The sequence below is a fragment of the Anomaloglossus baeobatrachus genome, chromosome 3, assembly GCF_048569485.1.
Source record: "Anomaloglossus baeobatrachus isolate aAnoBae1 chromosome 3, aAnoBae1.hap1, whole genome shotgun sequence".
Lineage (NCBI taxonomy): Eukaryota > Metazoa > Chordata > Amphibia > Anura > Aromobatidae > Anomaloglossus > Anomaloglossus baeobatrachus.
This window is the reverse complement of record NC_134355.1, coordinates 626,548,185-626,620,273: the sequence shown is the minus strand read 5'-3', so window position 1 is coordinate 626,620,273 and position 72,089 is coordinate 626,548,185. Positions and strand designations below refer to the sequence as shown.

Below are 72,089 nucleotides of genomic sequence, written 5' to 3'. Positions count from 1 at the left end.
TGGGGAGCAGGGTGTGTGACATATGGGGGTGTAGTGTGTGTGATCTGGGGGGTGCAGGCTGTATGGGGAGCAGGGTGTGTGAGATATGGGGGTGTAGTGTGTATGATATGGGGGTGCAGGCTGTATGGGGAGCAGGGAGTGTGACATATGGGGGTGTAGTGTGTGTGATATGGGGGTGCAGGCTGTATGGGGAGCAGGGTGTGTGACATATGGGGGTGTAGTGTGTGTGATCTGGGGGGTGCAGGCTGTATGGGGAGCAGGGTGTGTGAGATATGGGGGTATAGTGTGTGTGATATAGGGGTGCAGGCTGTATGGGGAGCAGGGTGTGTGAGATATGGGGGCAGGGGAGTAACTACCGCGATCGCAGGGGTCGGAAGGAGAAGAGAGGTACTTGTTTTTTTTATTTTGCTGGCTGCATGACACATGGAGGCCTGGGGGTGCTGGCTGCATGATACATGGAGGTCTATGGGACTACATAATAAACATGAAGGACACGTTATACATGGAATATAGGGGTGCATTATACATGGAGGAGTATGGGGCTGCATAATACAAAATGAAGGACACCTTATACATGGAATATAGTGGTGCATTATACATGGAGGAGTATGGGGCTGCATAATACAATATGATGATTTATGGTGCTACATTATTATTATTATTATTTATTTATAGAGCACCATTAATTCCATGGTGCTGTACATGAGAAGGGGGTTACATACAAAATACGTATACAAGTTACAGTAGACAGACTAGTACAGAGGGAAGAGGGCCCTACCCTTGCGGGCTTACATTCTATAGGATTATGGGGAGGAGACAATAGGTGGGGTGTATAATACATATAGGACTATGGGGGCTACATTATAATATATGGAGGAATATGGAGGCTACCTTATACATGGACTATGGGTGTGCGTTATAAAACTGGAGGCCTGTGTGGTGCAGTATAATATATGGAGAACTATGGGGTGAATTATAATACATGGAGAACTTTGGGGAAATGCATTGTAATACATGGAGAACTATGGGGGTGCATTCTAATATATCAAGGGTTATGTGGGACCCTTTATATTATACGGAAGGCTATGTGGGGGCCATTATAGTATTTGGAGATCTATATACAAGGGGGGACAAAGATACAAGTATGGGATGGAAATGTTTTGTCCTGAGGGAAAAAGGCTCTTTCCCCCAGCACCCAGCTTTCCCATGCTCTGCTGTACATCTCTCAGCACCCAGCTTTCCCATGCTCTGCTGTACATCTCTCAGCACCCAGCTTTCCCATGCTCTGCTGTACATCTTCTTTCAGCACCCAGCTTTCCCATGCTCTGCTATACATCTTCTCTCAGCACCCAGCTTTCCCATGCTCTGATATGGGAAAGCTGGGTGCTGAGGGAAAGATGTATAGCAGAGCATGGGGAAGCTGGGTGCTGAGGACAAGATGGATATCAGAACATGGGAAAGCAGGGTACTGATAGAGGGATTTCAGATCATGGGAAACCTGGGTGCTGAGGGTAAGAGCCAAGTGTCAGCGTCATTATCCTGTACCCCAAGTGTCAGTGTCATTATTCCGTACCCTAAGTGTCGGTGTACGTGGAGGGGGGCCCCGGTCCAAATTTTGCACCAGGGCCTATCAAACTCTAGTTACGCCACTGAGTATTAATCACTGTATTCTACATGAGGGTGCCTACTGCTATCTGGCTCTGCACTGTGCTGTATACAGGCTGTGCTATGTTATATAGCACAGCCTGTATATAGCACAGTGCAGAGCCAGATAGCAATAGGCACCCTCATGTAGCATACAGCTTGTATATAGCCTATATACAAGCTGTATGCTACATGAGGGTGCCTAATGCTATCTGGCTCTGCACTGTGCTATATACAGGCTGTGCTATATACAAGCTGTATGCTACATGAGGGTGCCTAATGCTATCTGGCTCTGCACTGTGCTGTCTGGGTCTGCACTGTACTATATAGGTCTGTGTACTACATGAGGATACCTAATGCTATATGGCTCTGCACTGTGCTATATAGGTGCTGTGTACTATATGAGGGTGCCTAATGCTATCTGGCTCTGCACTGTGGTATATAGGGGCTGTATACTACATGAGGGTGCCTAATGCTATCTGACTCTGCAATGTACTATATAGGGGCTCTGCACTACATGACGGTGCTTAATGCTATCTGGCTCTGCACTGTGGTATATAGGGGCTATATACTACATGAGGGTGCCTAATGCTATCTGGCTCTGCACTGTGGTATTTAGGGGCTGTATACTACATGAGGGTGCCTAATGCTATATGTGTCTGCATTGTGCTATATGTGGGCTGTATACTACATGAGGGTGCCTATTGCTATCTGGGTCTGCATTGTGCTATAAGTGGGCTATATACTACATGCTATCTAGGTCTGCATTGTCCTATATGGGGGCTGCTTAATGTTATATGGGGCCTGCATAGTGCATATGGGGGCTACATAATACTATATGGAGGACAATGGGGGCTTCATAACACAATATGGGGGCTGCAAACTACTATACCCCCAGAGTTGTATGTCCCCTCCACCCAGGTGCTGTATGCCCCCCAGAGTTGTATGTCCCCTCCACCCAGGTGCTGTATACCCCCCAGAGCTGTATGTTCCCTCCACCCAGGTGCTGTATACCCCCTCAGAGCTGTATACCCCCAGAGATGCATGTCACCCCCCACCTCACAGCTGTTTGTCCCCCCACCTCAGTCACTGCCCTCCTCTAGAGCTGTATGCCCCCCATTGCTGTATACCCCTTTCCTCAGTAATATATATTCCCCCAGTAATGTGTTTGTCCCCAGCCTCTCTTGTGATGTATATACAGCAGTGTTAGTGTGCTCTATGTGCGGCCATGTCTGTTAGACAAGCCGGGAGGTGAGTGAGGCTGTTGCCGGCTTCCCAATATTGGAAATATATATACAGGATAAATATATAAAAATAATGTGTGTGTGTGTGTGTGTGTGTGTGTGTGTGTGTGTGCGCGCATGTATGATGTGTATCTATGTATGTCAGTGTATATGACTGTATAGATTTATGTCTATTTATGTGTTTTTGTGAACTTCTCTTTAAATAAGTATGCGTACGTATGCCTGTGTGTGTATGTATCTGTGCATGTCTATGTGTGGATGGGGCCCACTGAGACTCTTTCGCCCAGGGCCCACAAAATCCTGGAGCTGGCCCTGACTGGGGGCCTACGGTCAGTAACCATTAGATTTTAGGCTACATGCAAACTGTAGAAAATAAGTCCCTTCCTATGGAATTAAGGAGGTATTAACATCTTAGTGTTATTAACATCTCACAGCCGAGACAGGATTATGGAAACGGCTGTGTCTGTAACGTCCATTCATTCCTATACAATATAGCAGTGCGCCTAACCACGGCCTTCTCGGCTGCTTTTCTAAACTCATTAACCTCTTGTTGCACTATTTAGTAGGGTATTGCCATTTCAGCCACGGATTGATAAGATGACCCCTTATATATACAGCATGAACATACAGTATACAGTTTTGTTTTACAGCTGGATAAGAGAGTGGGATATGCACATGGACTGGTTGATTGCGTCCATGTTGCACTTCTTCTAGATCTCATTTATAGGGTCAAAAAAAGGGAAGTAATAAAAATCTTGAAGTTTTCTATTCCTTCTCTGTTGTTTTGTTTCAGCTTCTAATAAAAATAAATTAGAAAATGAAGAACTATCAGGCTATAAAATATTACTCATTCAGTGTTTGGTAATTAGAGGATATATGAGTGCTACTCCTTATGGTGGTGCTTTGAGGGAGTCAGTATGGCTGGTCTTTTGATACTGGGATTTTTACAACTGAGTAGAGCCCTACCTTCTACAAATAAAGCAATACCAGGCTGTGTTCACACTGGCATTTGGGTCAAAGCTATTTTTGTTGGGAAAAGGGCCCAAACCCCGATTAATCCTTTAAGAACCTGGACTTTTTTTTATTCTTGTGCTTTTGATTTTTCCTCCACTTCTTTTAAGAGCCATAACATTATTTCATTCTTTTTGTAAAGGGAACCTGTCACCAAGTTTTTCCCTTATGAGCTGCGTCCACCACCAGTGAGCCCTTATATACAGCAATCTAGAATACTGTATATAAGAGCCCAGGCCGCACTGTATAACGTAAAAATACCATCTTTATTATACTCACATAGGGGGCGGTCCAGCCCTATAGGTGTTGCTGCTCTCTAGCCCGGTTCCTCCATTTTGTGTGATCGCCATCTTCCTGCCCACCCCATGTGCATGATACAGCCTACGTCATTCACACAGTGTTGTGATCTGATGCATGTGGGTGTGAGATCTGATGTGTGTTGGTGTGAGATCTGATGTGTGTGGGTATGTGATCTGATGTGTGAATGTGTGTGTGATCTTATGTGTGTGGGTGTTCGTATCTGATGTAAGTGTGCGATTTGATGTGTGTGGGTGTGCGATCTGATGTGTGTGGGTGTACGATCTGATGTGTATGGGTGTGCGATCTGATGTGTATGGGTGTGCGATCTGATGTGTGTGGGTGTGCGATCTGATGTGTATGGGTGTGCGATCTGATGTGTATGGGTGTGCGATCTGATGTGTGTGGGTGTGCGATCTGATGTGTGTGTGTGTGCGATCTGATGTGTGTAAATGTGCGATCTGATGTATGTTGGTGTGAGATCTGATGTGTACGGGTGTGCGATCTGATTGTGTGTGCGATCTGATGTATGTGTGTAGTCTGATTGTGTGTGCGATCTGATGTGTGTCGGTGTACGATCTGGTGTGTGGGTATGTGATCTGATGTAAGTGTGCGATCTGATGTGTGTGGGTGTGCGAGCTGAAGTGTGAGTTTTTGTTCCACTGTAGGACCTCCCGTTTGGCGTCCGGTGAGTATGATTGCGGGGTCTTCTCTCTTCTCTCTTTTGAGGGTGTCTGCTTTTTGTCATGAAGTGTCCTGCAGTTTCTTTAACTTTTTTAGCTGCATGTGTATCACCCACGGGGCAAGGGGTTAAATACTCATCGCTGGGCTCGATGATGTCGGGTCTGTGGATGTCACAGGTGGCCCTTTTGCCCGGTTTCGTGGCCCGAGGTGTACAATAAAGGAGGGGGGAAGGGTGATGATGGTGGAGGATTTGTCTCGTGACATCACCTACGGTACGCGTGTAGCCACCGCTGCTGTCGCTGTCCTCCAGGGCGAATGGTTATAGCAGCTAAGATATTTCTGTTCCCCACAGGTGGATCGGGCCCCGGGGAGCATGGTGAGGGTTGTGGTAATGGCGGCCGCTGAAGCACAAGGCGACGTCGCCGGCAAGGACAAGTGGACACAGTCTCTGCGGGTTCAAGGTTTTCTTTACTCACAGTCCTTGTTTACCAGGGAGATGCCGGTCACCGCCGTGATGGGCCCCCTGAGCAATTCGAGGTCACCGCCGGTTGTTCCCACTGTGAGTACTTTCTGGTTAAGGTCTCTCCAATCCCAGTGGAATATGGAACGGGCTGTGGGTGTTTCCTGCACTCTCTGCAGGCCCTAGAATCCTGTGTAGCTCTGGAGAACCTGGGCTGATTTAACTGCTCCAAGCCACGGGTCCTATGGCGCTCCCAGAAGTGTGAGGTGAAAGAAGATTGGACCGAGGTCCTAGTGTGTGCCTCACCCCAATCTGTGCCCGGGGCTCACTGACTATGTGTCGAGATGCTCCTTCCTTTTTCCCCAAGTGGTGCCTGCTCCCCAGGAGGTTGTCCTGGTGAGCGGGAAAGTTCCATGCTTAGTGATGGCTACCCCGCTATATACCCCAGGTCGGTGGGAAACCACCTAACTGTTTGTGGTTTGTGAATGTGAGAATCACCAGTGATAAACCTCTCCTTACCCGAGATGAGTACTACATCTTAAGGGAGATGCAATACCCTGTGGCGACTGAAGCCTCAGGGGCACCACACATGGACTCTTCATTATTGAACCGTGACTAGAGCTTATTTTTGGGGTAGGGCTTACCGTATTTTTCGGACCATAAGACGCACTTTTTTCCCCCAAATGTTGGGGGAAAGTGGGGAGTGCGTCTTATGGTCTGAATGTAGGGCTGCGTGGAATGAGGGTGCTGCGGTGGAGCAGGTCATCGGGGGCATGAGCAGGCTGCAGTAGCGCCTGCCGTGACCACGTGGACCTGCTCATTTAATATGCACGCCCATCCTCCCGCCCATCATCTCTCAGGGCTGACAGGTGGGCGGGATGATGAGCAAGGGATAAACAGCCGGCCCACATGATCACCCCTGGCAACTACAGCCTGGAGTGATCATGTGCGGCTGTATTCACTGCCCCCCGTGCATCATCATCAGCGGGGGGTGCAGTGAATCAGTACACTCACCTGTCACCGTTCCCCTGCAGTACCGCGATCTCCTCCTGGCTGCCAGCGGCCGCTGAGTGAAGCCGTCCCCGTTCCCCTGCATCACCGCGATGTCCTCCGGTCTGTGCGGCGGCCGCTGAGTGGAGACGTCATCGTTGTGCGCACGTGTCCACATGCATCCGCTGGTAGCCAGGAGGACATCGCGGTGCTGCAGGGGAACGGGGATGGCTCCACTCAGCGGCACTGCTGCTGACACAGACGGGAGGAGGAGCGATGCTGCAGGGAGTGAGGTGAGGTAAGGTGAGTATGAACGTTTATTTTTTTTATGTGCCACAGGATGCAGGCCGTATACCAGCATGGGGGTGTATAGCAGGATGTGGGTATATGAGCAGGATGTGGGTATATTATGAGCAGGATGGGGGTATATTATGAGCATGATGGGGGTATATTATGAGCATGATGGGGGTATATTATGAGCAGAATGGGGGTATATTATGAGCAGAATGAGGGTATATTATGAGCAGGATGGGGGTATATTATGAGCAGAATGGGGGTATATTATGAGCAGGATGGGGGTATATTATGAGCAAGGATGGGGGTATATGAGCAGGATGAGGGTATATGAGCAGGATGGATGGGGGTATATGAGCAGGATGGATGGGGGTATATGAGCAGGATGGGGATATATGAGCAGGATGGATGGGGGTATATGAGCAGGTTGGGGGTATATACTGTATATACAAGGCAGGAGGATCATTCCCAGGATGGGGTATCTTAGTAGAGAATTTGGGGACATTACCCCCATAACAGTGTCAGCAGCAGATCCTCGCCCCATAACAGTGTGTCATGACTGCATTTTTTGCTTAAAATTTTATTTTTTTATTTTCCTGCTCTAAAACCAGGGTGCATCTTATGGTCAGGTGCGTCTTATAGTCCGAAAAATACGGTATATTTAAGCCTTATGCCAAAAAAGCTGAAAATTCCTGCTAGGGCTTATTTTTAGGGAAGCAAGCTAGTGTGGCGCCCCTTAGGCTTCAGTCGCCACAGAGGTACTGCACCTCAGCCAGAGGTGTGGTATTCCATCCTAGATACAGCATCCACCAGTATGCACACAAAACACGCACAACACCTCAGTTAGCAGTCAGGGTTAGGGCTTGGTTCCATTAATGCTATGTATAGCCAACACTGGTGATGGTTCCTCCCTTCCCCTGATCCGACAGGGCCTGTGAGTGAAGTCTAGTTAGTTGGGGACACTAAAGTGTGAGGCAGTTAGAAGGAGGAGTAAAGACCTATGGCCTGGAGCTGGAGCAGCTCGGCCCAGGCACAAGACAGAAGGGGTCCTAGAGACCACGAGAAATGTGCTATACTCCCGTAGCCTCATTCCACATACAGCAATGGAGTGGAAGGACTTAGCCACAGATCGGAGACTGGTCCCTAGATTAGGGGAGAAGAACCATCGTGCTCCGCTGGTAAAACCAGAGGCTAAGGATCATTTAGTACCAAAGCCAACTCCGCACACGAATCCGCTGGAAGGTGACCACATAGGTCCAAGGGATAGAGCTTTAAGTCCCCCAGACAGGGACCACGGACACCAGCTCAGAGCACTGTGTGCGTAGGCTCAGGACAGGCAGGAGAGAAGTTAGCCCAGGAAGACGACCAGGGAAGGAACACTAGAGGAGTGCACCAGTCTTGACCTCCGAACTATCCGGGATCGGCTGGAGGCCATCACAGTGAAGCCTCAGCACTCCAAAGGTGGTCACTGACAGACTCATGTTACTTTGGAACCTGCTGTAGTGAGTAAAAACCTTGAGACTGCATCCCTGTGTCGCTCTGTTATTTGCCTGGGGCCCTGAACCCCAGCTATCGCCTACTACTACCCCCATCAATCAGCCCTAGTACCCAGCTCTGCCTGTGGAGAGCTGCATCATCTAAGCTGCGTCACCATCTACCCCAGAGGTCCCCATCCCGCAGCGGTGGCACCCAACTTGCTGCATACCACAGGTGGCGTCACAAATAACTGTCATCATTCCCATCATATTGAAACGACACCACCGGGGTCACGGAACCGGGCCTCGACACCGTGGCGTCCCAGAAACAGAACCGCAGCCCGGTAACGAGTCACCCCACGGCCCCGGTGCGAGCGTGTCACTAGTGCTAGGGCTTATTTGTAAGTCTTATTTTCAGGGAAACTTGGTATGTACAGACCTATCTCTATGTACCCATATAATCTTGCTTCTTCTGGGTTCACTTCCTGCAATACAGCTCAATATTAACAAATTCTCAATCTAAATCTGTGTGGACTGTAGGTCATTGGTAGAGCTATTGCCTGTGAACATGGAGTCATGAATTTAAAACCTAGGGGGATGAGGAGATTTGCTTTTGATTATGCTCATTCAGTGAGATGCTGGCCCGACCCCTCAAGGAGGAGTTACGGTGAGGCGAGGTGAGAGTCAAGGGTGCTTTACATACTGCAACATTGCTAGCGATAGCACCCGCCCCCGTCGTTCGTGCGATATTTGGTGATCGCTGCTGTAGCGAACACTATCGCTATGGCAGCGTCACACGCACATACCTTATCAGCGACGTCGCTGTGATCGCCGAGCAATGCCTCCTTCAAGGGGGAGGTGCGTTCGGCGTCATAGCAACGTCACTGCGGCGTCACTAAGCGGCCGCCCAATAGCAGAGGAGGGGCGGAGATAAGCGGCTGGAACATGCCGCCCACCTCCTTCCTCATTGCCGGTGGACGCAGGTAAGGAGATGTTCGTCATTCCTGCGGTGTCACACATACCGATGTGTGACGCCGCAGGAACGACGAACAACCAGCGGCATGCACCACGAAGGATATTATGAAAAGGAGCAACGTGTCAACGATCAACGATTTTTGCCATTTTTGCGATTCGTCGCTCCTTGGTGTCACACGCTGCGATATCGCTAATGGCGCCGGATGTGCGTCACTAACGACGTGACCCTGACAATATATCATTAGCGATGTCGCAGCGTGTAAAGCACCCTTAAGTCATGATAGAAGCCCTGATTGACGGGATGGTCCTGCTGCATGCGGGACGGTTGGGATTTATGCTTTAAGGATCTACCTTACCCATGCAAATTTATTTCCCATTTATTTCTCTACCTACAACGCAACATTTTTCCATCACAATTAGCATTATTTCTTGTAAGGATATCTAATCTTCTGGAAGAAAAATATTCGAAGTTAGAACAGCAAAGGACCATGTCAAAAAGCCTTCTACAAGCTCCCCGAGTGTTAAACTTAAAGCATGTTGAAGCCATTAATCACTAGTCTAGACAAAGGTCACCAGGTTCCAAGTGTTATTGCTATTAACAATGAGGACTCATTCTGTGCCAAGTTCACAACACATGCCCTGTGGGATCCCTACTCTACCCCAAGCATTGCCAGCTTGGATGACATTGACAGATAATAGAACAAAGTGTCACAGCATGAAAAGAATTGCTAACATTGTTATCCAACACATTGCCAACATGCGAAGGCAACGCTGATGCTTCCTCATAGGAATGCTGATGTGAAAAGAGTTTTACATAAAGCGCCCCTCTAATCATCAGCGCAGAATTCAGTGCAGGCAGAACACGCAGAGTCGGAGCCAAAGGACGCCATGAGGAATAAGTCAGGGGAGCTGGAGTGGAAAATGTGAGAATTTCACTTTTCTAGTTTTTCTGTGGGGGACAATGCTGGCATTCTGTCGGAATCATTTAACGGATGACAAAATATCTTCTTGACTTAATAAGGTTCAGAGTGTATTACATACAGTGAGAGATTTATCCAATGACAACCTAAAGAAGGGGAAACGCTCCTAATCTGTACCCAGCAGCTACAATCCACATCTCCATATTAATCCACAATTCTCCGACCTTGTGAAGCTTAGTGGGTCAGTAACGACAGAGGACATAAATCATATGGGCCGTGTCTGTGTCTTGTGTTCTTCAGTTTTCATCGTTAGTAAGTTTACAAATAATAAGCCATTTTTACAAGCAATTTTAAAAAGTCTGACAGCAGAAAATGACTGTTCAAACCAAGCACAGTACCTTTTAAAAGGATATAACCATGATAAAAAATGTAACTTTAGGCCCTGCTGCCACTTGCATTTAAAGAGGTGGTCCAGGAGGACCATGGTTGAAAGCTCAAAGCTCAGTCGTGTACAGGTTACCTAGTCTGAAAGGCAAATCCCTGCCGCCTTTGAATCAACTACTCAACCAGACTAACAGGTCTCAAACAATGGAAGGAAGCAGGGCATACATGAGCAGCAAAATTAAAGAGATGGTCCACTACAAAGCATGGTGGCCATATCAATGTAAAAGTGAGACAGAAGGCTTTTTCTAAATACCTTCTGTTGTCCATTCTGCCTGTGAGTGGCGTGATCGCTTTACTCCTATCACATAAACCCAGGCTGCAGTGACCTCTGATGTCTGGTGATGTCACGTCACCTTCCAGAATTGGAAGTTGACCTGGAATCACCAAGGCGGGACCCAGTCTCCCTAAGTGACTGGACTGTGGGTAGACTTTCATTGCACGTCAAAGCTTAGCATCACTCATGCTGGCGGTGCTCTACGGTGAAGGAGAGAGTGCATGAGATGATGGGCTGTGATGTGAGATGACGCTCAGCCCACAGCCCAGTCCCTCACAGAGACTGGGTCCCACCTCGGTGATACCGGGTCAACTTCCAATTCTAAAAGTTGATGTGACATCACCGGACATCAGAGGTCACTGCAGCCTGGGTCACATGATGGGGGATGAGCGGACAGCGATAGCGCCGCTCACAGGCAGAATGGACAACAGAAGGTATTTCGAAAAAGCCTTCTATTTCAGCTTTACATTGATCTGGCCACTATGTTTTGTAGTGGACCACCCCTTTAATTTTTCTGCTCATCTATGTCCTGCTTCCTTCCATTGTTTGAGACCTGTTAGTCTGGCTGAGATGATGGTTAAAAGTCGGCAGGGACTTGCCTTTCAGACTAGGCAAACTGTACACGACTGAGCTTTCAACCATAGTCCTCCTGATTCATTATTGCATTTACACCTATTATTTTGTCCATTTTATGGCCTATTTAAAATTTGCACTTAATTCTTCTTTTAATTTGTGAACTTTTTTAATGTCTATTTTATGTTTGCCCACAATGGTCACCATAAGAAAAAAACAAAAAAAGAAGGCAAAGTTTGGAGTTTCCTGATGAAGCTGCACAATTTGTTGCAAATGTACTCATGGAGTGACTTTGTGCAAATTGTGATGCAATTTTGCATAATGATTTTTGCTCTGAAAAATTGCAAAACAAGTCAAAGACAAAAAAAAAACTTTTTTTTTTTTTACTTTGCACAAAATTACTGAAATGCTGCATAACTTCAGAGTAAAATATTGATTTTTTACAATGCAGGAGTCGGTCTCTGATTCATGCTGCCCATCGTTCGGGAAACATAAATCACCTGCCAAGGTCCTTTATAATTAATAAAATATCCCCCAAAAATATAAATACTGTATTTGGAACTTATATTTGTAGAGAAAATAATGTGTAAAAAAATATTAAAAACTAATATTAAAGAAAACTATTCCGCACAAGGTAAGACCCCCATCCACATGAATGTGAAAAGAGTTTGTTTTGCATGGCCATGCTGAAGGTGTGTATGGCCCATCCATGTGTCATGATTTTAACACACTAGTGTTCACCTTGTGCTATACGTGATAGCACACGGAGAGCAGGAACGTTTTACTCACCTGTCCTCGGCACTGCTGTCCCTGGTGCTGATGTCTCCGGTGCTACTGCTTCTGGGTGCACAGTGCAGTGAATATTCATGGGCATAATGAGCAGGCCCTGAAGCAAGTGACAGTAGCGCCAAAGACAGCAGGGCTGGAGACAGAAGAGTATAAAAAAATAATTTTATTTTAAAGACACGTGTTTTCTCCGGTATGGCCTAAGCCACATGGCATGAAAATCGGACAGAGTGGAATGCGATAAAACATCGCATTCCACTCGGAACAATATTAACCTATGTCCCAGCACTCAGGAGCAATTATTTTTCTCGGCGCCAATCGGACAGAGAAAACAATCTCAACATGCTGTGATTGTAATGCATCCCTGGTTTCCCCTCGCACCCATTCAAGTCTATGGGGCGAGAGAAAAATCGCATTGCACTCGCGGTATACCGGTGTACCGCGAGTGCAGGGCGAGAATGGCAATAGCCGGCTATGGAGGAGAGAGGGAGATAAATCCCTCCCTCTCCTCCTCCGTGCCAGCACGTCCCCCGCAGCTGAAGTCCGATCGCACTGACACTCGGCTCCTGCTGTGCTGCCAGCGTTATCAGAGTGTCATGCGAGGATCGCATTAATCCCCATGTGGCCCCGGCCTACTTGTCACACGGATCATATCAGTGCTGCAGGAGAAAAACAGACTTGTCTCCATGCAGAACACCGGGATACACATGTGCTCCCAACGGACACACATCCATGAGAAAACACTGATGTGTGCGCAGTCCCATTGATTTTAATAGATCTGAGTATGTCCGTGTCTCTGGTACATATGAAATCGGTGACATGCGTACCAGAATCACTGACATGTGAAAAGAGTTCAAAGTGTACTTACAGTGACTCAAACAGCACAGAATGACTGTTCAAACCAAGTGAAGGTGCTTGGTGCATCATGGCAAAGCCACACATTCAAGTGCACTTCCCATCGGCTTGTTTTACATCTATCTCCACCCTTCTCTGACTCTATAAAGCCAGAGACAAAGAAGGAGTGGGGGGGGGGGGGTGAAGAAAGAGCGGAAAATAAGCAAGTGGGTAGGAGTAATTAAATGTGTGGCATCGCCAAGGTGCACCCAGCGCCTTCACGTAGTTTGATCAGTCCTTTCGTGCTGACCAACTCTTACGGTAGTAATGGAGACATTTCTGTACAGCGCTATGGAAGTAACTGAAACTAAATTGTGTAGTCAAGGTCTTGTGTCTAATTGCTTTCCTTCTTGTAAATGATATTTACACGGAGTGTAATAAAGTTGGAATTCGAACCCTATTAAAAGAAAAGTTATAGTTTTACATTCCTACCCAAGCTTTTCTTATAATTTTCAGATGGAAGTCGGTCATTTCATATTTCATCCATTGACGTACTTGCAGTTTCTGATAACTTTTACATTACATTATATAATCTATAATGATTAATTGTCAAATAGGCAGTTGTTTGGTCTTCCTGTTCGAAATGAGAAATTAGGCGAGAACTAATTTAGAATTTTTCAAGCAATGTTGTAGATCTGAGTTTTATCCATCTTTGGACCAAGTGTTTAATTTTTCCATCGATTTCGCTTACGGAAAAAAGAGCAGTCAGCGAAAAATGATGTAGACATGTTCAATATTGATGTGAGAACATGTCTCGGTCAGTACAATTAATGGGGATATACACGTGGTCAAAATTGTTGGTACCCCTCGTTTATAATGAAAGAGAAACCCACAATGGTCACAGAAATAACTTGAATCTGACAAAAGTAATAAATAAAAAAAATCTATGAAAATGAACAAATGAAAGTCAGACATTGCTTTTCTGCTTCCACAAAAATAAAAAAAAAAAAAAAGTAAAAAACTAATGAAAACAGGCCTGGACAGAAATAATGGTACCCCTGAAAATAATCTAACTAAAGGGTCATGTTTAATCAAGGTGTGTCCACTAATTTGCATCACAGATGTCTACAATTTTGTACTCAGTCAGTGGACCTGTATATAGGGCTACAGATACTCACTGTGCTGTTTTGTGACATGGTGTGTACCACACTCAACATGGACCAGAGGAAGCAAAGGAAAGAGTTGTCTCATGAGATTAGAAAGAAAATTATAGACAAGCATGTTAAAGGTAAAGCTTATAAGACCATCTCCAAGCAGCTTGATGTTCCTGTGTCTATAGTTGCACATATTATTCAGAAATTTAAGATCCATGAGACTGTAGCTAACCTCCCTGGATGTGGCTGCAGGAGGAAAATTGATGACAAATCAAAGAGATGGATAATACGAATGGTAACATAAGAGCCCAGAAAATCTTCTAAAGAGATTAAAGGTGAACTTCAAGCTCAAGGAACATCAGTGTCAGATCGCACCATCCGTCATTGGTTGAGCCAAAGTGGACTTCATGGGAGGGGACCAAGCAGGACACTATTGTTGAAAAAAAAAAAAAGCATAAAAAAAAAAGCCAGACTTGAATTTGCCAAACTACATGTTGATAAGCCACAAAGCTTCTGTGAGAATGTCCTATGGACCGACGAGACAAAAATTGAACTTTTTGGCAAGTCACATTAGCTCTTTGTTCACAGAAAGAAAAATGAAGCATATCAAGAAAACAACCCTGTCCCTACTGTGAAACATGAAGGAGGCTCTGTTATGTTCTGGGGCTGCTTTGCTGCATTTGGCACGGGGGTCTTGAATCTGGGGAGGGTACAATGAAATCTCAAGACTATCAAGGGGTTCTGGAGAGAAATGTGCTACCCAGTGTCAGAAAGCTTAGTCTCACTGGCAGGTCATGGGTCTTGCAGCAGGATAATAACCCAAAACATACAGCTAAAAACACCCAAGAATGGCTAAGAGGAAATCATTGGACTATTCTGAAGAGGCCTAGGAGCCCTGACCTAAATCCTATTGAGCATCTTTGGAAAGAGCTGAAACCTGCCGTCTGGAAAAGGCAACCTTCAAACACGAGACAAGTTTGCTCTTTAGGAGTGGGCCGAAATAACTGTCGAGAGGTGCAGAAGTCTCATTGACCATTATAGGAATTGTCTTATTACAGTGATTGCCTCAAAAGGTTGTGCAACAAAATATTAAGTTAAGAAGGAGAAGGAGGGCGCCATCATTTCTGTACAGGCTGATTTCATGAGTTTGGTTTTTTTTTTAAATTCTGTGGAAGCAGAAAAGCAGCAATGTCTGGACTTTCATATGTTCATTTTCATAGATTTTTTTATTACTACTTTTGTCAGATTACAGTTATTTCTGGGACCATTGTGGGTCTTTGTTTCATTAAACGATCGGTACCAACATTCTCCGAGAAGCTTTGTGGCTTGTCAACATGTAGTTTAGCAAATTTAAGTCCTTTTTTTTTTCAACAATGGTGTCCTCCTCCTTGGTCATCTCCCATGAAGTCCACTTTTGCTCAAACAACGACGGATAGTGCGATCTGACACGGATGTTCCTTGAGCTTGAAGTTCACCTTTAATCTCTTTAGAAGTTTCCCTGGGCTCTTTTGTCACCATTCGTATTATCCATCTCTTTGATTTGTCATCAATTTTCCTCCTGCGGCCACGTCCAGTGAGGTTGGCTACAGTCCCTTGGATCTTAAATTTATGAGTAATATGTACAACTGTAGACACAGGAACATGAAGATGTTGGTGGTGATCTTATAACCTTTACCTTTAACATGCTTGTCTATAAATTTTCTTTCTAATCTACTGAGACAACTCTTTCCTCCACTTCCTCTGGTCCATGTTGAGTGTGGTACACACCATGTTACCAAACAGCACAGTGAGTATCTGTAGCCCTATATACAGTCCCACTGATTGAATACAAGTTTGTAGACACCTGTGATGCTAATTCGTGGACACACCTTGATTTAACATGTCCTTTTCGTCACATTTTCAGAGGTACCATCTTTTCTGTCCAGGCCTGTTTCAGGAGTTTTAATTTTTAAAAAAATTCTGTGGAAGCATGGTTGAAAAGCAATGTCTGACTTTCATTTGTTCATTTTCATTATTACTTTTGTCAGATTCAAGTTATTTCTGTGACCATTGTATGTTTTTCTTATTAAACGAGGGGTACCAACAATTTTGATCACGTGTGTAGTTCCAGATTGTGATCTGAACGAACATTCAGAAACCAACCAGGGACCTACAAGATGTGAAGCTGGCTAGGCATCGAAACCTGTAGAGAATAAACCATTTTTTCCTACTGTTTTTTTGGATCCTCAGCAAAACAGACTAGTCCAGTTCGCCTCTATGTTACCTACCACAAATTAGGATAGAATTTTGGAGATGGGAACACTTACCGATTATGGTTTCCAACTCTCGTCCCCCATTCCTAACACCGCTCCAATCCTCTTCTAGGTCATGAGAGCAGTCCACCTCTTTGTCAGCTCACACAGGAACTGTTGTGCAAGTCGATGTTACATTCTTACAAAACACAGTTTGCCCAAAGGACAACTAGAGGTACCCCAACTAAAGATCAATAAAATTGAACTTTTATTACCAAAATTAAAAATGACCAAATTTAAAACTGGCATATGGGGTGATCACTCACGTGATGCGGACTGCGGACCGAAGATTACTAACAGATGGCCTAATGTCCTATTAATTCATATGATTTAGTATAGATGACGCTTATAGCCTCAGCCCCCTGATGAAGCCACGCTTGGTGAAAAATATTGGGGAGGCTATTAGCTAAATGCTTTTAGGTAGGCAGCGTAGGGTGTAATTGACATCTATACTAAATCATATGAATTACTAGGATATTAGTCTATTTGTTAGTGCACCATTTGGCCACGAACCGAAGATCACTGAGTGATGACGTCATTCCTCACTCTACATGCCAGTTTTTAAATTTGCTCATTTAATTTTGGAAATAAAGTTACATTTTATTGATCTTTAGTTAGGGTAACTCTGGTTGCCCTTTGGGCAAATTGTGTTTTGTTTGAATTAGCCCTACGCTGATCGGGGTAATAGATCGAGGTGTTTGTGTGATGCTACATTCTCAACACGACTCTCAGAAAGAGGATCCATAGACTTAAATTTGAGAAAGTGATTTTGGGTCCATCTGACAAAAGGTGGAATTTAAGTCACTTGACCAAGAAGAGGAACAGGGCTGCATTGGAAACCGAATAAGACAGCGATCAGCATGTGTATTGATGCACCTATACTACATAGATAAATAGACAGGATTTAACACAAATTGGGTGTACTTCTTTAAAAATTTAGTTATGGGACCTTGACCTTTCCTTTTTCCTGCGCAATACTGCATTTTGATCTGCCCTCAGCAGGGCACAGCAAAGTGCACGTGCACAGGAGTGCAATGGAGGACACTGTGTGCATGACGCCAGACGCGTCATTCACTTGAATCAAGAAGGAAAATCGGGAATCGTAAGGATAGAGGAGACTTCGGACCTGAAAGCAGTGATACCCATTGGACCGGAACGTATCGGACAGCCCCGCAGGTGAGTAGGTGACAGGTTCCCTGTAAGTGGGAGGTGGCACAAGCTCAGCCACAGAACTATTGCCAATGGCGAGGATGCTGGAGAAAAAAAAATTAGAGTGAGAGGAAAAAAAAAAAAAGGGGGGAAAGAGCGAGAGAAAGGGGGGAAAGAGCGAGAGAAAGGGGGGAAAGAGCGAGAGAAAGGGGGGAAAGAGCGAGAGAAAGGGGGGAAAGAGCGAGAGAAAGGGGGAAAGAGCGAGAGAAAGGGGGGAAAGAGCGAGAGAAAGGGGGGAAAGAGCGAGAGAAAGGGGGGAAAGAGCGAGAGAAAGGGGGGAAAGAGCGAGAGAAAGGGGGGAAAGAGCGAGAGAAAGGGGGGAAAGAGCGAGAGAAAGGGGGGAAAGAGCGAGAGAAAGGGGGGAAAGAGCGAGAGAAAGGGGGGAAAGAGCGAGAGAAAGGGAGAAAGAGCGAGAGAAAGAGCGACAAAAAAAAAAAAAAAAAAGAAGAAGAGGGGAAGGAAAACACTTGGATTTCTCTAGCAGTCACCCGCCCCTGCCCACCCATCAATCCAATCACTAGTAGGTCACCCAGTATTCTGAAAGGTGACATTCTTTGATTAGAGGATTAAAAAGAATAAATAAATTTAAAAAAAAAAAAAAAAAAAAAAAATTAAATGAAATTTAGGGTTTCACCCTTTTAACTAAACCAATCAAAAAGTTCTAAAGTTCTGTAACAATGTGTAAATAAAAAAAATAAAACCTTGAAGATTTTAGTTAAATATGCACAATTTATTGAAGAGATTAAGACAAAAACATTAAACCAAATACATAACATTCAAAGCACCAGAGGCAGTAATACCCCACCATGCACGTTTTATCACCAGTCTCTCCTCTTACTAAGGAAATAAAATGGGTCTAATGGGGGAGATAAAAGAAAAAAAAAAAAAAAAAAAAAAAAAAGAAAAACAAAAATTAAATTCCATCCCGATTCAGCATCATCTTGAGTATTTATTACTCCTCTAACGATAGCTACCAAAATAGAACCTAGGTCAGCTGCAGTTGTGTCATTTAGAAGTCAAGAATATTAGAATATAGATTGTTCTTAAGAAACAAAAAAAATAAGAATCTTCCCACGGGGGGCAGGCAAACGGTTTCCCAGAATTCAAATGCCAAGTAGCTGTACACACATGCCACATACTACAATTAAGCACAAATTCAAGTAACATTTACATACTTAGAGTCTACATGTACCTACCCAAAAAACTTGACCATTTCACAAAACAGATACGAGCAGGTTAATCAGAACAACTGAGGTACGGGAAAAAACACAAATATTTCTGTTTATATTTTATTATATAGCAATACAGAGGTGGTAAGGGTGGGAGAATGCCTGTTATAGTCAATACAAGCCATATAATTAAAGGAAAAAAAAAAATCTAAAATACACAGGAAAAATAAAAGGAAGTGTTAAGTACAGCATGTAATATGTCATTGTAAGTCAACCCGTAATTTAATTGAAGTACTGGCTTAATACATCACTACTTGTGACATTTTCATGAAAAATAAATAATTCTTGACAATACAATAGGTGCACTTAATGCTTCTCCGTGCAGGGGGCATGGGTAGGAAATAGGAGGGAGGAGGAAAGAGACCTTAGTGGGTAGTTAGAAGCTTATAAAACTATTTCCTTTGAAATGTTACTTAAAATAATCTCTCCCAAAAAAAAAAAAAAAAAAAAAGTTAAAAAATAAAAAACAAAAAACGGATGACGCGGGAGACGAGTTATTAGTAGGCCATCCCTTAATAATGGCTCTGCAGCTTATATCATTTATAGGTATACTCCTGGCTAGAAGTGCAAGGTGGTCATTTGTGGAAGCCAGTAAAATTAAAAAAAAAAAAAAAAATGAAAACCCTGTTTATTTATTTTTTCCAAAAAAGGTAATATTGTCTGCCACAAGCGTATAGCAATTATGCATCTAGGAGTCTGAATGAGAGCAGATTCCTATAGAAAACAAAAAAAAGAACAGAAAACAGAACAGCTTGTTAAATGAATTACATCCCCTTAAGGGAACAAAGCATTAAAATGTCATTTCCTGATAGGAATATTAAGTAGTTTATAATTAGACCAAATAAAAAGGAGATAAAAATAGGTTAAAAAAAAAAAAAACCTAGCACCTACTTTGTCAGTGCATCCAACTTTGTGTATTTCTTTATCTCACTGTACCAATTTGGCAAAAAATTAAAAAAAAAAAAAAAAAAAAAAATAATAATTGTACCTTTCCTGAACAATGGCATGAAAAAAAAAAAAATTCTAACAGTGCGATGCCAGGATGTGCGTGGCAAATACATTGACAAAAATTACTATTAACAGGAGTGACAAAGCTGCACCGGAATTGGCTTGTGCAGCCTCCTTGGCTCCATACAGGGTGAAGCTACACTTTATCCATGCTAGTTAAAAAAAAACAAAAACAAAGAAAAAAAAAAACAAACAAAAAAACATTTATAAAATAAAAGACTAACTGTATAGCAGCCTTAATGCTACATGTGTAGAGTAGTTCCTTGCGGACTTGTCTTCTCAAAACCCAAAAAGCCCATTGGAGCCTTTTTACCAGCTACCATCCTGGGACAATACAGATTTAGAATACTAAGGTCCGAAAGGACTCCTTCATGTGGCCATGGTCAACTCAAGTACCGAAAAGAAAAGTCTTGTGCTCAGTTAAAAAAAGGGTCCGTTTCCTCATCCATATTGACATCAGGCACCAGTTGATCTGACACTTCCTTAGCACCAAATCCTGAATTCAAAGCATTGAAATCTGTGGAAAACCAAGGATGGTCCAGAATTTCTTGAGAGGTTAGCCTTTCTGTTGGATCCCGACGAAGTATGCTACGTATAAGGCATTTTGCCTTAGGGGATAGTGTCTCCGGAATGTTAAATTGCCCGCGACGAATTTTGCTGAACAAAGAGCTAGGCTCGATATCATGAAATGGGTATCGTCCGACCAACATAGTGTAGAGCATGACACCTAGACTCCAGACATCGGCAGCTTTTCCCGAATAACTGCCATTTGTGTTAAGGATTTCTGGGCTCACATAAGCTGGACAACCATGTTTGTCCGATAGAGAGTCATCACATCCTGATAAAACATAGGCATCTTCCAGACTTTCCAATTTCACTTTAGTCCTGGAAACAAAGAGAAAAAGAGCTTAATTTAGTTAAAAATTGTCATGTCAACACAAAGACTTAAAGAAAACTTAAACATTGTTCATTTGTTTGTGTTTTAGAGTACCTATAAAAAAAAAGGAACATTGTAGTTTTGGGCACCAGGGTATAAAATCTGCAAGACGTTCAAAGGTGCGAAACCAAAAGTGATAAATGGAGCACCAACAAGGCCTTACATATCCAACATTTGTGGATGGTCTACAAAACCTTCCGACTTTACTTCAAAAGCCTTGTAGGTGTATACAAGGTTATGAAGTTGGTTAGCACTGCAGTCTGGCGGCGCTGGAGTCCTGGGTTCAAGTCCAACCAAGGACAACATCTGCAAGGAGTTTGTATGTTCTCCCAGTGTTTGCATGTGTATCCTCATGGTTCTCCGATTTCCTACCACACTACAAAGACATACATACAGGGACCTTAGAATGTGAGCCCCAATGGAGACAGTGTTGCTGATGTATGTAAAGTGCTATGGAATAGCATCATATAAATGAAGTATATTATAGTGTATGTATATATTTATATTAAAATCATGAGACCCACAGCCATCCCGTGTTTTAACCGTGACTATAAGACGACATGTGAAATCTGCTACCAGCATGTTTTAATAGGGAAGAATATGCCTTAGGGCGGCTTTGCACACTACGACATCGCAGGTGTGATGTCGGTGGGGTCAAATCAAAAGTGACGCACATCCGGCGTCACTTGCGATGTCGTAATGTGTAAATCCTAGATACGATAAACGAGCGCAAAAGCGTCTTTATCGTATCATCGGTGCAGGCTCCGACTTTTCCATAATTTTGCTGCAGCGATGGTACGATGCTGTTCCTTGTTCCTGCGGCAGCACACATCGCTGTGTGTTACGCCGCAGGAGCGAGGAACTTCACCTTACCTGCCGCCGGCGGCTCTACGGAAGGAAGGAGGTGGGCGGGATGTTTACATCCTGCTCATCTCTGCCCCTCCGCCGCTATTGGCCGCCTGCCGTGTGACGTCGCTATGACGCCGCACGACCCGCCCCCTTAGGAAGGAGGCGGTTCGCCGGACAGAGCGACAGTCGCAGGGCAGGTGAGTGCATGTGAAGCTGGCGTATCGATAATTTTCGCTACGCCAGCTATCACACAATATCGTACCTGCGACAGGGGCAGAGACTATCGCGTGCGACATCGCAGCATCGGCTTGCGATATCGCAACGTGCAAAGGCCACCTTAGGGCTGAACAGATATTGATTAATAATATGAATAGATATTCCAAAAAGATTGGTAATCTATACCCACTACACCTCTATTGGAAAGACTATATTGATACAAACATGGAAAGGATTCACAAATGTAAGAGTGAGGATACTGTGGAATGGTCACAGAAGATTGTAACATCTCTCTTGTTAAAAATGGAGTCTGAATCTTATTCTCTGACAAAGTATTATTCCAGCCATGTATTCGGATTTTCACATTTTGAACAAGTAAAGCCCCCCTCCAAATACCTCAATCCCCAATATAAAAGATTCTACTTCACAAAGGTTGTTTACCAATATAAAAGGTTAAAACAAGATGGATGTTGTCTTTACTTGAACATTCCTATCTATGTAGAACACAATGTACATCAGGTTGTTACAGTGGGTTGAACAACATTTCGGCAGGACTGGCTGACCATTATGTGCCGCTCTCCTAACATCTGATGTCCATCGAGAGAAGGATTGTCCATTTCGAAATATTTTTTTGCTTTGAGAGGCACGTTACCCTCAGAAGTATACCAGCTAATTATCAAAAAACTCTCTCTATTGTGTGGTAAGGGAAAGTAGAGGGATAACACTTGGACAACCCCTTCAAGAAGTGCTCTGCTACTACTTTGACAACCCCTTCTCATTCCCCTTACTCGCCCTCGTATAAATAAGCCTATACTCACCTCCGATGCAGACACTGTTCAACCGATGTCTAAGGCCGCGTTCCCGGGGGTCCATGTCATTATGACACGCGAGCCCCACGGCCAATCAGCGCCGGCTTCCTTCACCCCGCCTTCGGAGGTTTGAGTACTTAGCGCAATGCTCACATCCTGCTCAAATGTCTGAAGGCGGGATACAGATGCCGGGTTCCAAATGGCCACAAGACTCGCGTGTCAATGTCACCAGGGCCCCAGGAACGCGGCTTTAGACATCGTAAGAACTGTGTCAGCAACAGAGGCTAGTATATGCCTATTGATTTCTATGGGCGCGAACAAGGAGAATGAGAAGGGTGTCTAAGTAGTGGACAGCCTCTTTAAGATGTAAAGGCACCTTTATAATCCTTTACTTTATAAATCTAAGGAGAACCTCAACCAAAGGCTTTGAAGACGGCAAGGATTCTTGGAACAAAATGACCAAGGAGGACGTATGCTCATGAATGAGTTACCGAAAACCATGAAAGAGCGAACAGATGACATTCCAGGATCAACATTTATATGGACAACCAGAGTTGTAGGCAACATATGTATATACATTTATGATGCTGTCAGCATGCCCTTTATAGAAGGCATGCGGTTATCGGGGAATACTCTAGATCAATACGATGATTGATTAGATGTTGTTTCAGTATGGAAGTCGTGAGCATGTGAAAAGGAGGAAGCAATTGAGCCTGTGAATGCTTCCCCATTAGTGGTGAATGAAACCGCAGAGCTTAAATCAGAGGCAGCCATGGCACTTAGAAACAGGAAACGCATCTCTGTCTCCATGGTAACAGACAGGGATCCCCATATGCAAGACAAAAGGCACTTTGATAGGGAACTGAATTGCTGCATTCAACACTCGTATCATTTAAAGTCACAAAAACAACTTGATCAATTAGAGCAAAAAAAAATAAATCCCACACACAAAAAACACAAACACCTCGGCCTGTGCCTCCTCCAGAGCGGAGCTCAAATTCTAATCCAAATTCTTTTCTAATTAAAAACGGGCTTTAAAACCATGGACGTCCCCTTCCAGAAGCCCCTACAAAATATGGCCGAGAAGTGTTCTGAGGAGGCATCTTGAAGAGAGAAATCTTAACAGAATTAGGTTCACGGATTTCCCTGCCTGTTTCCAAGGAAACCAAGACGTAGATTCCGTCTCTGAGAATTACTGCTGCACTTCTGTGGTTTTCCCTCACTGGTAATGGAAAACATTTTGCATTCAGCTCCATCTCTGAAGACCTAGTAATGCCTCTGCGTATTTCAGTTCTCCAAAGTCAAAACAACAATTATTACGATAATAATACTACTACAAAAAAAAAAAAATCCCAAACAAAAAACAAATAGCCCCTTATAGGTGGCACCAGTTTTTTTCCAACTTTGGGGATGCTTTCACGCGTAGACCCATCTAACACTATCTCCATGACTGCCGACAGCATCTATTGGAAAGAGGTTGCCAAAGCTAAGATGATGCAGCCAAGACATGCCGATAATATTGTGTAACCCAAGCCTATATTGGTACAACTGTGACGTCACTTATGACATCATAGAAGGACACAAAAGAAAAGTCTACGACCAGACCCAAAGGGTGAAGGTGGTCTTCAAATCTCACCCAACAGGCAGAGACAAGGCTGCTTACAAGAACCGATATACAAGGTCTGTTTGCATGGGCCAACTGGTGGCCTTTAATGACCCATGATCGGTAAATAAATATTTACCTACCGGATTTCTGTTTAATAGCCAGTTTGCACTAAATGCTGCACACAGTGATCTTTCCCAGTGATGAGACCTCTTTATAGTGGACGATGTGCTGCCGAGAATCTTTTTTGGGTTGCACAATAGATCATATTACCTGATGATGAAGCATTTTGCTTGCTAATCGGCAGCTGGTGTACACTGACAGATTATTGGGTTCCATGCGTTCTTAAGAACAGAATGCTCATTCACAAAAAGCCACTTTCAGTACCTCCATAGTAGTGAAAAGTCAAAACTACCATTACCTGAGTAATGAAAACCAAAGCTTTACCCCAGAAATCACACGCAGACCTTGCACCCCTTCACTTATAGTCAATATACTTACATCCAAAGACTCCCACTTTACTTCCCTTCAGTATTCCTGTATCAGGCACTAACAATAGCCCTCCATTTCCACCCTTGTCCAGTATAGGCACATTCAGATCTGCTGTTCTCCACGAAGCTGCTCATCAGTCTCCATCCTGAAACTTCCTCTTTCGAACTAGTTGATAGACACAGTGCTAATGTCCCAAAAAGGCAAACACTTGTGGCTCCTGAGCCATAGTTTGGGGGAATCTCTGCTGTATGACCTCACCCACACTTAACGGTTTTACACTTTTTCCCCATATAAATCAATTGTAATTGTCCTCACTCATCTCCTCCAACAAGCCTTTCCATCAAACTTGATGGTTGCTCACTCTCCCCAGTCTCACAAGCTCGTTGCCTTGGAGTAACCCTCGACTCTGCTCTATCCTTCAAGCCACACATCCAAGCCCTCTTCAACTCATGCCAATTACAACTCAAAAATATCTCCCGGATCCGTGCTTTCCTTAACCAAGAATCAGCAAAAACATTAGTGCATGCCCTCATCATCTCCCGCCTCGACTACTGCAACCTCCTGCTCTCTGGCCTCCCTTCCAACACTCTTGCACCCCTCCAATCTATCCTAAACTCTGCGGCCCGCCTAACCCACCTCTCCCCTCGCTACTCCCCAGCCTCGCCACTCTGCCAATCCCTTCACTGGCTCCCATCACCCAACAACTCCAGTTCAAAACATTAACAATGACATACAAAGCCATGCACTAGTCTCCCCCCTACATCTGTGACCTAGTCTCCCGGTACCTACCTGCACGCAACCTCAGATCCTCACAAGATCTCCTTCTCTGCTCCTCTCTTATCTCCTCTTCCCACAATCGCGTACAATATTTCTCCTGTGCATCCCCCATACTCTGGAATGCTCTACCTCAGCACATCAGACTCTCACCTACCGTGGAAAGCTTCAAGAAGAACCTCAAGACCCACCTCTTCCACCAAGCCTACAATAGCCCTCAGTCCAGTAGACCACTGCGCAACCAGCTCTGTCCTCACCTATTGTACCATCACCCATTCCCTGTGGACTGAGTCCTCGCGGGCAGGGTCCTCTCTCCTCCAATACCAGTCTGTTTTGTATTGTTAATGATTGTTGTACGTATACCCTCTTTCACTTGTAAAGCGCCATGGAATAAATGGCGCTATAATAATAAATAATAAATAATTGTACAAATAATAAAACTTTATAATCTCTGCTTCTTTGTAAAACCTAAATTCATTAATTTCAGAGGTTCACATTAACAAAATGACGACGTTTCAGGAGAACTTGCAGCAGAATGTCTGACTTCTTCCCTTTCCATAGAACTTTGAGCTCCAAATGTCAACTCCCATCTCAGAAATGGGAAAATCTGTTTACGGAAGACAAATTTTAGAATGAAGCATCAGTCCATAAAGGGACTGAAGGATCATATATATACATATATACATACAGTTCCTTGCGAAAAGTATTCAGCCCCCTTGAATGTGTCAACCTTTTCCCCCATTTCAGGCTTCAAGCATAATGATAAAGATTTTAATGTTATGGTGAAGAATCAACAACAAGTGGGACACAATTGTGAAGTTGAATGAAAATGTATTGCTTATTTTAAACTTTTGTAAAAAATAACTGAAAATTGGGGTGTGCAATATTATTCGTCCCCCTTTACTTTCAGTGCAGCAAACTCACTCCAAAAGTTCATTGAGGATCTCTGAATGATCCAATGTTGTCCTAAATGACTGATGAGAAATATAAGCCACCTATGTGTAATCAAGTCTCTGTATAAATGCACCTGCTCTGTGATAGCCTCAGTGTTGGGTTTAAAGCACAAAGCATCATGAAGACCAAGGAACACAACAAGCAGGTCCATGATACTGTTGTGGAGAAGTTTAAAGCCGGATTTGGTTACAAAAAGATTTCCCAAACTTTAAAAATCCCAGAAGCACTGCACAAGCGATCATATTGAAATGGAAGGAGTATCATACCACTGTAAATCTACAAGAAGACTGATCAGAGATGCAGCCAAGAGGTCCATGATCACTCTGAATGAACTGCAGAGATCTACAGCTGAGGTGGGAGAGTCTGTCCATAGAACAACAATCAGTCGTATACTGTACAAATCTGGCCTTTATGGAAGAGTGGCAAGAAGAAAGCCATTTCTCAAAGATATCCATAGAAAGTGTTTAAAGTTTGCCACAAGCCACCTGGGAGACACATTAAACATGTGGAAGAAGGTGCTCTGATCAGATGAAACCAAAATCGAACTATTTGGGCACAATGCCAAACGATATGTTTGGCGTAAAAGCAACACAACTCATCACCCTGAACATACCATCCCCACTGTCAAACATGGTGGTGGCAGCATCATGGTTTGGGCCTGCTTTTTTTCAGCAGGGACAGGGAAGATGGTTAAAATTGATGGGAAGATGGATGGAGCCAAATACAGGACCATTCTTGAAGAAAACCTGTGGATTCTGCAAAAGACCTGAGACTGGGATGGAGATTTGTCTTCCAACAAGACAATGATCCCAAACAAAGCAAAATCTATCTATACAATCGAATGATTCACAAATAAATGTATCCAGGTTTTAGAATGGCCAAGTCAAAGTCCAGACCAGAATCCAATCGAGAATCTGTAAACAGCAGTTTTCAGCTCTTTCCACAAACGCCTCCATCCAACCTCACTCAGCTCCAGCTGTTTCCAAAGGAAGAATGGGCAAGAATTCAGTCTCTCGATGTGCAGAACTGATAGACAGATATCCCAAGCGACTGTAATCGCAGCAAAAGGTGGCGCTACAAATATTAACTTAAAAGGGGCCGAATAATATTGCACGCCCCAATTTCCTGTTATTTTTTTTATAAAAGTTTAAAATAAGCAATACATTTCATTCAACTTGACAATTGTGTCCCACTTGTTGATTCTTCACCATAACATTTAAATTTTTATCTTTCTGTTTGAAGCCTGAAATGTGGGGAAAGGTTGAAAAATTCAAGGGGGCTGAATACTTTCACAGGGTGCTAATATACCATATATATAATATTTCATATTTCTTAAGTTTTCACCTGTACTATTAATGCATGATTTTTTTTATATATAAATTAATGGGTATTCTTGTAACATGTACCGCTTTATCAACAGCCGATGCCAGTTTAGATCATAGTACACATTCCTAAGTGGCAATCAACAAAAATATGGCTACAAGGAAATGCCATTTTCTTATCTAACCAAACTACACAATACTGTAAATGGATAATATATAAACCCAAACAGACATCCGTAAATCTAAAAAAAAATAAAATCAAAAAGGAAACAGGCGCCAGTAATAAACTGCCAGGGGTATTTGTCTCGCCCTTAGCTTCTAACCAGACATAATGCACCCAATTAACTCTAGTAGGTGTGAAATTGGAACAAATGATGAACTATTCACCTTCAATGAAGAAACCACTTGTCTACACGTGGGTAAAGTTGTGAGAGATGACATCAGATACAACTTGTTTCACAAACACATTATAAAAATGGAAGACATCAAGAGTAGGCCTGGTGCATGGCCATTTAAAAGGAGTTTTGTCTTAATTGGGGAGGGAGGGGACGTAAAAGACAGAAGGACGGAAAAAGACAGAAGGACCGAGGGACTGAAAAAGACAGAAGGACCGAGGGACTGAAAAAGACAGAAGGACCGAGGGACTGAAAAAGACAGAAGGACCGAGGGACGGAAAAAGACAGAAGGACCGAGGGACGGAAAAAGACAGAAGGACCGAGGGACGGAAAAATACAGACAGAAAGAAAGAAACTTACGAACAAGAAAAACGAGAAGGAAGGAAGGAAGGAAGGAAGGAAGGAAGGAAAGAGGTGAAGACAGAAGGAAGGAGAAGAAAAAAAAATTAATAACAACAACAACAATAATAATAATAAATAATACACTCATGTGATGCTTATAGAAGTCAATGGACTATCCAGTTAGCTAACATCTAGACAAGCTGGAATTTGCTCTTTGAAGTCACTTCCCGTTTCAGTTGATAAAAAGGAGGTTCCTATACCAGAGGTGGGCAAAGACTTCCACTAGAATTTACTGACAATTCCTTAAAACATTGAACAGTAGTTTTTAAAAAGAGCTGTTACCTTACACTTGGCATAGAATTATTTTATTTATATAGCCCCAACATATTCCGCAGCATTTTACATATGAATTCTCAGCTATTTACCAATCTTATGGATGCTATAATGGCATTTAAGTTATCACATTTGTAATAAACCTGTTTAACTTGATGGGTCGTGAAGATAATTTAATCATTAAAGTCAATGTCAGTGAAATGTCCACATCCAGTGGAAAAAGTTTTATCTAATAAAAAAAAAAAAAAATTTATAAAATAAATCTATCCCTCTTGGAGCATCATCTATGACCCAGCACACCCTCCTAGGTGGTGCAGGTTTTTATTGTTCATCCCTATTAACTTCAAATATTAGTGTCATTAACAATTATACTGATTATAGAAATAAATATCCTTTTTTGGATTAATGCAAAATTATTTTGTCTTTCTAAACATACAGATTTGTTAATCGCTTACATTTCCGCAGCACAATGCTGCCACTAGGGGGAGCATTTGAGAAGACAGTTTAGTGATTGCAGACATCTGCATTCTTCAGCGTGTATCTACTGATATTTGTTCAGAACTTCGGGATGGAAAAAAAAAAAAGGAATCTAAACAAATAGATTCACGTTTCCAGTAACACATTGACATCTGGTGTTCTATGACCTAACCTCTGGCCGCCGCCACGTGGGTCAGAATGCTTGCCATGCACAGCTCGGCGTGGTGCACAAACAGAGTGCTGAGCAATGGTCAAATTTACACATTGCTCATATAGAATGTGCTGATCTGACAGGTTCCATCATATCCTCCACGCGCTGCCAATGTCCCCCTCCTCTCACCCCAACACAAAGCTTGTTTATTCATAGACCGCTGCAGTTTGGACTGCTGTCACAATACGACTAAATGTGGACTCAGCAGATTGTACTTCATCCTGCTTGAGCAACATCTGAACCGCTGATCATATATCACGGGGCATGTTAGCAAGTTAACAAGTAAAATACTGTATTGGGACTGGTAATTTCAGAATTACTGAAGCTGTACCTTTGAGCCAAGCTGCAGAATATTTATATATATATAATATAATATAATATAATATAATATAATATGTGTGTGTGTGTGTGTGTGTGTGTGTGTGTGTGTGTGTGTGTGTGTGTGTGTGTGTGTGTGTGTGTGTGTGTGTGTATGTATATATATATATATATATATATATATATATATACATACATACATACATACACACATATATATATACACATTATATATATATATATATATATACACATTATATATATATATATATATATACACATTATATATATATATATATATATATATATATATATATATATATATATATATATATATATATATATATATATATACATATACATATATACATACATACACATATACATATATATACATATATATATATACATACATACATACATACATACACACACACACACACGTATACATATACATATATATTGGACTGGGGAACAAGAAAAAAGAAAAAAAAAAAAAAAAAGGATCCAGCTGCTGTCTTAGGCTATGTATACACACACACACACACACACACACACACACACACACACACACTTTTTTCTGACTGCATCTTTCTTTTTCTTGTGGTCTCAGAAAATGCAACTTGTGGCCCAATAAACGCATGACATTTTGCCGCTTTTTTAAAAGGAGAAATAATATATGATAGGATAATTGATAGCCAAGTTCGACAACTTAAAAAAAAAAAAAAAAAAAAAAAAAAAAAAAAAAAAAAAAAAAAAAAAACCACACAAGACGTGGGGGTCCTTCCCATTTTTCATATCCAGCACAGGAACAGCAGCGGCTGCAGGCTGCAACCCTCAGCTGTTTACTGTACCTTGGCTGGTTATGAAAAATAGAGAGGATCCCATGCTAGATTTTGTTTTGGGAGAAAATAAATAAATAAAGAGCATGCCCCCTTTTTTTTTTTTTTTTTTTTTTTAAAAACCAGCCAAGGTACAGCAGACAACTGGGGGCTGATATTAGTGTGGGAAGGGCCATCGTTATTTGGCCCTTTCCAGCCTAACAATAGCAGCCCACAGCCGCCCCAGAAGTGGAGCATCCATTAGATGCGCCAATTCTGGTGCTGGACCTGGCTCTTCCTGTTGCCCTGGTGCGGTGGCAATCGGGGTAATAAGGGGTTATTAACAGCCCACACCTGCTACTGAGCCCTGGCTTAGTGATGGCAGGCGTGTTTCTCGTAGAACACCCCTCCAGGTCAGCCGTAATCCACATTAGGTCCCACGAGGTTTCCAGCAATGCTACATATATGAAGCTCACAGCAAGCGCCATAGAACAAAACTGCCTGCTGTGAGCTCCATGCAGCAACTTAAGCTCACTTAAGTGGTGACATCACTTAGGTTACCTGCGGCCACAGCTGGAGTCCTCCACCTGTGACTGCAAATCAGGCCATGACTGAAGTGAGCCGTGAGATCAGCAGGACATCACCCAGGTGATTTTCTGTCACAGGTGGAGGCAGTGGCCTTGCTGTGGCCACGGCTAACCTGAGCGACTTTACCGCTGAGCACACAGCTCACTTCAGTTGCGGCATGAACTTCACAGCATGACGTCCTGTTCTAAAGTGCTCGCTGTAAGCTTCAGATATGTAGCAGTGCTGGAAGAGTCTTGGCACCTTGTATGGATTACATCGGACCTGGGAGGGAAAAAAAAAGTGGTGAAGTAAGGTATTTTTTTGACTTCTATTCCAAATAAAGCATTATTTCGGAGTTTGTGTTTATTTAATTTCACTTACAGCTTAGTGATGAGTGTGTGTGTGTGTGTGTGTGTGTGTGTGTGTGTGTGTGTGTGTGTGTGTGTGTGTGTGTGTGTGTGTGTGTGTGTGTGCCTCTCTGGTAGATGCCTGCCATTACTAACCTAGAACGTAATGGCAGCTGTGGGCTATTAGCTTTTTATTACCCAGACTGCCACTGCACCAGGGCAGTGGGGGAAGAGCTGGGTAAAGTGCCGGGACTGTCGCATCTAATGGTTGTGGCAATGGCGGGCAGCTGCTGGCAGATATTTTTAGCCCAGCTGTTGGGCTTTATCTGTGCTGGTATCAATATGAGGAATCCTACGTCAATTTTGTTTTTAATTTTATTTAGCTGTATGATATAGATATTGGTTGCAGTCAGACACGCCATCATTCAAGAGTGGGGGCTTGTCTGATTGCAACCAATCACAGCCACTAGTGGGCAGGGGATGCAGTGCATATTAAATGAAGGTAATGAGCAGCCCAGGAAGTGAATGACCGGCCACGAGAGCAGTGTGACAGCCGCGCCGGTGATTGGGTAAGTATGAAGCACTTGCTCCTACTCCTTTGCACCAGATTCTGGTTCTCATTGACTTTATGGTAACTGGCATATATCCAGATACCAGGGATCAATCCCCTACCGACCCAGAGTCAGCAGTTATTGATCTGCCAGTCCTCCAAAATACAGGACAAGAGACAAAAAAAAAAAAGAAAAAAAAAAAGAATTGACATGCTGCATTTTGGCTGTGTCTTCAAAAATGCAGGGAAAAAAAAAAAAAAATAAAAACACAACAAACAAAACCCCACACACCACTACTTATCTTGAAAAAAAAAAAATCTAAAAACTATAATCCTCACTTGAGACAATTGTTTGAGAAAACTAGTTAACTTTGACCATGTTTCCGGTGCCTTTGCAGCTCACACATCCCACATCATCAGCGATTCACCTCCATGCTTTACAGCAGGAATGGTGTCCTTGTTGACACCTCTCCAAATGTAACGTTTATGGTTGTGGCCAAAAAAGGTTGATTTTTGCTTCCTCGCTCCAAATTACCTTGTTCCAGAAGTTTGGAGGCTTGTCTCTTTGCTGTTTGGCGTATTGTAGGTGAGATACTTTGTGGCATTTGTGAAGTAATGACTTTCTTCTGGTGACTCGACCATGCAGCCCATTTCTTTAAGTGCCTCCTTATTGTGCATCTTGAAACAGGCACACCGCTAGTTTTCAGTGAGTCCTGTATTTCAGCTGATTATTTGTGGGTTTTTAATTTCCATCCTAAACAATTTTCTTGGCAGTTGTGGCTGAAATTTTTGTTTGTCTACCTGATTGTGGTCTGGTTTTTACAGAGCCCTGATTTTCCATTTGTTAATCACAGGTTGAACACTGCAGACTAACAATCTCAATTCCTTGGATATCTTTTTGTATCCCTTTCCTGTTTTATACAGTTCAACCATCTTTTCCCATACATCCATTGACAAATCTTTTGCTTTCCCCATGACTCACAATCCATAAACGTCAGTGGCTGGATGAAAGATGCAAGAGTCTGTCTGGATCCCAGAAACTCACTCTGCTTGTAATCAGTGTGTGTGCATAAAAGCTAACAGGTCACAGGTGAGGATGTTACCTTTATTAGTTAATTTTGCTGAAAATTATTGCTTCAAGTGTTTTGAGCGATGTCTCCACCAGCTTAGCACATCTAGAGGTTGAAATGTTTGCCCATTCTTATTTGCACACTCGCTCAGTGAGATTGGATGGAGACATCTGTGAACAGCAATTTTTAAGCCTTGTCACAGATTTTCTATGGGATTTAGGTCTGGACTGTGACTGGGTCATTTACACACAGGAATATGCTTTTACCTAAACCATCCATTGTGCAGCTATGACAGGATGTTTAGGGTCATTGTCCTGCTGAAAGTTGAACCTGTGCCCAAGTCTAAACTCTTTTGCAGCCTCTAACAGGTTTTCCTCCATAATTTCCCTGTATTTAGCTCCATCCATCTTTCCTCAACTCTCTCCAGCTTCTCTTACATTGCTGAAGAGAAGCCTCCCCACAGCAGGATGCTGCCACCACGTGTGACAGTGGGGATGGTGTTTTCAGGGTGATGTGCAGTGTTATTTTCTGCCAGAGTATTGCATTTAGCCCAAAAAGTTCTACTTTGGTTTAACCTGACCTGAACACCTTCTTCCACATGCTCGCTATGTCCTGTGCATGGCATGTGGAAGAAGGTGCTCTGATCAGAGGAGTCCAAACGTATTATAAATATTTAGAAAACCATGCATCATTAACCTTTACACTAGACAAATGCATAGCACATATATCACACCCCTTTATTGGGGAGATTATATTATATATATATATATATATATATATATATATATATATATATATATATATATATATATATATATATATATATATATATATATATATATATATATATATATATATATATATATATATATATATACACACACACACACACACATATATTAATCACTGTGTGCAGAATTATTAGGTAAATGAGTATTTTGATCAAATTATACTTTTTATGCATGTTCTCCTACTCCAAGCTGTATAGGCTGAGAGCCAACTACCAATTAAGTAAATCAGGTGATGTGCATCTCTGTAATGAGGAGGGGTGCGGTGTAATGACATCAACATCCTATATAAGGTGTGCTTAATTATTAGGCAACTTCATTTCCTTTGGCAAAATGGGTCAGAAGAGAGAATTGACGGGCTCTGAAAAGTCCAAAATTGAGAGATGTCTTGCAGAGGGATGCAGCAGTCTTGAAATTGCCAAAATTTTGAAGCGTGATCACCGAACAATCAAGCGTTTCATGACAAATAGCCAACAGGGTCGCAAGAAGCGTGTTGTGCAAAAAAGGCGCAAAATAACTGCCCATGAATTGAGGAAAATCAAGCGTGAAGCTGCCAAGATGCCATTTGCCACCAGTTTTGCCATATTTCAGAGCTGCAATGTTACTGGAGTATCAAAAAGCACAAGGTGTGCCGTACTCAGGGACATGACCAAGGTAAGGAAGGCTGAAAAACCACCACCTTTGAACAAGATACATAAGATAAAACGTCAAGACTGGGCCAAGAAATATCTTAAGACTGATTTTTCAAAGGTTTTATGGACTGATGAAATGAGAGTGACTCTTGATGGGCCAGATGGATGGGCCAGAGGCTGGATCAGTAAATGGCACAGAGCGCCACTCCGACGCCAGCAAGGTGGAGGTGGGGACTGGTATCAAAGATGAACTTGTGGGACCTTTTCGGGTTTAGGATGGAGTGAAGTTCAACTCCCAGAACTACTGCCAGTTTCTGGAAGACAACTTCAAGCAGTGGTACAGGAAGAAGTGTTCTTCCACCTGATTCACCTGACCTGAACCTCAGAACCTGTGACCTGTGAGATCTACAGGGAGGGAAAACAATACACCTCTCAGAACAGTGTCTGGAGGCTGTGGTGGCTGCTGCACGCAATGTTGATCATAAACAGATCAAGCAACTGCAGGCATCTATGGATGGTAGGCTGTTGAGTCATCATAAAGAAAGGTGGCTATATTGGTCACTGATTTTTGGGGTTTTGTTTTTGCATGTCAGAAATGTTTATTTCTAAATTTTGTGCAGTTATATTGGTTTACCTGGTGAAAATAAACAAGTGAGATGGGAATATATTTGATTTTTATTAAAGTTGCCTAATAATTCTGCACAGTAGTAGTTACTTGCACAAACATATCCTCCCAAGATAGCCAAATCTAAAAAAAAAAAACAAACAAAAAAACACCACTAACTTCCAAAAAATATTAAGCTTTGATATTTATGAGTCTTTTGGGTTGATTGAGAACATAGTTGTTGATCAATAATGGAAAAAAGATCCTCAAAAATACAACTTGCCTAATAATTCTGCACACAGTGTGCGCGCGTGTATAATATATTATGGAAAGGTTCAAGGGGTATGAATATTTTTCTAGGCACTGTATTTTCCCCCATGTGATGCGTATACTGCAGTCGCGGTGTCTCCCATGTAATGCGTATACTGCAGTCGCGGTGTCTCCCATGTAATGTATATAGTGCAGTCGCAGTGTCTCCCATGTGATGCGTATACTGCAGTCGCAGTGTCTCCTATGTGATGTATACAGCAGACCTCCTAATACCAGACTTCACTACATGAGTAGTGTTGAGTTCCCACTGTGAAGAGACATGCAGCATAATATACATCTCTATTTGTAACAACTTACTGATGCAAGGAGTATCTTCATTGCAAAGAGTTAACTACTTTCCAGACTGATGTAAAATTGGAAAAGCAGTTGGGAGTAAGAACATCACCAACATCACAGCCTCCAAGAGAAGCATTTTACTTCGTGTGCTTAATATAGAGCTCTCACATTTCTCAACGCTTTACAGACATCACGGTGCCCATTGGGGCTCACTATCTAGGTTCCTTGTCAGTAGGTCTTGGAAATGTGGGAGTAAACTCACAAAAACACGAGATCATGCAAACTCCTTGAACCCAGGACCGCAGCGCTGCAAAACAAAAGTGCCAACCACTGAGCCACCGTTCTGCGCTTGTTTCAGCCATCACGTGGGGCGCGTTTAATAAATGTTTGACCAAATAAAAACAGGTTGATAATTTTGTGCGGCCCATGAATGATGTTATAAAGGTCCCTCGACGCTCGCTTTACACATTCCTTAGATTGTTCTAAGAGGTCAGCTAAAACCAACCAACAAGAGCTTGACAATACGAGAACAAGGCCGGCCACCCACATGCTCCCGGGGGACAACAGAGTCCTGATCAATAGGTGTTTGTACACAAAGGCAATGGCGACATAAATGCTCCATAGAGAACTTTACTAGGAGCCGGATGTCGGCACTCAGCTGCCCTCCTTAGCTGACACATCATCATATTTTATGTAACCCAGATTACATTGTATTCTCTGCCAAAGCTGATTAACAATTTCCTCCAGCCCTGTTTGTGCTCTATTCAATATGACCAAGGTCACAGAGGTTAGCCCAACCAAAAGTAAATCAGCTGACTGCCATAAAATGACAAGAAAAGCATTGTTAAAGGCAAAGGAATCCAGGAGACTGCTCATTAGATGGAGCCGGCGTCACACAGAGTAAGGAAAACAGAACCGCCACAATGGCGGATATCATCCATTACCATAGCAAAACATTGTAACCCAGTATAAAGAACATCTCCCCTTACAATGCCCATGAGGGTGGTCACCCAGCTCCTACCAACCATGGACGGCATGTTAATTTGCAGGCCTATGCAGATTTACATAGCCCTTTGACCTCTGTTTATGTAGTGTCAGTCTTCACTGACGTTCTTTAACACTAGAAGTCCCAGGAATTTCGAGCTCCATAGGGTTCCAATGGTAGAAATGTTAAATGACCACTCTCTGGGACTTCTAGTGTTAATTCTACTCAAAGAAGGAAAAATGAATACCTACAGAATGTAAATGAAGTGATGAAAGCCCAACTTTAAGAGGTTGCCATCACATGCAAGTTTCAGGTCAAACCTGAGGCTCAAGACATCCACTTCTCTATCCTCTGGTTTTCCATTTCACCCACTAATTGGTTTTAGATGAAAACATTGCCACATTGTTGGACCCGATAAAACTTGTCCTTTTCAGACCACCTTAAAGGGAACCTGTCACCCCTTTTTTGGCCTATAAGCTGCGACCACCACCACCGGGCTCTTATATACAGCATTCTAACATGTGAGAACATAAAAAAAAAAACACTTAACGGTAACGCTGTGGGCCATATGGGCGTCTCCGTTGTTCGGTGGCGCCTCTTTTGGCCATCTTCGTCCTCCTTCTGAAGCCTGGGTGCATGACGCGGCTACGTTATACACTCTCGCCGATCCTGCGCAGGCGCACTACAATACTTTGATTTGCCCTGCTCAGGACCTGAATGCCGGCGAGTGTGGATGACGTCGGACCCGTCATGCACCGCGGCTAGAGAAGGAGCACAAAGATGGACAAAAGAGGCGGCGCCGGCACTGGAGAATGGAGATGCCCATAAAGCCCACAGGGTGACTGTTAGGTAAGTATTATAAAGTGTTCTTTATGTTATACCTCCGGCCTGGGCTCTTATATACAGTATGTTAGAATGCTGTATATAAGAGCCCGGTGGTGGTGGAGGCCGCAGCTTACAGGCCAAAAAAAAATTGGTGAGAGGTCCCCTTTAAGACTGTAATACACTCCATGAACCTCAGGTGTATACAGATTAAGGAGAACCTTCCCTCAATTAACACATTGATCGAATAGCTCCTGTATCAGACCATAGTATGGCATCATTACTGGCCAGCTTAAATGATGTCCAAGAGGTTTAATCTTCTAAGAGAGGAAAAACCCAAAAAGACATGTGGCCAAAATTTTAATAAATTTTGGAGCCCAACAGCAATGAAATTTTCTATAGGCAACAATAGAATATTAGGCAAATTGCACATTTTAGACTTCGCTCTGGAGGTTTTTTAGGCTTTGAACTTCTAAGAAAGAACAAGACCCTTTCAGAGTTAGATGCAGATGCTTAAGAACTGTTTAAACAGGTGCAGTGTCAGCTGCAGTGTGTGCACCTATGATCTTAACCCCCTATTCAGTCCTAATACCGCCATGTTCCTCCCTCCATTGTTCTCCCAACACATCCCCTATGTCTTCTAGATGCTTTGAAGGCCCTTGAATGGATTATGCCGTTGGGACATAAAATAAACTAGGAGGGCGTCTTGTCTCGTCCCTGTTGCTACACACTAAGCCATAACGTGATTCAACAAGACCAAACAAGGACAGCCTGAAAACGTAGAATAAATATTATGTACTCAAAATAGCGGAGGAAAGATTTGAGGGCGATGAAACAAGACAACACTACATTTTCGAGATATTCCAAGAAAGATAAAAAACGGACTACAGAGTAAAAGCAGTGCGGGGGGGGGGGATGGGTTAGGGGAGGAGGAGGCCAAAAAAAAAAAAAAAGAAGCAAATGAAAATAAGAGCCGCAAGTCCACTTTAGGAGCAATCGTGGAGAGCTGGACAATAGCGCATCCCCTACTGGAGGAGCCCATTCAACTGGCACTTTGCAATACGTCACTTCATCTGGGGTAGTGCCATATTGATTTTAGCTCTCGCTCCAGGGTGCCAATTTAGTTACAGTCAATATCTATATGTCCCAGAAGCAACAAGCCTTGTGATCAGCTTATTAAGAAATACTAAGAAATAGTAGTGGTCCAAAGTGGATAACCCCTAGTGAAAAGCTGGCTTGGCGATAAATTGATCACAGCAAGGCAGGATTGTCACAACTTGGGATCAGCCAGTATTTCAGAAGGAAAACCACTGCCAGCAACAACTGAATAAATATCCAATATCACCTACAGAAAGATATGTCCTTCAAGCTCAAAGATAATCATCTGTGTGACCATGCAAAAGTGGGATCAGCTCTCCATAAAGGGAGGTCCTAAGTGAGGGACATCCTAAGGCCTAACACACACGGCATGAAAATTGGAGCGAGTGGAATGCGATAAAACATCACATTCCACTCGGACCAGTATTAGCCTGTGTGACAGCGCACGAGCGATTACTTTCTCAGCCCTAATCGGACCAAGAAAATAAATCGCAGCATGCTGCGGGTGCAATGCGATCCTTGTTTCTCTCGCACCCATTCAAGTCTATGGGGAGAGAGAAAGATCGCACTGCACTCGCAGAACACCGGTGTAATGCGAGTGCAGAGCGAGAATGGCAATAGTCGGCAACGGAGGAGAGAGGGAGATAAATCCCTCCCGTCCCTCCTAAGAGCTGGCCCGCCCCCCGCAGCTGAGGTCTGATCGCATGACCGAACCTCAGTCGCAGTGACACTCTGCTTCTGCTGTGCTGCCAGTGTGAGCCGAGTGTCATGTGAGGATCCCATTACTCCCCCGTATGGCCCTTGCCTAATAGGACATTTGCCAGCAATGAAAACCAATGGTCCCTTATTAGGACCAGCTAGGCCGATTGTGCTGCTCATTGACATGGCTGGTATTGGTAACCAGTGATGAGCAAGCACTGCCATGCTCGGGTATCCAGTACTCATAACCAGCACTCTGACAGGTTCAACTACAGGGTATAATTGAAGTCAAAGGGAAACTAGAGCATTTTTCGGAAGAGCTTCTGAGAAAATGCTTGAGTTTCCCATTGGCTTCCATTATGCTTGGTACTCGAGTCGTGCCTGTCCGAGCTGCTCGTTATGAGTACCCGTGTATGGCACGAGTACGCATAGCAAAGTTGTCCAAAATCTGTCTCCTCTGTGTATTGCCAAACTAATCTCCCACTACACTTCAACACGTAATCTCCGGTCCTCCCAAGATCTCCTTCTCTCCTCCTCTCTCATTCGCTCCTCACCCAACCACCTCCAAGACTTCTCCCGAGCATCCCCAGTCTTCTGGAATTCGCTGCCTCAACACGTCAGATGATCTACTACACTCGCAAGCTTCAAACAGAACTTTACAACTCATCTGTTCAGAAATGCCTATAACCTTCAATGACCTCACTGCTTCACCACCACCAGAGCTGCCGCCCCACCACTGTCCCACCGACTGTCTCCTCCCCATAATCCTATAGAAAGTAAGCCCGCAATGGCAGGGCCCTCTCCCCTCTGTACCAATCTGTCTATTGTAATTTGCATATGTATTTTGTATGTAATCCCTTTTCATGTACAGCACCATGGAATCAATGGTGCTCCATAAATAAATAAAATGGCAGTGCTTGCGCATTACTAATAATTTGATTACGCCCTGATACATAGTAATGAAAACCAGCTAGATTTATAGCTCAGGAGTCTGGAATTGTGGTTACTTTGGTTGTACTTTCGCTTTCCCAAAAATAGAAACATAATTTAAACCTTAAAGGGGTTGTCTGGTTTTGTAATGAAAATCTGCAGTAACTATGCGATTCTAAATCCTTTCAGCGTGTACCCAACACACTATCAGGATTCTCCAGTGTCGCTGCCGAGATCAGCAACTACGAGGTTTGTATATTCATGGACACATTCCAACCAGAGACGTGCTCTGTTCACTTGTATTAAGCAAAATCAATAACTTATCAGCACAAACTGTGCAGAGACAAAAGGAAAATCCCCACAGTGTACAATGTGCGCGCTTTATGGATACAGAGGTCTGCAGAATTTCACTACAAGACAGCATGTGCGTGTGCATTGTTTGTGACAAATATTTGTTAAAATAGTCCCTTAAAAAGGTAAACTGATCACAAAATGCCCCTCAAGTGATGGATTGAAAGCCTGCAGGCAGTCCTGAAAGTGTTTCATATTCCTACAGCACCCCCACAAGTGAACTAAGGTATTGCACAATAGCCATTCAAATCAGTAGGACAGATCCCCCAGTGAGAGATGCTTTTTGTAACTCTTATTAATTCAAAAGAGATGATGATTCTTAACCCAAAAATACCCAGTCAGAGTAAACTTGATTTTCGCAAAATGTATAACTCCCAAAAGCGGACTCTGTAGCATATATAACATCCGACTCCTCTGCTGTCTCTTTAAACCCTTTACCGTCATTATCATTTGCAGAATGTTTTGCACTGCATCACTGTACAATGCCGCAGACACAGGAATGAGCAGAGTCTCCGCACTGACACCGCGTACACACTGTACCATTATATTCTGCCCGTATCATGTGGCGAATATTTAACCACAAAGGTCAAATCTTCAAAACGAGACTAAATAGGCCATTACTGTAATCATTCGCTCAGGTCTGCGCACACGCTTTATGTTCTATACTCCGGGGAGAATGGAGACAAGATGGGAGAGAGAATGGATTATTTGTAAGAGATGGCAGTGGCGGGAGTGAATATTAGGGAGACAAGTCCATTTACAGATACTGCGCAGCCGAGTGTGGCATTTAACTCTTTAGGCCGGTGGTATTTTAGAAAAGCGTCAGGCTTCCAAGCAGTCCCATGTAACAGCACACAAAATACTGTGGACATTTTTTCAGTGCAATCCTCTTAACGTTAAAGACATCACATAACGTGATATATAATTTTTTTTATTTATTTTTTTTTTTTTAAGGGTTTTCAGTGGCATATAGACTAAAGATCCTTTCATAAATGCAGGAGGGGGTGGGGGGATTAAAATAAGGTGGTCTCATGTCGATATTCCGGACAATCATTTACCACATGGGAAGAGTTCTAATATACTAAGTGACCAGTGCATGCCGGATACCCTGTGGTGGGATATTATATTTACTGCCCCACATTCCTTGCATTCCGCACATACACTGTGTGCTGCCTGCAATGCATGATGGGAGACTTTACTACCTTTAATTGATTATTTTTTCTATAGTCACCCGATGCAATCTCTTATACGTCTTACCTATATTCCCTTTAGATTGTAAGCTCTTGGGCTCCATAATACTACAGCTTGTGGTTAGTAGCCCCTATTGTGTATTGAACGCATTACCATAGTACAGACTAAATAAGTACAGCTACATAGAGAAGAGAAAGGTGTGCGTGTGTGTGTGAATATATATATATGTATAATATATGTGTATATATATATGTGTGTATGTATATATATGTACATGTGTGTGTACAAGTGTGTGTATATATATATATATATATATATATATATATATATATATATATATATATATATATATATGTGTGTGTGTGTGTGTGTGTGTGTGTGTGTGTGTGTGTGTGTGTGTGTGTGTGTGTGTGTGTGTGTGTGTGTGTGTGTGTGTGTGTGTGTGTGTGTGTGTGTGTGTGTGTGTGTGTGTGTGTGTGTGTGTGTGTGTGTGTGTGTGTGTGTATGTATGTATACAGGCTGCTGAATTTGCAAGTTTTAGGGAAGTCGGCACTACACATTGTAACGATTACTTCACAATCAATGATAAAGTCAGTTCAAGGCCACGTTCACACCTTCAGTATTTCACATCAGTATTTGTAAGCCAGAACCAGGAGTGGACCAGAGGAAAAGTATAATACAGTATGCGTTTTCATAGTTTGCTCCCACACTCCAAACACATCCAGATAGGAAATTTAGACTATGAGCCCCAATGGGGACAGTGATGATCAGATATATAAAGTTCTATATAATTGATTAAAACAAAATATTTTTCATCTATTCTTGATTTTGGCTTACAAATAATAAAGTAGCCGAACACATTCAGTTCTGCTACTTCTGTACGGAATAAAACATAGGTTGTTGGTACTAAAAATCGAGAGAACTTACCGTTCTTCATCATTGAAGACAAATTTTCTAAGTTTGAGGTCCCGCAGCACCACTCCTCCATCGTGACAGTGTGCTACGGCCGACACGATTTGATAGAACAGTCTGGCTGCTTCTTCCTCTTTGAGCTTTTTGCAGGTACGAACAAAAGAATGCATGTCCCCATGGCTTTTTTCAAAGAACACGTAGGCTTTAGTCTCTCCAAGAATGATCTCGGCTATTTGGTTAATGTTGCTGTGTATAGGTAGACAAAAACAGGGCGCCAAGGACTCCTGGTAGCAGCGAATATCAAAAACCTGCAGGGGGGGGGGGGGGGGGGTGAGAAGAGAGAAGAAACAAAAGGATTGAGACCAAACAGAAGCCTCACGTGGACGGGAAGTTCAAGAATACGCCGGGTAGAAATGGCTTTCAGGGTGAACAATCCTTATCCATATGGAAGGTCCACAACATCTTTATATTTACACAACTCCAGCCATACACATAGGATAGATCTGTACACACGATGGTGGCAAAAACCACCGGACACATCCAGAATACAGGAGCATTTAGCCACTAAACTGAATAAAGTCATTATATTAATATATCATTAGAGGTGTAATTAGCTGCCATACACCTAGGATAGATCTGTACACACGATGGTGGCAAAAACCACAGGACACATCCAGAACACAGGAGCATTTAGCCACTAAACTGCATAAAGTCATTGATATATCATTAGAGGTGTAATTAGCTAAAATGGGTTCATATAGGTCTATAATACGATGTTCACATCTCGCTAGGGGCCAATAATCTACCTCCTTTGTAAGAAGGCACATGTTGGAAGAATACGGGCTCTTATGGCACCATACAGAACACCTATGGATCTGAATTAAAGACTAGTGGGGACTCCATGTGCTATCACATATACTGTATACCCTGCCCTTAAAATAAGAACCATCGACTTCAAAAAGGTTTTTTTTGTCCGTTTGTTGCATTAAACAAACACATTTTACCGCTATGGAACAATGAAATGTAAATTGAGGCTCAAAATATTCACCCACGAAGGGGTTCAGTGCAGGTCTCGGTGCCGCTGTAGCATGACACCAAAGTAATGTGTCCACAAAATTGCAACATATGATTTAAGACATTTACTAATACACAATCGACAGAAGATGCAATATCGCTTAGAGGTGTCAGCATAAGTTACCCTTAGCACGAGGCTGGGGACTCGCTCCCTGGGCAGCTTATGCAATTCTGGGGTCGGAATTTCAACAAACTTTCTTTTTTGCAGAAAAATAAAAGAATGAACGCCATTCATAAACATGACTCACGCACAACTGGCGATCAGCATTAGTCTTCACCCCCCTATAAATACATTTACTGCATTACATAAAGTATTCCATTGAAAGCCTTCAGAATGGATTGCCATATTATCCTCCATAGGGAATTCTGTGGCTGTCTACAGTTCGCAATTACATCATTCAAGCCCCATTGTTTATGAATGAATGAATGGAGGACGCTTTGTGGATGTTGCCTTTCTACAGGATGAAGGCAAACAATGAATGGAAGCTGAAGGACAGTTTGTTTAGGTGGGTTCTAAATATTGCAGACACAGCAATAATGGAGGTGGGGGGGGGGTATCAAAGGGCACCAATAATGCCTGTGTCTACAATGCCTCATTTCATCCACAGCTTAGGTGCCACCAGGTACCTCCATAAAGGGTCTTTGTGTCCACAGCTAGTAGCTAATGAAAGATCAAAGCAGGTTCTTTTACCTGTGTGACTACTAAGAAGTTAGGTGCACACCTGGACTCTTGGGCTAGGTTCACACTTCCGTTGTTTTGCATCAGTCACAATCCATCACCTTGAGGAATTACGGTATCCTGCAAAATATTTTGCAGGAACCCAGTTTTTCCCCATAGACTTCTTTTAGCGACGGATTGTGACTGATGGCCTTGCGTTGCATCCGCTGCGAACGGATCAGTCGTTTAGTGACTGAGCGTCAGGCGGGAGCAACGCTGGATGTAACGTTTTTTGGAGCAGCACAAAAACGAACTCCGCAGGTGTCCGTCACAAGCTATAATGAAGGTCTAGGGTGCTGGATTCCGTCATGCTTTACTGAGCATGCCCAGCATGTTTGGCACACCCAGTGGGCTGTCCCAAACACAAACGGATCACGACGGATCCATCAAAGAACGGATGCACAACGGATGTAACGGACGCGATGGATCAGTTTTTTCACAGGATTCCTGTGAAATTACCCATCTGTTGCACCAGTTGACATCTCAAAAATGACGGATCCGTCATTGCGTCGCAACAACGGACCAGACGGAAGCAAATCAACGGAAGTGTGAACCTAGCCTTAAAGGGATATCCCCAAAAAGGAGAATCCCAACCTTAATTGATTCATTCCTTATGTTCTGGAGATCATTCAAACAGATGATGAGGAAACAAGTGGAAGAGGACAAGGAAATACAATAGAGAGGATGATGAGGATGTACCTTGCAGAGCAAGTGGAAGAGGACAAGGAAATACAATAGAGAGGATGATGAGGATGTACCTTGCAGAGCAAGTGGAAGAGGACAAGGAAATACAATAGAGAGGATGATGAGGATGTACCTTGCAGAGCAAGTGGAAGAGGACAAGGAAATACAATAAAGGAGGATGAGGATGTACCTTGCAGAGCAAGTGGAAGAGGACAAGGAAATACAATAAAGAGGATGATGAGGATGTACCTTGCAGAGCAAGTGGAAGAGGACAAGGAAATACAATAAAGAGGATGATGAGGATGTACCTTGTAGAGCAAGTGGAAGAGGACAAGGAAATACAATAAAGAGGATGATGAGGATGTACCTTGTAGAGCAAGTGGAAGAGGACAAGGAAATACAATAAAGAGGATGATGAGGATGTACCTTGTAGAGCAAGTGGAAGAGGACAAGGAAATACAATAAAGAGGATGATGAGGATGTACCTTGCAGAGCAAGTGGAAGAGGACAAGGAAATACAATAAAGAGGATGATGAGGATGTACCTTGTAGAGCAAGTGGAAGAGGACAAGGAAATACAATAAAGAGGATGATGAGGATGTACCTTGTAGAGCAAGTGGAAGAGGACAAGGAAATACAATAGAGAGGATGATGAGGATGTACCTTGTAGAGCAAGTGGAAGAGGACAAGGAAATACAATAGAGAGGATGATGAGGATGTACCTTGTAGAGCAAGTGGAAGAGGACAAGGAAATACAATAGAGAGGATGATGAGGATGTACCTTGTAGAGCAAGTGGAAGAGGACAAGGAAATACAATAAAGAGGATGTACCTTGCAGAGTAGTTCCTCTCCACTATGCAGATGCACAGCTCGAAAAACGTGGTCTCCCTCCAGAGGCTCCAACAATAAGTATTTCCCAATGCAGGAAACGCAATGCGACGAGTTGGGAGTCTCTGGGGGGCTTGGAGAGCCGAGGTTGGGGCTGAAGCTCTGGCTGGGCTCTGTGCACCTTATGGATGACAACTCTTCAAAATCCTGGGTCTTATTCCTAGATCTCCCATACCTTGTGATTGATATAGGGTTCGACCTTTGTATGTTCATGAGTATGAAAGAGCAGCCAAATCCAAGGCTATTTGGGGTGACTGAAGACTTTGTGCTTCTTTATTTTTGGAGGTGGGGGGGGGGGGGCTTTCCAATGGAGCTGTGCAGAGACAATGTCAGGGGAAAAAGGGGGGCTGGGGTTGTGCAATAGCAAATAGATTGAGTGGAAGAGATATAGGTTTGGGGTAAGGCAGCTGAGGATCTAGCTTCAGTGGAGAGGGGCAGAACGTGGAGAATTCCTCCAAAATTCGAAATCTGGACGTTCTAGAACGTCCGATCCAGATCTTGTGCAAAATCCTCTCTCCTTTTCCAACAAATATATATTTAGAGAGGCAGAAAAATATCAATATTCCAAGAAAAATAATAATCTTCAGCTCCTGTAGCGCTGCAGGCTTCACAATAAGAAAGTTGGCTTGGTGCGGACTGTAGATGGCGTGTGGAGCTCGGGCAATGTCCTGGAGGAGGATTAGCAGCAGCGGGTGAAGCAGTCATGCACCAAGCCAAGGTGGCACATCAGATGCCGGCGAACAATGGGCGAGGATGAGCCCTGCATAGGAGAGTTCAGCCGAGGACAGCGCAGATCGATGCTGGCGCCTGCAGAGGACGAGCGGGGCTTTGTGTCCTGGATGGAGAGGATTGCCGTGCGATATTCGTGCGTTATTCTCCCTGTAGCATCAGTCTTCTGCGGAGGTAGGAGGGAGAAGAGAAGGGATGGCTCAGGCCGATCCCTTTCAGCAGGACATCATCTTCCTGTGCAGTACTGACGTGGCCGGGAATGTCTCCCCTGTGCCTGTGTGTGCGCCGCTGCCTCACTACTCAATGTCAGCGGCTCGGCTCACTTCACAAGCTGGCCGGAGCGGCGGAACAATGGGAAGCGGCTCCGCCCCATTCTGCCGGAGGTCTCTCTTCTGATAGGGCGAGCCAGCTGTCAGTCATCGGCGAGCATTTCCCGCCCATCAGAGCCGCACAGATCTCATTCTGTGTCCTCCGCTCATTCTAATCCTGTAGCAAAAGGAAATAGAGCATTAAGAGCTCGTATCCCTCCGCGGGGGGTGAGCAGTCTCAGGTGAACCGTATGTGTGATGTCTGCTTTCTAGGTAGAGGAAAAGTAGTGCCGCGGCCTGTGTGTCCTAAAGAGAGAGTGTGTGCTGGATTTGAACAAAGCCACATACATATACACAAGCGTAGATATACACATACAGTATATAGGTACACACATGAGTAGGTATACACATACATACAGTATATAGGTACTAACATGTGTAGGTATACACATACAGTATATATAGGTACACACATGAGTAGGTATACACATACAGTATATAGGTAAACACATGAGTAGGTAAAGACATACAGTATATAGGTACACACATGGGTAGGTATACACATACAGTATATATAGGTGCATAAAGTATATATAGGTACACACATGGGTAAGTATACACATACAGTATATATAGGTACACACATGGGTAGGTATAAACATACAGTATATATAGGTACACACATGAGTAGGTATATACATACAGTATATAGGTACTAACATGTGTAGGTATACACATACAGTATATATAGGTACACAGGTAGGTATACACATACAGTATATATAGGTACACACATGGGTAGGTATACACATACAGTATATATAGGTACACACATGGGTAGGTATACACATACAGTATATATAGGTACACACATGAGTAGGTATACACATACAGTAAATAGGTTCATACATGGGTAGGTATACACATACAGTATATAGGTACACACATGGGTAGGTATACACATACAGTATATATAGGTACACACATGGGTATGTATACACATACAGTATATATAGGTACACACATGGGTAGGTATACACATACAGTATATATAGGTACACACATGGGGAGGTATACACATACAGTATATAGGTACACACATGGGTATGTATACACATACAGTATATATAGGTACACACATGGGTAGGTATACACATACAGTATATATAGGTGCATAAAGTATATGTAACGCCCCACGGGGCAGGTGGTCAACCTGCTCTTTGCCGGGCCTTCTCGGGTCAGGTCAGTCGATGTCACGGGTGACCTTGACGGTTCCATTGCCCCGAAGCGTGCACTAAGCGGTGGGGGAAGCAGGGTAACTGTGGAAAGTTTGTCATGACATCACCTGTGGTATGCGGCCAAAGAGTAGCCGCCGCTACAGAATTCCTCACCGGGGCAGGTGTTATGGCAGCCGGGATGGTTCGCTCCCCACAGGCGGAGCGGGCCCCAGGTGGATGATGGGGGTTGTAATGGCCGTTAGCGCCTAAGCGCTGGGCAGCGGCACCAGCAAAGACGAACCAACACAGTCTCTGCGGGTTCAGGGTGTAGTTTACGCACCACTTCAGCTGCCAGCCCAGTCATACTGGTCACTGCCGTGATGGGCTCAAGTCGATCCCGGATCAACGGGAGGTCAATACCGGTTCGGTAGTCTGTGGGCCCTTCCTCTCTGCGCTTTGTAGTGCGGGTCACTGTGGCTTGAAGCACTTAGAGTCCCTTCCGTACTAGCTAGAGTACTGTTCGCTATGCCGGTAGCATGGATCCCCTTGAGTCTGACCATGATCTAGGCCCTGGAATCCTGGTACCACTTGGCTCTGGAAACTTGTGGTCAGAGAAGCATAGAACCTATCCGTCTGGCAGAATCTGGTGATACAAAATGGAATTACACCAGCTTAGGGTGCTGTACCCTGAACTGTGCTGGCCCTGGGGGAACTGACACGGTATCCTCCACAGCGACCGTTAAACTCCTATGTCCCACAGGAGCTACCGGAAAAGACGTCTGCTCACTGTCACTCCTGCTGGAGAACTCTCTGAAGTCTTGGTAGACCGTGTGTGTGACTCTTAACTCTCCCTGGTGGCCACACCTCCCCCCACCCAGGTCCATAGCTAGTGGATTGGGCCCCTGTTATGAGGCATCCTGTAAATGCCACCCTGGTGGAAACCCCTCTTATACCCGACCCTAGCCCAGTCCCCAGTGGGAAAGGGGCAACCCATGTCTGTATGTGGTTGTGAATGATGAAACCGGTACCGACCTCCTTTTGGATCCATTATCAGCACCACACCCTGAGTGGGGTGCAGTACCCTGTGGCGACCTGAGCCTCAGGGGCGCCACATATATATAAGTACACACATGGGTAGATATACACATACAGTATATAGGTACACACATGGGTAGGTATACACATATGGTATTGTGAAGCCCCACAGGTGTTGTGTCGGTGCATTACCTTCAGGGACTCCACGCAGCTGGATCTGGTCACAGGTAGGAAACCTTCTTTCTTGATTGTCGTGACGCCACTCTCAGATTTGCGGTCAGTGGGGACCGCCACTGCAGGTTAAGGGATGCCTGGGGCTGATGGTGGGTGCAGTCAGTTGTGATAGCCTCCTGAGAGTGAGGCAAGCCCCAGGGCCCTGTGTAGGTGTGTAGAACTACAAGGCGCAGAATGACTCAACACAGGCAGAGTGTCTTTCAGGGTTTTTACTCACAGTTGATAGGGTGAGTAACCCGGGCGTAGCTGGGATTAACCAGACTGGAACCAGGTATCCTTCAGGCTGACTTCTGATGGTGACTACCAACTCGCCTTCCTTAGCCCTTTTTGGTTTGGGGTGACCCCGACTTTTAGTCCCTATGGGGGTCACCCAGGGAAGATGCTGCAGCCTCTCTCCCCTTCGTTTGCCGTTTGCTTGTCGCCTGGACCAGGCCACTCCAGCTACTTGCCTCCTGTGACCTATGGGCCCTAACTGTGGCTACGTGGCTGCGGCTTTTGTGGTGTTGTGGCGTGGGCTTTGAGAGCCCCACACCGGCAGGTTTAGCAAAAGAAAGCTGGATCTATCTCCGCTTCGGGATCTGCCGCCCGTTTGGGCCTGGTACTCCCTAGCAGTCTCCTTACTTCCCACTCCGTGCTCTCTCTCTAGCTGAGATGGGTTTCGGGTAGCACTCCTAGTTGACCGTTCTCCCCCGTCGGTAGCCACTGCGCGGACGCTGTCAGACTACAGCAGCCCAGGGGAAGGGGTCAGCTCTCCTCGGAGCTCCCTGGACTCTGCTCTGAACCGGCTCACATCTGGGACCTTCACTGCTGCTCCTGTCTGAGCTCCACTTTCCTGCTCCTCACTCCTCCACACTCTGCTTCAGACTGTTTACTCCTCCTTCTCTTTTCCCTTTGTGCCTGCCTACGCCACCTAGCAACCAGACTCTCTTACCACACCCCTTGAGAGGAGATGGAGGCTTTTGGCCCCCTCCACTATTCCAGTGGAGGTCAAGGCTTTTCCCCCTCCTGGGATCCCCAGGGGTCCTCTCAAAGGTACATGTGTGAGGCCTGATCACTATGCGCCTGTGTAGTCACACCTCGGTCAGCCTTCTGGATTACCTGTATTGTACTGTCCCCAGCATGGGTGCAGTACTCAGTGGTGCCTGACCAGGTCAGGGGCGCCACATTCCCCCTTAGTTATCACCAGCACGTCCTCGGGCTGCAAGACAACATTTTAAAATGCATAAAACATTAAAACATGTAAAACATTTTTAAAATCACCAGGTACCATACATCACCACCCTCCACCCACAAGTCCGTTAACCCACCCAAACCCTTTCACGTTGGCCGCGCCTTCAGCCACTTCTGGCAGGATGTAGAGGCGGCTTTCATGGGCTGGTGGTTTCAGGGTATACCTGGCCTGGTGGATCCGCGCCTTCAGCCTCTTCTGGCAGGATGTAGAGGCGGCCTCCACAGTTGGTGCTGACCAGGTACCCTCTTTGTGGTGGAGAGCCAGGCCCCATAAACAGGCATGCTCTCTGGTTGCAGGTGAGCCAAGGCCCTATATACGGACGTGCTCCCTGGTTGCAGACGAGCCAAGCCCCTAAACAGGCTGGCTCTGGTGGTGGTGGTGCCCTCTGGTGTAACTATTTACACTGCGAGAGTTTGTGGCTATAGCCAGTTCATAGCCTTAAGGTTTATTTCTCACAATAGTTTATGTGGGCACATTACTTGAACTTGTAAAACGTTGCAAAACAAACTTTCCAAACTGGTAACTTGCTGTACTTTACTTGAACTTATGCAGACTCCTCTTCACCAGGGCTTGGGCCTGTAGGGCTGCGGCACCTGTTGCTTTCTTGACCTTTTTCCTCATCTGTGGTTGTCTCGTCAGTAGGTCCTTTGTCTTTTCTTTCTTTATCGCTGTCTTTCCTTTCTTCTTCTTTAGGACATGGTGCTACATCTAGCGCATACCAGCCTCTTTCTCCTTGATGCATGGTAAACTGCACTGTGTCTCCCATCCTTAAGTTTCTTCCAGGATGTCCTCTGGGCAAATTAGCTCTGACGTCTCTCCTATTGACAAAAATGTCTTCTTTGATACCAGGTGCAACGATGAACCCGTATCCTGACTTCAGGCTAAAGTCTTCCACAATTCCTCTACAAAGGGGTCCTCTGACCTGTGCTTTGGCTCTTCTCAGGAACCGTTTCTCCTTCAAGTCTCTGGCCGTTATTTCATCTTTCTGGTCTGGAGACTGCGGTGCAGGGAAAGACTGGGTTCTGCTACGGCGCCGTGTCTTGCGGGCTTGATTCTGCTGGGCTGTTACTTCAATGCCTGCAGGCCCCCAGGTGAGGTTTCTGGTCAGATCTTCGTCAGCAGATGGTGTCAGGTCTTCTTCATCCCAACGGGAATAGGGCAACATCTCCGGCTCTGGGCATGGGTCCACAGCTGGTGGCTCCTGAGTCAACTCCTCAACTTCCTGGCCTCCTCTCCCCCTTAGTTCTTCTTGGCACTCCTTTGGTGGCGGTGCTGGGGATGGACTTCCTTCAGCAGGCCCAGGCGGGGGACTCTTTGGCGTGATTGCTGCCGGGGTTGCCGGAATCCTCTTGGGGGTGTGCGGAGGGAGTATGTACTGGTCCACCAACCATTGTGGAAACTTGGCCTCCATGTCAGCCTTCAGCTGCCAGTATGCGGGGTCCTCCCCCAATGTGGGCTTTCCAGCAGGGACCTCTTTAGACTGGGGAGCGGTATCTGCTCTGGCCTTGCAGGCCGGGGTTAATGATGATGCAATCTCTTGGCGGGCCGCGCCTGGCATGGCGGCGGCCTGGTCTTGGCGGGCCGCGCCCTGCATGGCGGCGGCCTGGGTCGGCGTCGCTGTTGCAGTGGGCTCTGTGCAGGCTGGGATGGCCGTCGCTGCAGCAGTCTGGGCTTGGCGGGCCGCGCCTGGCGTGGCTGCGGCCTGGTTCAGCACCTCACTTGCGGCGCGGACGAGCGTTGCGGCTGCGGTAGGGTCTTGGCGGGCCGGGCCTAGCATGGCGGCGACCTGGGTCAGCGTCACACCTGCGGCGTGGATGAGGGTCGCGGTGGCTGCCGGTTCTCTGCGGGCCGGACTGGGCGTTGCTGCAGGGACCGGGTCTTGGTGGGCCGAGCAGGGCATCGCTGCGGCGGCCTGGGCTTGGCGGGCCGCACCTGGCGTGGCTGCGGCCTGGCTCAGCGTCGCCGCGCCGGGCGCCTCTTCAGGGACCGCGGGCGTGGCAGCAGGGGTCGGGGCATCCGGGCCGGCAGGGGTAATACTGGACTCACCCATCGTTGGCAGCATCGAGGTCTGAGTCGTCACCGCCCGGTCTGGCACTCGGCGCGCGGCTCTCCCTTCATAGGCCTGAACCGCGGCAGCCATCTCCAGAAGTTCCATGCGTTCTTCTCTGATCTGCTCCACGACCCGGGTCTCCAGTCGGTCGCAGAACTGGGCCAGCTCCCGATACCACCAGGCAGCGGAGCCCGGTTCTGGGTTTCTGCGGTCAGACGCCATTTCTTCTGCGCCCTCTTCTGCACGATTTCCCAGCAGTGGACTCGTCGTTGCCTCTAGTAGCAAGCTCTTCAGTTTCTGCTCTGCCTCTTTCAGCAGCTCCTCTCCCAGCAGCAGGCTTCTGGCTCCCTTTCTGTCCCGACGTCTCTGGACGCTTCCGCTCTCTTCACAAGCGAGGTCCGAACTCTGCAGGGGATCTCTGGGTAGCCACACCTCTTCGTGGGCGGTAACTTCTTCCAGCGCGGGCTGCTGTTGTTTTTCAGCGCGCTTTTCATGGTGGCAATATGGCGGCGCTTCCAATTTTTCAAGCGGACCGCCCAGGCACATGGTCACCTGTCTGAACAGGTCTAGTCCTTATCCTGTTCGTGACGCCAGATGTGAAGCCCCACAGGTGTTGTGTCGGTGCATTACCTTCAGGGACTCCACGCAGCTGGATCTGGTCACAGGTAGGAAACCTTCTTTCTTGATTGTCGTGACGCAACTCTCAGATTTGCGGTCAGTGGGGACCGCCACTGCAGGTTAAGGGATGCCTGGGGCTGATGGTGGGTGCAGTCAGTTGTGATAGCCTCCTGAGAGTGAGGCAAGCCCCAGGGCCCTGTGTAGGTGTGTAGAACTACAAGGCGCAGAATGACTCAACACAGGCAGAGTGTCTTTCAGGGTTTTTACTCACAGTTGATAGGGTGAGTAACCCGGGCGTAGCTGGGATTAACCAGACTGGAACCAGGTATCCTTCAGGCTGACTTCTGATGGTGACTACCAACTCGCCTTCCTTAGCCCTTTTTGGTTTGGGGTGACCCCGACTTTTAGTCCCTATGGGGGTCACCCAGGGAAGATGCTGCAGCCTCTCTCCCCTTCGTTTGCCGTTTGCTTGTCGCCTGGACCAGGCCACTCCAGCTACTTGCCTCCTGTGACCTATGGGCCCTAACTGTGGCTACGTGGCTGCGGCTTTTGTGGTGTTGTGGCGTGGGCTTTGAGAGCCCCACACCGGCAGGTTTAGCAAAAGAAAGCTGGATCTATCTCCGCTTCGGGATCTGCCGCCCGTTTGGGCCTGGTACTCCCTAGCAGTCTCCTTACTTCCCACTCCGTGCTCTCTCTCTAGCTGAGATGGGTTTCGGGTAGCACTCCTAGTTGACCGTTCTCCCCCGTCGGTAGCCACTGCGCGGACGCTGTCAGACTACAGCAGCCCAGGGGAAGGGGTCAGCTCTCCTCGGAGCTCCCTGGACTCTGCTCTGAACCGGCTCACATCTGGGACCTTCACTGCTGCTCCTGTCTGAGCTCCACTTTCCTGCTCCTCACTCCTCCACACTCTGCTTCAGACTGTTTACTCCTCCTTCTCTTTTCCCTTTGTGCCTGCCTACGCCACCTAGCAACCAGACTCTCTTACCACACCCCTTGAGAGGAGATGGAGGCTTTTGGCCCCCTCCACTATTCCAGTGGAGGTCAAGGCTTTTCCCCCTCCTGGGATCCCCAGGGGTCCTCTCAAAGGTACATGTGTGAGGCCTGATCACTATGCGCCTGTGTAGTCACACCTCGGTCAGCCTTCTGGATTACCTGTATTGTACTGTCCCCAGCATGGGTGCAGTACTCAGTGGTGCCTGACCAGGTCAGGGGCGCCACAGTATATATAGGTACACACATGGGTAAGTATACACATACAGTAAATATAGGTACACACGAGTTGGTATACACATACAGTATAGGCAGGGGTGGGATTCAAATTTTTAACAACAGGTTATCTGTAAACCCCGCAAATTTGAAAACCACACCCATTATGTAACCACACCCATTTTGTTAGCCACAACCACTTTCACACACTTTCCTCAACCAAAAAATACAAGTAATTTAAAGTAAAATCTCCTTCCCCTCCTGTACCTTCTATCTCCTGTCCTGCACCAGTTGTTCCATTCACTGTCAGTCATATTGTATTAAATGGTTTTTCTACAATTTTTAAAAATCATTACTAAAGGAGCCCTGCTAAAATTGGAACGGACGACCTTCCCCATACAGATCTCATCCCAGGTGGCTGCCTTTCCAGTGCAGATCCCATCCCATGTGGCTCCTTTCCCCCTACAGATCCCATCCCATGTGGTTTCTTTCCCCTGCAGATCCAATCCCATGTGGCTCATTTCCCCATACAGATCCCATCCCATGTGGTCTCTTGCCCTTGCAGATCCCATCCCATTATGGCCTCTTTCCCCTGAAGATCCCATCCAATTATAGCCTATTTCCCCTGGAGATCCCTTTATGGCCTCTTTCCCCTGCAGATCTCATCATGTCTTATGATCCGGTAACCGTGGAAGATTACAAAAATCTCCCATTGGTGAAAAAGCAATAAGAAACCGGAGTACTTGGAAGCTGGGCTGACCGCAATCCCCTGACTATCAGACCACACTAGAAGTAGCTGTGGGGCGTTCCTAAAAACCTAGACACCACGTCACAGCCTGAGAAACTAGCTACGCCTCACAGAATGAAATGAGGAAATCTACCTTGCTTCAGAGTAGTCCCCAAAGGAGTAAGTAGCCCCCCACATTTAAAGATTATGGTGATATAGAAAAACACAATACTCAGATAGGAAAAATGTAATTAGCACAGGTGAGGCCCAACTAACTTGATACAACGCACAGGAAAGGAACTGATTGTGGTCAGTGCAAAATCCCTATAGAAAAATACCAAACTCCTAATAGTAAAAAAGGCCTTGGAAGTCATACGACCTCACCCCACTATATCAGGTACTCCTGTAAATAATGCGAGAGACAAAATACCAAAAAAGAACACAAAAATACAGAAGAGCAAATAATCAAATCAGACAGGGATAAAAATCCCCTTTCCTGCAGGAAAGCCAGCACAGGGGAAACTCCCATGCTCACAACACAATAGAAACAAAACGTCACCTGCAAGAAAACAGATACACAGCAAAACAAGGAAAAACAACACCCTAAGGTGTAAACCAGAAAGCAAGGCAAAACTGAAACTTATCTGGAGAAGCTTAAAGCGCTCTCCTATATAGATCAGACTTGTCTGCAATAGGACTTCCCCAATTCCCAATTAACACCGACACCTGTCTGAGTCAATGGCTCAGATTTAGCTCCACTACCATTCCTGGCCACCAGAGGGAGCTTTAGAACATCACCCACACAGACGACGTTCACAACAATCATGGTTTCTTTCCCCTGCAGATGCCTTCATGGCCTCTTTCCCCTGGAGATCCCAACCCATTAAAGCCTATTTCCCCTGTAGATCCCATCCCATTTTGGCCTCTTTCCCCTGCAGATCCCATCCCTTATAGCCTCCCTGCAGATCCCATCCCATTATGGCCTTTTTCCCCTGCCCATCCCATCCTATTATGGCCTCTTTCCCCGCAGATCCCATCATGGCTTCTTTCCCCTGCAGATCCCATCATGGCCTCTTTCCCCAGCAGATCCTGTCCCATATGACTCCTTTTGCCATATAGTTCCCATCTTATGCGGCCTCCTCTCCCCTGCAGATTTCATCCCATGCGGCTCCTTTTCTCATATAGTTCCCATCTTTTGCAGCTCCTCTCCCCTGCACATCTCATTCCATGGGCTTCTTTTCCTCTGAAGATCTCATCCCATGTGGCTCTAAAAATTCTACTGTAGTCCCATACAAGACATTATAAGCTTATAAGTGACCAACCTGAGACATAAATAAGTTAGTAAAGAGCAGATCAGTGCCAAAATTAAAGGGGTATTCCCAACTCCAAAATCCTATCCCAGTATGTAGTAGGTGTAATAGTAAAAAATATTAGCAAATACCTCAAATTAGAAATGTAGTATAGTTCTCCTGATATAGCCATGTCTCTTACCTTCTTACCTCATGTGCAGGGCTTTGCAGCTTAGGTATCCATGGTTACGACCATGAGCAACGAACTGTCACTATGTGAGTGATTATAACCTTGGGAACCCACGCTGCAATGCCCAACATATGAGGTTAGAGACATAGCTAATCAAGAGAACTATACTACATATGTAATTGGAAGTATTATTATTATTATTATTATTATTATTAATAAACCTATTATACATTGAGATGAGATCTTGGAGATAGAAGGTACTAAAGCTTAAGGTCCAGTCACACTAAGCAACTTACCAGCGATCCCAACAACGATAGGGATCGCTGGTAAGTTGCTAGGAGGTTGCTGGTGAGATGTCACACTGCGACGCTCCAGCGATCCCACCAGCAACCTGACCTGGCAGGGATCGCTGGAGCGTGGCTACACGAGTTGCTGGTGAGCTCACCAGCAACCAGTGACCAGCCCCCAGCGCCGCGTGGAAGATGCTGCGCTTGGTAACTAAGGTAAATATCGGGTAACCAACCCGATATTTACCTTGGTTACCAGTGCACGCAGCTACACGTGCAGAGAACAGGGAGCAGCGCACACTGAGTGCTGGCTCCCTGCTCTCCTAGTTACAGCACACATCGGGTTAATTACCCGATGTGTGCTGCAGCTACATGTCCACAGAGCAGGGAGCAGCGCACAATGCTTAGCGCTGGCTCCCTGCTCTCCTAGCTACAGCACACATTGGGTTAATTAACCCGATGTGTGCTGCAGCTACATGTGCACAGAGCAGGAGCCGGCACTGACAGTGAGAGCGGCGGAGGCTGGTAACAAAGGTAAATATCGGGTAACCAAGGACAGGGCTTCTTGGTTACCCGATGTTTACTGTGGTTACCAGCCTCCGCAGAAGTCGGCTCCTGCTGCCTGCACATTTAGTTGTTGCTGTCTCGCTGTCACACACAGCGATCTGTGCTTCACAGCGGGACAGCAACAACTAAAAAATGGCCCAGGACATTCAGCAACAACCAGCGACCTCACAGCAGGGGCCAGGTTGTTGCTGGATGTCACACACAGCAACATCGCTAGCAACGTCACAAAAGTTGTTCGTTAGCAGCGATGTTGCTAGCGATGTTGCTTAGTGTGACGGGGCCTTTAGAGTTCATAGAAGGAGTTCCCTGGACCTTCAGGATTTGAAGAGTGTTTGTGTGTAAGAGTGAGCCAAACACCCACCTTAGCAAACTAGTTTCTCCATGCAGGAGGTCTCATCACCAACAAAAGCTTCAGTACGCATTTTCAATGCTTTCCCCTGTGTCATTTCTCATTATTACACAAAACCTTAATTTATGGACATCTATGGTTTGATATATTTGCTTCTATGGATTGGATGGGTTGTTACTGACATCCAGTGAGAAATTCATGTGAATAGCAGCTATAGAAATATATTTACTTAGTTTTAGGCAGGTGTGGAAAAATGTTGCAAAATAATTATACAAGTGTTATTTTTTTTGTTTATCAATTAACAAAAGGCAAGGTGAATGACCAAAACAGCTATCAAATCAATATTTGGTGAGCAGCTTTTGCTTTCAAAACAGCATCAATTCTTCTTTCTGTTCCTTCCTTCCTTCCTTCCTTCCTTCGTTCTTTCATTGCTTCCTTTCATTTTTTCCTTCCTTCCTTATTTCTTTCCTTCCTTCCTCTCTTCCTTCCTTCTTTCCTTCCTGTCTTCCTTCCTTTCTTTCCTTCCTTCCTTCTTTCCTCTTTTCCTTCCTTCCTTCCTCTCTTCCGTCCTTCCTTTTCTTCCTTCCTTCTGTCCTTTCTTCCTTCTTTCCTTCATTCCTTCCTCTCTTCCTTCCTTCTTTCTTTCCTCTCTTCCTTCCATCCTCTCTTCCTTCCTCCCTTCCTTCATTCCTTCCTTTCATTCCTCTTTCTTCCTTCCTCTCTTCCTTCTTTCCTCTTCCTCCCTTTCCTTCCTTCCTCTCTTCCTTCCTTTCTTTCCTTCCTTCTTTCCTCTCTTCCTTCCTTACTTCCTCTCTTCCATCCTTCCTTTTCTTCCTTCCTTCTGTCCTTTCTTCCTTCTTTCCTTCATTCCTTCCTCTCTTCATTCCTTCTTTCCTTCCTCTCTTCCTTCCTTCTTTCCTTCCTCTCTTCCTTCCATCCTCTCTTCCTTCCTCTCTTCCTTCATTCCTTCCTTTCATTCCTCGCTTTTTTCCTTCCTCTCTTCCTTCCTTTCCTTCCTTCCTCTCTTCCTTCCTCCCTTCATTTCCTTTCCTTTCCCTTCCTTCCTTCCTTCTTTCCTCTCTTCTTCCTTAATTCCTTCTTTCCTCTCTTCCCTCCTTCCTTTTCTTCCTTCTTTCCTCTCTTCCTTCTTTCCTTCATTCCTTCCTCTCTTCCTTTCTTTTTTCCTCTCTTCCTTCTTTCCTTATTTCCTTTCCTTCTTTCCTTCCTCTCTTCCTTCCTTCTTTCTTTCCTTCCTTCTTTCCTTCCTTCCTTATTTCCTTTCCTTCCTTCCGTTCCTTTCTTCATTCCCTCTTTCCTTCCTCTTTTCCTTCTCTCTTCTTTCCTTCCTTCTTTCCTTCCTTCCTTCCTTCCTTCCTTCCTTCCTTCCTTCCATCTTTCCTTTCTCCCTTCCTTTCTTCCTTCTTTTCATCCTTCCTCTCTTCCTTCCTCTCTTCCTTCCTTCCTCCCTTCCCTTCCTACCTTCCTTCCATCTTTCTTTTCTTCCTTCCTCTCTTCTTTCCTTCCTTCTTTCCTTCCTTCCTCCCTCCCTTCCTTCCTCCCTTCCTTCCATCTTTCCTTTCTCCCTTCCTTTCTTCTTTCTTTCCTTCCTCTCTTCCTTCCTCTCTTCCTTCCTTCCTCCCTTCCCTTCCTTCCTTCCTTTCTTCCCTTCCTTCCTTCCATCTTTCCTTTCTTCCTTCCTCTCTTCCTTCCTTCCTTCCTTCGTCCATCTTTCCTTTCTCCCTTCCTTTCTTCCTTCTTTCCTTCCTTCCTCTCTCCCTCCTCTCTTCCTTCCTTCCTCTGTTCCTTCCTTCCTTCCTTCCTTTCTTCCTTCCTTCCTCACATGATGTAATATGGCAGAGGAGACCGACCTTTCCTGATTTGCCTGGCGTAATATGGCTAAGCTCTGTACCTTTGCTCAAAGCTATTCTCATTCATTTCCAGACTAATGTGCTAGGTGTAATTAAGTTGGAGGATCCAGTCTACCTTGTCCAAGAAATCCACATCATGAAACTCCCTGGGAAGATGGTGTAATGTGCGCTGTAATACTATTTTATTACTAATAATTGTACACTGCCCTAATGTGCAAACAATGCATCGTAAGCTAATAAATGGCTCCTGAGTAATGTGTTATATGGGCTTCCAGCTGTAAAGCGTGTGATTTTCATTGTTTTTAATGTTTCTTTTTTTCAGTATTCTACACTGACAAGCAAAACGGTAACATTGTTTTGAACATTTGACTTTCAGGCTCCATATCTCCTCATCCACTGCAGCTTTGAGCGTGAGACTGCCTTCATTTTATAGACAATCATCTTGGCTTCTCATGTATAAATTTTATTTACAACTATGTAGCATATGATTAGTTATGCAGATTTTTGTATTGTCACTGCATTGTTACTGTTTTGCTCCTGGTTCTCAAATTCCCTAATAGTGGTCTCTCAGCTAAGAAAATTGCCAAACTTCATCATGTGAGTGCCTTGATAGTTGGAAGAATATGAAATGAAGTCCATCCAGTCAACATTTTGGCTCATCACAAGGTCTACTAGTTCTGGCGCCACAAAAATGGCAGTGGAGGCAGCTCATATGCGCTGTAATAGATCACAGACATTCATGCAAGCAGCATTCGACACACATTACTCAAGTTTGAAATGTGGCCCGAAAAAAACGTAACAATATCATTGTAAGAAACGGTTTGAGTTTGCAAAGAAGTACAAAAAGTGGACATAAGAAAATTGGAAATCGATGATTTGGAGCAATGAGACAAAAGTTAATAGACTAGGCTCTGATGGGTACAAATGGGTCTTGAAGAAATTAGGGAAAAAGGGGCTAAAGGGTGGAGAAATTGAAGGAACGGTCAAGTTCAGTGGAGGAAACCTGATGATATCTGGTTGTTTCACAGCCAAAGGCTTTGGATACTTGACCAGGATCGATGATCTCAATACTGAGCTCTATGTGAGTATCCTAAGAAATGAGTTACTTCGTATACTCAAATACTATGGGTATGAAAAGGACGACATAGTGTTCCAGCAGGACGGCCCAAAGCATACGTCAGGATTGGCAAAGAAATGGTTCAATAACAATGAAGGAGCGCAATGGAGGCCTCTTTGTGAATGATGCAGAACTCATCATGCACACGGGGCTGGCCAGCTGGACGGCGATCCCACAAGATGGAGGAGGCACCAGACTGAGAGGAGCGACACCCATCGGACCGGACCATCGCTTAGGTGAGTGTTATAAAGGTGTTTTTTACATTGTACAGAGTGGCCTGGGTTCTTATATACAATATTCTAGAATGCTGTATATAAGAGCTCAGAGGTGGTGGCCGCAGCTCACAAGTGAAAAACCTGATAACAGGTTCCCTTTAAAGGGAACCTGTAACCACCAAAATCTGCGTGCTTCATGTTATAGAGCAGGAGCAGCTGAGCAGATTATTGTATAGTTTTATGAAAAACGTTTCAGTATAACCTGTGTTTTAATAATTTAATCCTCTGTTCTTTCTGGTATTCTGGGTCCTGTGATGCTAGACACTACGAGCAGTATGAATAGAAGGGTAGCCCGATAAGCCAGGATCATAAGCTAGGAGGTAGCATATAAGGTTCAGGGAGCAGACAGAGATGTGGTCAAGAAGAGGTCCAAGGTCAGAAGCCAGGAGGTAATGTATAAGGTTCAGGGAGCAGACAGACGTGGTCAGGAAGAGGTCCAAGGTCAGAAGCCAAGATCAGAACACTTACACCAGACAGGAGTCAAGAGCACACTGAGCAAACAGGAAGTACGACTGGCAAAGTTCAGACAGAACAAGCCCAGTAAAGAACCAGGAATGAGGCGCATCTGTGAAGGCACCTCCCAAAACCAGCATGGACCCTAGTGCTGAAAGACAACCTGTCAGCAAGTGCAGAAGACACATAGCAGAGTATTTTTAAATGCAAAATGCTCCACACAACAGAGCCATGACAAAAGCATTCCAAATATAAAATGCTCCGCACAGCGGAACCGTGACAGTCCAGTAGGTGGTTCCATCTGTGACTGTCAGCATTCACTCTATGCACACTTATAAAAATAAAGCTGTCAATCACTGATAGGACCGCCCACTGGACTGAAAAGCACAGAATGACTAAAATGAATGAGTAAAGCACAGGTTATACTGAATCTTTTCTCACAAAACTAAAGATCAACCTCTCAGCTCCCCCTGCTCTATACCTTTGGTGCCTGCAGACAGGACGGCATTTTCATGATGACAGGTTCCCTTTAGAGCACCACTCCAGGGCTGAAGAAAACAAATGCTGGTGTGGTGCTAAGGCTGAGACCGCACTTTCCGTTTTCACCTGCGTTTCAGCTGCTTTTTAGGTCCGTTTTGAACTGCAGCGTTTTCATGCCAAAAGGCATGCGTTTTGATTTTCCAACAAAGTCTATGGAAAATGGGGATTTCCGCACTTTGCGTTTCCAAACGCAGCATTTAATTTGCATAATTTGTGGCAAAAACCATGCTTTAAAAGAAGCAGCATGTCAATTGTTTTTGCCATTTGGGCTGCGTTTTGCTAACATTGAAGTCAATGAGAAGTAGCAAAAATCAACCAACATCAAAATTCCAGTGTTTTACCTGCTTTTTACCTGCTGAAACACTGCGTTTTGGACTACATAAAAGCATGCTTTTCTGACATCAAAATAATGGAATAATATGTCCCTTTACACATACACATAGTCCGACAATTAAAATAAAGAAAATTATTTAATTATTGATATTTTTGGCAAAAATAGTATAAAACCGCTATAATTTCATTAAATATAACTATTTTCGTTATGATTTAAATAATTATATGTGTTTTCTTTTTTTTTTCCCTTTTTTTCATAGTGTTTGTATGTTAAAACTTTATTTTGTTGTGTCTTTGTGTTCAAAACGCATCTGACTTTAGGCAATGAAAAAAGCATGTAAAAAGCGCTAAAAACGCGGCTAAAACGCGGTAAATACGCACACATATTTACCGCATTTTGATGGTCAAAAGCAACTTTGGCAAAAGCAATTTCTGACAAAATATGCGTTTTGAACTGCAACTAGGACAATGCAAAGTGCAGACATAGCCTTAATCTTATGTATGGGCACAAATCAACTTTGCCTTCAACGCTGGTGTCACCATTGTACAGCACATAAAGCAGCCTCATCGTCACCACGCTGTTATGGAGCTACCGTAGTTCAACTTTAAAGGCTGCTTTAAACCTTACAATTCTGCATATGATATCGTATGCGATGTGACCCGCCCCCATCGTATGTGCGGCACGTTCAATTTGTTGACCGTGTCACACAAACAATTATTTCCCGTCACACGTACTTACCCGTCCATACGACCTCGATGTGGGCGGCGAACATCCACTTCCTGGAGTGAGAGGGACGTTCGGCATCACAGCGACGTTACGCGGCAGCCGTCCAATAGAAGCACCCACCTCCTTCCTTCCGCATTGCCGGCGGGAGCCGCGGGACGCAGGTAAGCGTTGTTCATTGTTCTCGGTTTGTCACACACTGCGATTTGTACTGCCTCAGGAACATTGAACAACCTGACGTTCAATTTTTAGTGATTGAACGACGTGCATGCGATCAACGTTTTAACGTTCAATCGCAATCGCACGGAGGTTTCACACGCTACAATGTAACTAACGATGCCGGATGTGCGTCACTTACGACGTGACCCTGCCGACACATTGTTAGATAAATTATAGCATGTAAAGCCCGTTTAAAGCCTGCTTTACACGTTGCAATTTCGCATATGATAGCGTATGCGATTTGCAACGCCCCCATCGTATGTGTGACACGTTCAATTTGTTGAATGTGCCGCACATACGAGTAACCCCTGTCACACGTACTTACCCATCCATACGACCTCGCTGTGGGCGGCGAACGTCCACTTCCTGGAGTGGGAGGGACTTTCGGCGTCACATCGACGTCACGCGGCAGCCGGCCAATAGACGCGGAGGGGCGGGGCTGAACAGGACGTAAACATCCCGCCCACCTCCTTCCTTCCGCATTGTGGGCCGGGAGCCGCAGGACGCAGGTAAGATCTGTTCATCGTTCCCGGGGTGTCACACACTGCGATGTGTGCTACCCCGGGTACGATGAACAATCTGACGTGCAATTCTAGAGAAAGGTACGATGTGTATGCGATGAACGTTTTACCGTTCAATCGCAATCGCACGTACCTGTCACACACTGCAATGTACCTTACGATGCCGGATGTGCGTCACTTACGACGTGACCCCGCCGACACATTGTAAGATACATTGCAGCGTGTAAAGCGGGCTTAAGACTGGAAAGTTCAGAGCAGTATTGTGCACATGCGTCGGATACTGTATTGATAACGCAGGCGCTGGATTTGTGACCAGAATTTAGAGCTGATGGGCTTTACAGTCCTATCAATCATCAGGCAGGAGGTAAAATTGCATGAATTAGGATTATTATTTTATTTTGCAATATTTTATTTAAAAAGTTGCAAATCATCTGTCTCTCTGCTTACATTTATTTGTCTTCCTCAGGCTAGGGTCACACGACAGTATAAAAATTGGTCCAATTTTCATCCAGAAAGACTGGGATGATTTTTTTCTCACTTGTCATCCGTGTGCAATCTGTTTTTTTACAGAAGCAGATTTTAATAATTTACAGGAGCAATTACAGTTTTCTATGTTACAGGATTGTAATGTATCCGTAAAAATCGTTAGACTGTAGCATCCAATTTTTTTCCGTGTACCCATAGACTTGAGTCTCATCCAATTTCTGTAGGAAAACTACATGCTGCGATTTCTTTTTAAAGGGCACCTGTCAGATGCAATCTGCACCCAGAACCACGAGCAGTTCTGGGTGTATATTGCTAATCCCTGCCTAACCCTCCCTGTATACACTAGCATAGATAAAAAGATCTTTAGAAAAAAATAATGCTAAGGATCCTTCATAATATGATAATGGGGCCAGGGACTAGTCACAAGGGCATTACTTCTAGTGGCTAGTTGGCCCCCTTAACATGTTAGTACGTCCTTGTGGGTGTGCTAACATGCTAATAAATGCGCTGCGTCAGAGGATGGTCGCGATTACCTCTGTGCTGCCGATGCCGGTTTTCAGCTCTCTGTGCATGATCAGAAGTACCCAGACTTCTGGTTATGCGCACTATGAAGCCGGGTGTACGCGTCCCGATTTCAAACTGGTGTAGTGTATATGACTGGAAGTCTGGGGACTTTTGATCATGTGCACTGAGCTAAAAATCGGCATCGGCAGCACAGAGAAGAGCACAACCATCCTCTGACGCTATGCATTCATTAGCATGTTAGCGCGCCCACAGGGGGCCGACTAGCCAAGGGAACTAACGCCCTTGCGACTAGTCCCTGGCCTCATCAGCATATCATACTTTTTCTAAAGATCTCTTTATGTGTCATACTAGATACAGGGATGGGTAGGCACGGATTAGCAATATGCACCCTGAACTGCTCGTGGTTCTGGGTGCATATGTGTCGCCTCTGAGGCTCCAGTCGCCATAGAGGTATTATACCTAAGCCAGAGGTGTGTTATCCCATTCCCGAGTAAGGAGGGGGTCACAAATCGATATACACACACACAGACACTCTTTATTTAGCAACACTCCATTAGACCGTTGTTAGGGCAAGTTGCACCTTTGCACCAGTGGACAGTTGAAGCAGAGGAGAGCGCTCCTGGGGACAGGGGCTGGATCAGCTCATCTCAGGATCATGGGAAAAAAGGGGTACTAGACCCATGGGAAGTGCGCCATACACCCGTGGCTCTTTTCCACGCCAATATGCTGGTGTGGAGGGACTTGGCTGAATAGGAGACCGGCCCCTCAAGTAGTGGAGAACTACAAGGCTCAGCTAGCAAACCGGAGGCAGAGGTTACTGCAAGTACTGGAGCCACATCCGCACATAAACCGCTGAAAAGGTGACCACAAAGGACCAAGGGACAAGGCAGGATAGCCACCAATTAAAAGGATCCGTGGACACTGGCTCGGGGCACTGTGTGTGAGGCACGGGGAAGGCAGGAGAGGCCATCGCAGGAAGACGACCAGGGAAGGAACACAGAAGGGTGTACTGGGTTATGCCTCCGAACTATCCAGGGATCAGCTGTGGCCCATCACAACAGAGCTCAGCACCCCGAGGGCAGCATTTGTGATAATCTGGAACTCTTAACTGTGAGTAAAGACCTTGTGACTGCATTCCTGTGTTGCCTGATTATTGCCTGCACCTCTGTCCCTGCACCCCACCATTACTCCACAACACCATCTTCAGCCCTGGGGCTCAACTCTACCTGTGGAGAGCTATACCAACTAAGCTGCAACACCATTGACCCCCAGGGGAAAGTGAATAGCAGCGGCAGCATCCATGTTGCCGCAAACCACAGGTGGCGTCACAAACTATTTTCCCTTGTAAATAGCTCCCTTCATTTAAATGACACCGCCGGGGTAACGGAGGCGGGCCTTGCGCCGTGACATCCCACAAACAGAACTGCTGCCCGGTAACGAGTAGCCCCCACGGCCCTGGTGGGCGTGTCAAATATTGCACCTGACAGGTTCCCTTTAAGGCCTGAGACACACATCCGTGCCGCCGGTACGTGTTTGGCAGTTTTTTCACGTACCGGCGGCACGGAAACACGTGGACCTATGTTTTCATTATTGTTTGGACACACGTAAGTATTTTGGAACGGAACGTGTGTCCATTCCGTACTTACGTGCGTCCGTGATTTTGTCACGCTGACATGTCCACGTATTCTCCGACAGCACGGGTGTCACACGGCCCACACCCGTATCACACAGATGTAGTGTGGATGCGGTTCCGTGTGACACGCGCCGGAGAACACGTGTCATTAATTTAAAAATAAAAAAAAAAAACCTCCACCAGCCCCGCAGATTCTTCCACTGCAAAATGTTCCTGCCGGCCGCCGCTCGTTATGAGCGTGTAAAGGAGGTGGGCGTGCTGTCACGGACGCTAATCTCCGTCCCTCCGCTCGACTGGAAGCAGCATCAGCGGGGAGTGGGCGGGGCTGGAGCCGAAGATCAGAACCCTGGACAGCAGCGCGGACCACGTGAGTATGCAAAGTACCGGTTCTCCGTGTGCTATCGCGGATAGCACACGGAGAACACACGTGGACCGCATGTACCCGAGACACGTACTTACCACACGCAACACGCAGGGAAAATATGTGTCTCGCGGCACGTGCGTGTTTTTAACGGGAGTGTGTTGGAGGCCTAACACCTAGATTCAGTCAGTGAGAAACTTCAGTCATCTGCAGGGCTTCATTGAATAACATTGGTCACAGGGCCGTCTGTTTTTATCACGGATAGCAATCAAACCACTTTTTATATGGCAGAATTGATGTACATAATGCACTAAAGCTTGAAAAGTGGCTCAATCACTGATAAATTCCTCCCTTACATGTACTTAGATTGCCTAAACACCTCTAATACTTTTTTATTTTCTCCATTTTCTTTTGCATAGTATAAAAAGTGATGCCAATCGTAAGACACGTGTCCCAGGAAGAGAATAACCAGGCTTACTGGGGTTTCTGATGTAACACTGTGTAATGTGAACGCTCACAGCTTAATAGTTCCTGAGTTAATATTGACTTTAGTATTATTTTTTCCTATGTGTCATGTGCTGTGTTATGATAGGGCTTCCTACATAAGGGGTAACAGTGAGCTGATTATATTGGGTATCTGCGTCCACTGGCTGGCTGCTGTTTGGCCTGGATTCACATCCTTTTGTCTCTGTAATCAAGTTACACTTCCCAGACTTTCCAAATGTCACATTCATCTGCTACTGGCATTCAACAAGGCAGTGTTTTCTGTTCAACTCACAAAATGTACCTTCCTTTAAGGAATATATCTTTGAAAAGGGGATCTGTCAAGCGTATTTTTTTTATAGGGAACATTAAATGCCTTTTTTTAACTTATTCTGTTGAACATTTTTTTTTTACGTTATTGTTAATCGAGAACAAAAGGGGACATGCAGTGGGGAAGTTAACGTGTACCTCACCGTTCAATTAAAACCTGTTACAAAGCATGATATATATCCCATTATCCCCTTCAACAAAATGGTACATATATCTTATTTGTCCAGGAACTGTCTAATTTCTCATGCTCTGTAACTTACCATCAACCTCTTTCCAGTAAGCTGTTCCTTTTATTCAGCATTCTACCTGCACTATAAGTGCTGGAGCTTAATTTTTTTCAATTCCCAGCAACCATTGCTCCTGTCATTTTCAATTGGGTTATCTGCCTTGGATTCAAAGTCCGCCCCTCAAGAGTGTGATAGATGAACGAGCAGGAGCAGAGAGAATAAAATGCGCCACCATTTCCTACAATATGTCTCAGTGACTGCCAGCAAGGTAGACTTAATATGACTGCTAGCAAGGTAGACTAAGGGCGGCTTTGCACACTACGACATCGCAGGTAAGATGTCGGTGGGGTCAAATCGAAAGTGACGCACATCCGGCGTCACTTGCGATGTCGTAGTGTGTAAATCCTAGATGATACGATGAACGAGCGCAAAAGCGTCATTATCGTATCATCGGTGCAGGCTCCGACATTTCCATAATGCCGGTGCCGCGACAGGTACAATGTAGTTCCTCGTTCCTGCGGCAGCACACATTGCTGTGTGTGAAGCCGCAGGAGCGAGGAACATCTCCTACCTGCCGCCAGCGGCTATACGGAAGGAAGGAGGTGGGCGGGATGTTTACATCCTGCTCATCTCCGCCCCTCCGCAGCTATTGGCCGCCTGCCGTGTGACATCGCTATGACGCCGCATGACCCGCCCCCTTAGGAAGGAGGAGGGTCGCCGGCCAGAGCGACGGTCGCAGGGCAGGTGAGTGCATGTGAAGCTGGCGTAGCGATAATGTTCGCTACGCCAGCTATCACAAGATATCGTACCTGCGTCGGGGACTATCGCGTGCGACATCGCAGCATCGGCTTGCGATGTCGCAACGTGCAAAGCCCGCCTAAAGGTAGCCTATAAGTGGCAGTCACTTTGGAGTGAATTTCGGGTGTAAGACAATATCATTTTTAAATGGAGTGATTTGAAGATTTTCTGTTTATAATATCTATAAAATGCGATCAAGTTGTCTAAAAGGTGCTTGACGATTTATTAGACTGGTATACTACTAAACTAGACTAATTAATGGTATATGAGTCAACTCACATGAATCATGTCAGGATTTATATCTTTACTGTTGAGATGATAGCTTAAAGTTGTAGACCTGAAACCATGGGGTGATCTACTGAGATCCTGTGATGATAACATGTTCCAATCAGGCAGTTTTGACATGATCATTTATAACGCTCACCAATAAGACGGTGAGAAGGAGCGGACCCACTGGACCAGAGGGGGACTCGGGCTTACCCTGATGTGGTAGGAGACTTGACTAAGCAATTACCCAGTAGACTCCAGGTGCTGCTCTCAGGTCCGTGTCCGGGACTGAGGCAACTGACCCCCCCAGGACAGGGATGGGCTCAGGTACGGAGAGGCAGAGTCTTAGGTCTGGACAGGTACAGCTGGAAAAGCTGAAGCTGAGGTAGACAGCACCATTAGGCAGACAGCCAGAGTCTCTAGTACTGACAGGTGCAACTGGGATGGCTGAGGAAGACAGCACCACTAGTCAAGTTCAGAGAGCATGGGTAGATGGAAACAGGTACAGGAAACGGACAGTGGGCAATGGGACCTGACAACTGGCTAGCTAGACGGACATACACTAACTAACTAACAAATCATGTAGCTTAGGCACCTGACCTAGTGGGAGGGTGCCTTAAGTACCTAGTGTTCCTCAGCCATAGGCTGAGAGGCAGTTCTTGGAATAGGTGCACTGTCCCTTTTTAAGAGAGCGAGCATGTGTGCACACCCTAGGCACACTCCCGGGGTCCTGTGCAGCGAGTACAGGCTCTGGGAGCAGGAGGAGTGACACTCACATGTGAAAGACCGCAGGAAGGCCAGGCAGGGCAGTGCAGTCAGTCCGTGGTGGAGAGTGAGTCGGCTTGCCTACTGGGAAAAAGCAGAGCAGTGCTGGGATGTCAGTGCTACATACTCTAGTGACCATCCAAATCCATTGATATCTTCACAAGCCAAAACTATTCAAGTCACAAAGGATGTAGATGTACATAGTGATGTATATGAAGATACTACACCTCAAAAAAATCCGAAGAGAATATGTTGCCTTCAGAATTCTCAGTAGTGTAGTTTTAAGCTTTGAAAACTTCCAGAAGTCATGGTGTGTCACCAGGGGTTAAGGGGATGCCCAGAACTGGGCCAAGGGGTTGCTTCTGGAAAGGGGATCACGGTGTCGTGACCCGGTCTGTGGTCCCTGGTTCCACAATAAAAAGAGGTTATGTACATGACGCCACCCATGGAATGTGATCAGAGATGACCACCGCCGCTGCAGAACCTCCAGGTGTGATGGATGGCAGCTTGAGATGGGACGGCTCCCCACGGGTAGACCCTTCTCCCCGAGGCAGTGTGATAGTCTATGGGGGAGTGCAAGACAAGCACAATAAACAAGCAGACTCACGGTTTTACAGTTCCTTAGACTTTACTGAAGATAGCATTCAGCAAAGTACTGTCCACAGAGTCTGTGCAGGGTTCAGGGTTTCTCCCACCCAGCCGGGCCGTTTTGGCTCCCTTTTCTGCACTGTGCTTGTGTGGCCCAGCTGCTGTGTAAACTAGGCAGACGGCCCGGTTCTCCTCCCGGGTACCGACCTGACAGGCAACTTGAGTCCTTACTTGTATGTTCCTGAACTCTCTCCTGTGTTGCTGTGTCTGTGGTACAGATAGAGAATGTGGAATCCTCACTTCTCCGGTGTTAACTGTGCAGTGTATAATCTGCACAGCCTTGGATCCGGCATCCGTTCTGTGTGCTCCACTAGGCTGAGTTCAGCAATACTCTTTCTCCCAGGTTCCTCTGTTTCATCTGTCTCATTTCCTCAGACTCTCGGCTTAGGCCTGGAATTGGTCAGCGGATTCTGTGGTGAGCTAGAGCCAGCTCCAACCTGCAGATCCTTCTTCCTCCGTCCTCTGCACTGACTGAACAAACAAACTGAACTGACCACTTCCTGTCCACACCAGAATATACAGGGAAGCAGCTTGGTCTCCCCCTTCTGGCCAGGAGGTGCTAGTGTTGTGTGGGGAGTTAACCCTTTGTGTTGTTACTGTGGCATATGAACCCTGGGGGTGCTACAATGGCTTAGATGTAAGATTATAAAGTTTTACAGTCCACAGTTTCTATATATAATTTCTTACATTTCTCATCTGTTGAGGAAGCTGGTTTATAACCCATTTGCTGTAGCTTACATAGAGGGTATATGGCACTTTTCCAAAATCCAAACAGTATTAGTAGCTTCATCATCTGGACTTTTCCATTATCTAGACAAGACCAATAACTTAATTTGCCCTGTATGTGCAATAACTTTGCCAAGTTGGGGCTGAAAAACCAGCTGGATAAGGAGCAACAAACACAACAGGTTCTGTTACGCTAGTGGGTGTGGACCCACTGCGCTACAGATCGGGCATATACTGAAGAGGCATAACTGAATGTCTACCAGGTTTTCATCAGAGCTTCTGATTGTGAGGATAGACTGGGGTTTGGCTAGACATCAGGTACCAGCCCAGAGCAGTCCCTGATATTGCAGCAGCTGACCAAAGGGTCAGGGAAGCAGGAATGGAAGGCGTTAGTGGAGGCTGACTGGAGAGAGTATGTTCAGGAGACAGGATGGATGGACAAGCATAGCAAACTGGCAGGACGAGTACAGGTGCAGGATCCTGGCAGGACGGATATACAGTTAGGTCCAGAAATATTTGGACAGTGACACAATTTTCGCGAGTTGGGCTCTGCATGCCACCACATTGGATTTGAAATGAAATCTCTACA

The 72,089-nt window shown here is 45.1% G+C and overlaps 1 protein-coding gene across 1 annotated transcript; it reads right to left on the bottom strand.

Annotated features, from left to right (window-relative positions):
* Positions 1-18,268: 18,268 nt before the first annotated feature.
* Positions 18,269-47,181, bottom strand: TRIB2 (tribbles pseudokinase 2). The gene is made up of 3 exons (XM_075338774.1): positions 46,108-47,181; positions 42,817-43,109; positions 18,269-20,681 (listed from the first exon to the last, which is right to left on the bottom strand). The coding sequence occupies exons 1-3, from the start codon at positions 46,375-46,377 to the stop codon at positions 20,213-20,215; spliced, it is 1,032 nt and encodes a 343-aa protein (XP_075194889.1). The 5' UTR covers positions 46,378-47,181; the 3' UTR covers positions 18,269-20,212.
* Between the last annotated feature and the right edge of the window lie 24,908 nt (positions 47,182-72,089).

Bases quoted from the DNA above. Each gene is read 5' to 3' on its own strand.
- TRIB2 (XM_075338774.1), bottom strand. From the start codon at position 46,377: ATGAACATACAAAGGTCGAACCCTATATCAATCACAAGGTATGGGAGA. The intron at 43,110-46,107 runs GTACATCCTCTT...CCCCCCCTGCAG, and splicing joins GAGAGGAACTACTCTGCAAG to GTTTTTGATATTCGCTGCTA. The intron at 20,682-42,816 runs GTAAGTTCTCTC...CTTTGTTTCCAG, and splicing joins GTCTTCAATGATGAAGAACG to GACTAAAGTGAAATTGGAAA.